The sequence below is a fragment of the Anas platyrhynchos genome, chromosome 30 (genome assembly GCF_047663525.1).
Source record: "Anas platyrhynchos isolate ZD024472 breed Pekin duck chromosome 30, IASCAAS_PekinDuck_T2T, whole genome shotgun sequence".
In the NCBI taxonomy this organism is placed as follows: Eukaryota; Metazoa; Chordata; class Aves; order Anseriformes; family Anatidae; genus Anas; species Anas platyrhynchos.
In genome coordinates, this window is record NC_092616.1 from 3,091,719 (window position 1) to 3,162,169 (window position 70,451).

Consider the following 70,451-nt stretch of genomic DNA (forward strand, 5'->3'; position numbering starts at 1 on the left):
TCTCTCCTGCTATTTCCCACCACCAGAGAATCCGCACCAGGATCTTTGACACCACATGCCTCCTGCTGGCCTTCCAGTTTCTCAGGTAGACGTAACCAAGTTGTGTGCCCATTGCTGTCCCACCATGTGCTCAGGCAGAAGGGATGTGAAAACCCACAGCCAAGGCCTCTTCCTGCATGGGGCCTGTCAGGCTCTCAGACAGAGGGCATCTCACAATCAGTCTGCCAAGCAGGTACCTTCTGCTGCCTTATCAAGGATGCTGGCGGGTGTGAGCTGAAAAACACAGATGTCAGCCAGGAGGCAAGGGCTGACACAGCAGCTGCTTCAGGAAGCAGTCACCTCATAGGCCCTTTCCCCAGCCCTGTTACTGCTGCTGGCCTGTCAGCTCCAGAGATTGACCTGACCAGAGGCTTCCTACTCGTTGTTAAGTTTCTGAGGCACCAGAAACCTCAACTTATTCACCCGGCACCGTCATTGTGTGCCAGGGCCTGGAGAGATAAAAAAAAAAAAAAGTAAATTATCAAGTAAATTTTCTACCCTTAGTTTATAAAGTAAATTTTCTACTACTGCTTCAAATATGGGATCATTCTTTGCAGGATCTACTGTGGTCATAGGAATGCAAGATGTATCTCTGCCTCTACCTCTCTCTCTTTTCCTCTTCCTCTGCCTGCTATGTCTTCAGAGAGCTCTCTGAAAGACAGGTCATTCACAGAATCACAGAATCACAGAACTATAGGGGCTGGAAGGGACCTCAAGAGATCATCGTGTTCAACCCCCCTGCCAAAGCAGGTTCCCCAGAGCAGGTTGCCCAGGTAGGTGTCCAGACAGGCCTTGAGTATCTCCAGAGAAGGAGACTCCACAACCTCCCTGGGCAGCCTACTCCAGCACCACAGATATCTACCAATCCCCACCAGAAACAAGCGGTGACACAGTGTCGTATCTGTCACAATAAACAAATAAATGTTCCAAGAGACTTCTGATTTTTATCTTCTTCAACTCTTCTGATCAAGGTAGACTAAATAGATAAGATTGATCAAGGGCTCCTCTGAGCTTGACACCATCCAGAAAAGATATGAAAGTGTGCTCCATCCGGTAATTCAGAGAGTCAATAATGACATTCAGCAGTGCTGCCCCAAGTGCTGATTGCTGAGGGATGATGCTAAGAACTGGCTGACAGCACTATGTGTCATGGATGATATCTAGGCCTGATTGTCCAGCAAACAGGCACACCCACGGCCTCACCAATTTGTTAAATACACATAGCACCATTCTGGCTATAAGAATTCTTTGAGACAAAGCCAAAGGCCTTGCTAAAGACAGGTAGGCACCTTCTCTTCTCTTTGCTTCCCTTTCCTTCCCCTCCCCTATAGGTTCATCAATCCTATTTTTTTTCCTTCAAGTGCCTGGAGGTGGCTGTGGAAAAGCTTGCGAGCACAGTGACCAGGCACCCCGGGGAGGATTTTGGGTGTTTGCAGCCTCTCTGCCTTGGGAGAGCCTGAATCTGCTGACCCTGCACGTCATGACCAGGATTTAGACCAGGCTGTTGTCTGTGCAAGCAGGGACTGCAAAAGCAATTCAGAGAGCAGCAGGGGAGACAGGGAGGAGGAAGATTTGGGGGAATGGACTAGATGATCTTTCAAGGTCCCTTCCAATCCCTAACGTTCTGTGATTCTGTGATTCTGTGATCACCTTCACAGGGACTGAGGTGAGGCTCACCAGCCTTCATTCTCCCAACCCTCCACAGCATGAGGAATGGACACTGGCTGAGGGCATTTGTGCAGCCTCAGGTTCACCTCAACACATGCACACTGTGCATGCTGAAGCCTCAACTGTATCAGGCACATCTGGACTTCTGACTGAGCCATTCTGTGTCCCACTGCGGAGGAACAAACTACCTCTCTGAGCTGGGCTGAGAGCCCTGGTCCTGGAGCTCCTCAGGCAGCTCCTGCTGCTGCCGAGCCCTGGCAGCCTGCCCCAAGCTGCAGAAGTACCCAGGGGTTTCTCTTTCCAGGGATCCCCTGCACACACACGGGGCCCCACTCTCCTCCCAGGACTTCCCACATCAACAGAGAGCCTTTCCCAGGAAGGAGCACGCCTGTGCTGGCCTGGCCAGCCATTCCTTCACCCTCTCCCCATGCTCCCTACAGCCCCAGTAGGTAGTACTGCTTTGCAGAGCAAGGGGCCTGTGGTGTCCAGGACACAGGGGCACTCTGCAGGGCTGTGCTGGGCAGGCTGGGAGGCAGAGACAGCTCATAGGGCTCTTCCACTGACTGCCTCCCACACCAGCTCTTCTGTGGCTGTCGAGGGTGCTCAGAGGTAGCCTGCCTTCTTTCCGGTGCCATGAGAAGTGTTTGGGTGCTGCACTATATCCACGCTATAGCATTTCAGTAGGGGTAAAACCACTCACCAGACTTCTTTCCCTGTCCCCTCTGTGTCCCCTGGATTGCAGGACTCTCCTTTGCCTGCTCACACCCCAATTTAGCATTTTTTGCAGGGACTCCACTTGGCACAGGCTCATGCTCTGTGGGCTCCATTCTCTGATGATCCCCTGGGACATGCTTTCCCTGCAGCTCCCCTAGGCTCTCCTGGCAGCTCCTGATTCCTTCCAAAAAATGCTCACCTGCCACCAGTCCCAGCACATGCTGCAGTGCCCAAGGCAGGTTAATTGGAGACTCCTCACCATCTGCCTGAGTGCTGGACACCAACAAGCAACACCTGAGTGAGTCCCCATGCCCTCAAACACCCAGCTGGGGCTCTGATCACTTCACCCTGAGCCCATGGAGAAACAGGCAAAGCCAGGTCCCCCTTTAGAATCCATTTCTGGACTGCAATGTTCTTGACAGAAACTGTGAAGGAAGACTTGAACCCTAGGCGCTACCCTGAGCTGAATCACATTATGGGATGGAAATGCTGTTCTGGAGGCCAGCTGTGTCACAGAAATGCCCGTTGCCAGTCCCTGCCTGTGGTCACAGGATTGCCACACAGCAGTACTGTGACCAAGCTGCAGGAACAATCAGGCTTATGCCAACAGAAAAGGCTCAGAAGGAGAGTGTGGAGATGGAGCAAGAGCTGCCCCAGACAGACCAAACACCGGTGCTTCCTGGCAGTGCTGTTCTGATGGGACTCTATTGCTTTCCACTTCTACCCATGGGCATTACCATGGAACCCCCAGCAAAATTCTCAGAAAAAGCATCTCAGACACACTCTTCAGTGCAGGTTCCTTTATTTTGTTTAAACACAGGAGTGGGATAAACAATGACAATTTATATGGATTACGTTGATGGCCCTCTCCCCAATAACGAACAAAAAAACCCACTCAAGAACAAAAGACAAGTTTGGCATGGCATGAGTTATATTACCAGTGCTATTCAGGAGAAGACAGGCAGGACATTACTTCTGATGTACACCCACTCATGAGTTTCTGCAGTGCATCCTTGAGCTCCTTGTTCCTCATGCTGTAGATGAGGGGGTTTATGGCTGGAGGAACCACCGAGTACAAAACTGTCACCACCAGATCCAGGGATGGGGAGGAGATGTAGGGGGGCTTCAGGTAGGTAAAAATGGCAGTGCTGAAAAACAGGGAGACCACGAACAGGTGAGGGAGGCACGTGGAAAAGGCTTTCTGCTGTCCATGCACATAAGAGAAAAGAATGAAAATAAAACATGTGGATGCTAAAGAGAAACCAATCATAAGTACCCAAACATTCCTGAGGTAGGAATATGAGCAACAGATCCTGAGGATTTGCACATAGGACAACAAAATGAATGCAAAACACCCCCCAAACAAAACAAAAACACTAAATGTGAGAAGCCCCATTTCCCTGAGGTAGGAGTCAGAGCAAGAGAGCTTGAGGATCTGCGGGACTTCACAGAAGAACTGGTCCACAGCATTTCCTCCACAGAGGGGCAGGGAAAATGTATTTGCAGTGTGCAGCAGAGCACAGAGAACCCCACTGCCCCAGGCAGCTGCTGCCATCTGGGCACAAGCTCTGCTCCCCAGGAGGCTCCCGTAGTGCAGGGGCTTGCAGATGGCAACGTAGCGGTCATAGGACATGACAGTGAGAAGAAAAAACTCTGCTGACATTAAAAAGAAAAAGAAAAAGACCTGTGCAGCACATCCTGCATAGGAAATGGCCCTGGTATCATGGGGGTGTGGAGGCAGTGGTTGCAGGCTACAGCTGTGAGGATGAGGCCGTTGCCCAGGAGGGCAGCCAGGTTAATTTCCTACAAAGTATAATAACAATCTATATTCTTTTATTTTAAGACTATTCCCCCTTTTCCTATCATCATATAGCCAAATAAGGAGTCCCTCTTCACCCTTTTAAGTACTGAAAAGTATTTTTAAAAAAGTACTTTTAAAAAGACCTCTTTAAGGTCCCTTTAAGGGTCTTTTTTTTTTATAAAAAAAAAGGAAAAAAAAAAAAGAAAAAAAAAAAAGAAAAGCTGCAATGAGGTCACCCCAGAGACTTCTCTTCTCCAGGCTGACCATCCCCACCTCTCAAACTCTCTTCATACAAGAGGTGCTCCAACCTTCTGATTAAATTTGTATCCCTCCTGTAGTGAGTTAACTTGGCAAGGTTTTGGTAGCAGGGTGCCATAGGGGTGGCTTCTGTGAGAAGAACCCAGAAGCAGCCCCATGTTAGACTAGGGGCCCGCCGCAAGCCAGATTCAAGCCAATAAGCAATGGTGTTTGCATTTCTGTGAAAACATATTTAAGAAAGGGTAAAAAATAAGCTGCTACACAACAGCAGCTGGGAGAGAAAAGAGTGAGAAACTTTTTGGTTTTAGTTCCTCACTGCTCCAGTCAGTTAGTTAAATCTCAGTAAGTGATCTTAATCTCCCTACACTGAATCTGTTTTGCCCAAGACTGCAAATGGTAAGTCTTCTAACTGTATCTTCAAAAAAAAAAAAAAAAAAAAAAAAGGAGCCCTTTCCACTCTGTTTTCTCCGGCTGCTCCTTTGAGGAGGGGGTGAAAGTGTGATAAGTGTGATGTGCTGGAGCTCAGCTGCCCATTGGTGTGAAACCACCACACTGCTCAGCCGTGTTACTGGCATCTGGCATCGGCTTTGAAAGAAGAAGCAGGATTTCAGGCAGTCTGTTGGGGAGATCCTGTTTTATTAAGCAGATGCTAAGAGAGAGTACTAAAAAAGCAGTTTCATTCCTCAGTGTACAGTAGATATACATATTAAAAATAAATAAATCTAATAAACTAATGAATGGGAATGACAACAAAGATAAATGTAACAATAATGATCATGAAACAAGTACCCAGGAAGTCATTTGTGGAGAAAAAGTGGTAATTTATCACTTTTCAGAAACATCCCTGAAATCATTTTCCTAATGGCACACTTGAGCTCCTGGTTCCTCATGCTGTAGATGAGGGGGTTCACTGCTGGAGGCATCACTGAGTACAGAAATGACACCATCAGGTCCCGAGCTGGGAAGGAGATTGAGGAGGGCTTCATGTAGGCAAAAAGTCCAGTGATGACAAACAGGGAGACCACAAACAGGTGAGGGAGGCACGTGGAGAAGGCTTTGTGCTGGCCCTGCTCAGAGGGCATCCTCAGCACGGCCCTGAAGATATGCACATAAGAAAAAAGAATGAAAACAAAACACATGGACGCTAAACAGGCACCAATCATAAGTACCCAAGCATTCCTGAGGTAGGAGTGTGAGCAGGAGAGCTTGAGGATCTGGGGGACTTTACAGAAGAACTGGTCCACTGCATTTCCTCTGCAGAGGGGCAGGGAAAATGTATTGGCAGTGTGCAGCAGAGCACAGAGAACCCCACTGCCCCAGGCAGCTGCTGCCATCTGGGCACAAGCTCTGCTGCCCAGGAGGGTCCCGTAGTGCAGGGGCTTGCAGATGGCAACATAGCGGTCATAGGACATGACAGTGAGAAGAGAATACTCTACTGAAAACAAGAAGAGGAACAAAAAGACCTGTGCAGCACATCCTTGATAGGAGATAGCCCTGGTGTCCCAGAGGGAATTGGCCATGGCTTTGGGGACAGTGGTGGAGATGCAGCCCAGGTCGAGGAGGGCGAGGTTGAGGAGGAAGAAGTACATGGGGGTGTGGAGGTGGTGGTCGCAGGCTACAGCGGTGAGGATGAGGCTGTTGCCCAGGAGGGCAGCCAGGTAGATGCCCAGGAAGAGCACGAAGTACAGAATCTGCAGCTCCTGTGTGTCTGCAAATGCCAGGAGGAGGAACTCAGTGATGGAGCTGCTGTTGGACATCTGATCCTCCTGGACAAAGGGGAACAATCCCAGGAAAATAAAAGACAATGATAATTAGGAAAGACATCTTTGATAAAAACCTGCTCCACTTCTTTCTGAAATCCCCCACAGTAATTTTCCTCTTTCTGAGACATTTTTTCTGCTCCCTTGCTTGAGCTCCAGTTGGTGATCGTGGTAAAGGGTGCCACTGGGAGCAGGGGGCTCTGCTGTGGGCTCTGAAGGAGTCAGGCTTTCCCTTCATGTCTAGGTAAATAAGAAATACGAGTGATCTCTGCTTAATCTATCTCTGATGTATGTGGACTTCACAGCATTACCACTGTGAATGCTCTTGACTGCCAAAATTTGTGGTTTACTTTCTTGCAGCTAGCTGTGTCATACTCAGGAGCATTTCTTAAGGGAAGAAAACCCCGGCACTTTTCAGGTATTCCAACTGAGATCTTCTGAGTCCCTTGAGACATAGGCACTCTCCTTCATGCAGTGAGGTTGGCCAGTCTGTCCATCTACCCTCGTCTCAGCCAGAGTCCTTGAGGGCTCAGTCCACTGGCCCAATTACTGTGGCCTCAGGAACTGCCTGTAAGACGATTCAGATTTTTCCTGCCCCGTAAACTGCATTGCCCTGAGCCCCACAGGTTTTAAGGGGAACTTTGGGCACCTTCCTCCTATGGACACATCTGTGTGGTAGAAGTCAGTGCTAGAGCTGCAGCTGAAAGCCAGACCTGCAGCAAGCCATAAAACAAGAACAGCAACAGCAGATGAAGGAACAAAGAGAAACAGCCCAGGGCTTCTGCCAGGGGAGGCAAGGCCAGGGAGGGACTGAAAGGATCTCAGGAGAGCCAGCTCTGCTGGAGGTTCCACTCATGAGGTTATGAGACATCCTGATTCCTGTGGGCTTGAGGTCGGAAAAGGAGGTACCAGACTATGTTCGCACTGTCCTGCCATTTCCAGCCCAGGGATGTGCTGCCTGCAGCTGTCCCTGCCTGCAGCTGGGTCTCTGTCCCAATGCCTCCTGCCTGCAGCTCACAGCCCCCATCCCACCCGCTGGGTGCTCAGCTCTGCCCTGCAGACACCTCCTGGCAGCAGGGCTCTGCCCAGGGGCAGCTCGCTGAGGGCATGTCCTAGAGACTACTTCCCACAGAACCTGCTGACACTGCACGGGTGGTGGTGGAGCTTTCTATGGGCTGAAGGGCAGGAAAGCAACTTGCTAGGGTTGCTTGTAACCTTCCATGGGATGGATTAAGTGTGTCAGACTCATCTTGGAAATAACAGTATTTATTTCTATTTCCACTGAGCCAGATAAGACAAAACTGAAAGGTCAGGAGTCTCAGGAAAGCTGAGACTGATGCTGAAATCCCTTTCCTTAAACCAGCTCTTGCTAAGTCCCCTTTTATACACCCAGTTGTGCTGTGTACCTGTGAGCAGGCTGCGCCAGGCAGCAGCCTCCCAGCAGTAGCAGGACCCTGCCCTGCTGGGGGGCTCCTTCCACCCGCAGCTTCTCCCCGCAGCGCCCTGGGCAGCTCCCCGGGCAGGCTGAGTGCTGAGCCTGGCAGGCGGCAGAGGCCCTGCCCCGGCACACAGCCCCTGGGGCACAGCAGGGACCTTGCTCTGCACCACAGCCCTGGACACCCCTGCCTGCACCCCCGGCTTCTCCTGCCTCCAGGAACTGCGGCTGCATTGCCCTCCAGCCAGAGACTTACCGGGTGCAGGGCTGCGAAGTCTTCTCCCCCGGTGAGCTCTGGGCATGCTGCCACTTCTGCCTGCCTTTAAGCACTGTGTCTCTGCAGGCAGTGCCCCCAGCCCTGCTGCGCTGTGCACAGGAGCTGCTCCTGGGCAGAGCTGTCTCTCTGCAACGCTGCCCGCTTGCCAGGAGCTCCCCTTGGGCCCAGGAGCCCGGCCCAGCTCAGCAGCAGAGGCCCAGCCCAAGGCCTCCCTTGCTCTGCCCCCCACCGGGCTCCCAGCACATGGCCCTGGGGCTGCAGGGGAACCTGCTGGGAAACAGTCTGAAGGGATCCCTGGACTTCCCTCCCTCACCTGGCACACACACCTCTTGACATTTGGCTCATTTCTCTTAGCAAAAAAATTATTATCTGTAGCAGTCTTCTCTTCTCATGCCAGTTGATGGTGGGACACCCTCACATGGTCATAGATGTAACTCCTCTAACCCCCTGCTTAAGGAAGGGATTCAGCACAGCCAGTTAACCCAACATCTCATGCTGTGTTTTTGTCCTGGGGCTGGAATGGGACTCAGATTCCTCCCATGCCTGGCACAAATCCATAGGACCTGGGATTCGTCTGCCCTCACTTTGATGTGCACCATGTGGGCAGCTGCAGGTGAGCTCCTTATCTCAGCTCCAGGATCATAAATGGAGATGGAGGAAATCAGGGGGCTGCAAACACCTGGTGACATGTCAGGGGGTAGAGGTACGTGCAGGCATCTGCAAGCTCTCATGGAGGTACCCTGAGGGACAGGGCAGCACCTGGGGGCATCCCATTGGAGGCTGGTGATGAATGCCTTTGGCCAGCTGAAATGACAGCAAATGCACCCATTTAGGACAACTAAACCTGTCCCTCCTCAGTGGGCTCAGGGCAGCCTGTAGAGGCATCCACCTGACCCAATGGAGAACTGTGCCACAGGGAGAGCTGAGTCTCTCTCTCCCTCTTCTCCATCTGGTTTTCCCTCCATCTCCAGGGACTGTAACGGCACTTGTCTCATGGACATCCCTACATTGCCTAATGAAATTCGGGGCAGCTGCTCTATTTAATAGCCAATTGCAGGCCTGCAGTGCTACCTGAGATACCAACGCTGCCCAGCACCACTGGAGCACGCAGCTGACATGGGCAGCACAGGACTCACAGGACAGCTCTGGCCATTCACAGCTGGTATTTAACGGGCACCCCTGAGGGCATCTCTGGTAGACCTGGTGCTTATGAGCAAGTGACCGCTTCCCAGGGCTGCAGTGAGCCAAGGTCTGTCCCACCTCTATGTGTTAGTGGCAGGCAGTGCACGGATATGAGGCACGTCACACCGAGGTTTCCACTTGTGTCCTTTGGTTTGCAAACACTGCTGCTGCGTCTTACCCCCATCCCTTACTCAGTCAAGACACAGCCCAGTGATTTTTTTCTGTGTCCCTTGATCACAGGATGCCCATAGCCAAGGACATTTTCAGCAGCCCCTTCTCCTGCCTGGAGATTGGCCCCAGCTCCAAAACTGGCCCTCAGGGATGCCCCAACACCACAAAGGACCTCTGCCTGGAGGAAGGCCCGGGAATGTGCTGCAATTCCCTCCACATAACGCATCCTACTTCTCCAGGTGAGAGACATGCGGTGCAGAGGAGTTCAGGCACACTGAGGAGCTGCTGCATCCCAGGTGCCTTCGCTCCCATCGTTTGAAAAAAGCCCAGCCCCAGGACAAGCCTCAAACCCCACCTTCCTGGAAGGGCTTCCAAGAGCAGAGGCGTGTTGGGGCAGGAACACAGCAGTGACTTCTCCAGCGCTCCACTTCCTTTATTCCGTGGCCTTTGCCAGCATTTGGAGATGTTCCTGGTGGATGGGTCAGGAACCGCTAGGAATGAACTGGGCAGAAGGGAGGTGACTGTTCCTCATGACAAGAAGGGAAATCTCTCGTCTCTCTCCCGATCTGTGCTGTCTCCATGCTGCTGACCTCACAGGCCTTCTAATGACATGGCCTGATGTCACAGGGGGTGCACTGCATCACCAGGATATCGTCACTGGAGCAGCGGCAGTGCCGGCACTTCCCTGCAAGGCCTGGTCCCTGCTGGGCACTGCTTGGGTGCTCCCCAGCGCTGTCCTTGTGTGGCCAGGAGTGGGGTCAGCAGGCAGCAAGCTTGCACTGGGCGACCCTCGCTGACGGGCGGAGGGAGGAGCAGGGGCACCTTGCAGAGGAGCTGTGGTTGAGGAGCCAGGGCGGGCATCCCTTGTCCTGAGCTGAGGGCCAGCAGCAAGCGAGATGGAGGGCTGCTGGAGCATGACCATCACCTCTGACATGACTTCCATGTTCCCAGTGCTCCTGCATCTCTCCCCCAAAGGTAAGGGTGTCAGGAGCCCCTTCCCAAGATGTGTCACAAGGGCTCTCAGCTGTCCAAAGCTTTGCGGGGGGCTGGAAATGGCTGGTGGCTGCTGCAAGAACCTTCCATGAGTGTCCCTCTGGGCTCAAAGGAGTATGTGGTAGCCAGGATTTCTGGGTCCTGATGCTAGGGGTGCCCTAAGCCCAAGGGCTTCTCTGGGCATGGCTCAGCTTCCTTGTGAGGGGAACAGTCCAGGGCCAGGTTTCCCTGGGAGCTGGTGCCTCTTCAGGATCTGGCTCTGGGAGGAAGGACGTCCGGTGTCCCAGAGACTGGTGTGGCCTGCAGCTCCACAGGCCTCTCAGGAATGTGCCAGAAATGCCTGTGTTGGAAATCAAGCCTTCCCCTTGTACTGACCTCCTTCAGGGGAACCAGTCCCTCCTGTGCCACCAGGCTGGCAGAGCATGTTCTGGGTGCTGAGATGCCATCCCTGGATGGCCCCAGCTCTGGTGCTGGACCCTTTCAATCTCCCTACTGTGGTGGTTTTAAACAGGTGAACTCCATGGCCACCGCTCCCATTACAAGGAAAAGGGGGGAAAAATATGATGAAAATAGCTCAAGGCTTGAGGTAGAACAGGAGGTCACAGACCAAATATAGAATATCCTGAGTTGGAAGGGACCCTTAAGGATCATCAAGTCCAACTCTTGACACCTCACAGGTCTACCCAAAACTTCAGACCATGTGACTAAGTGCACAGTCCAATCTCTTCTTAAATTCAGACAGGCTCGGTGCAGTGACCACTTCCCTGGGGAGCCTGTTCCAGTGTGCAACCACTCTCTCTGTGAAGAACTTCCTCCTGATGTCAAGCCTAAACTTCCCCTGCCTCAGCTTAACCCCGTTCCCACGGGTCCTGTCGCTGATTGTTAATGGAGAAAAGGTCTCCTGCCTCTCGACACCCCCTTACGAGGAAGTTGTAGACTGCGATGAGGTCTCCCCTCAGCCTCCTCTTCTCCAGGCTGAACAGGCCCAGTGCCCTCAGCCGTTCCTCGTACGTCTTCCCCTCCAGGCCTTTCACCATCTTCGTAGCCCTGCTCTGGACACTCTCCAACAGTTTCATGTCCTTTTTATACTGTGGTGCCCAGAACTGCACACAGTACTCGAGGTGAGGCCGCACATATCCTCATGGGTACCTATTATCATCACAGGCAAGACAGACTTAGCATAGGCAGATTAATATAGTGTATTGACTATCAGTGGCGGACTACAACCTTGAGGAACTAGAAGCAAACTAAAAACACCATTCCCCTCATCAAGCCTCTTGTAACTCCTTCTCCTGGGTGGAACAGGAGAATTGGGAATTGCTGTCAGTCCGTGACATTGTTTTCACTGCTCCTTGATGGTCAATCTCTGCCCTCTCTGCGTCCCTCCTGTGGGATGCCCTCCTTCCCAAATGAATCCTGCGTGGGGCCATAAAGGGCTCAGATAATGACTGATATGACTGGATCATATTAAAATAAAGTTGTTAGAAGCAATATATCAGCTTCATAGTTGCTGACCACAATGTTCATTTTTTGTTGGTGTAGTAGTCCTGTTTGGTCTTAGAACTGTGTTGGGTAACACAATACATATTGTGTGTGTTCCCTGTTGTGCTGTTTATCCTTTGTGGGGGCTGGTTTATGGTTATTAGTTTACTCTATGGCCTAACACTGCCTTATGTTGTGATAAAATTACTGGTCATGAGACAAATCTGGTAGTTGTACTCAGCATTGCTGTCACCTCCATGCTTGAGGAACTTTCTCTCAGAAACTATTTATAATTAACAGTCTTTACTTTTCTCCCCGGGGAGCCAATCTATGGAAGGGATGAGAGGGGACACTTCTTCTCCCCACAGCTAGTTACAATAGCTCTTCGAAACTTGGAATCCTTGGAATGTTCAAACCAGCCTGTACCTATTGTTATGTGTCCTGAATGTGTTTCGGGTTTTGTTTAAGGTTAGAGTAAACTATTTCAGAATGCCACACAATGATCTGCCCTGAGGCAGGATAATTATGAGGGGCAGGGTGTGTGGGAGGATTTGGGCAGGCACCTAGAACTGTGGGCACCTCCAATGCTTTATAACTTCACCGCTGAAGAAGTGCAGAATCCTAAAAAAAATAAATAAAAAAAAAAATAAAAAGAGCTAAAGTGCTTGAATAGGGAGTGTCATCACCCTGGCAATTCCAAAGTGACAGAAATCACTGCAATGTGCTGGGGCTTGGCCTATGCTTACTGAGTTGAAATCTACCCTACTCCAATCCCTGTGACTGGGCCAGAGAAGCAACCTGTGTCTCTATCAGTCATACATATACATGAGAAGAAACAGGAGAGACAAAATCAGCTTGTTTAGCTAGGAAAGAAGCTCCTACTCATACAGGGAAGGAGGAAGAAGAAGAGGAGGCAGGCTACTCCCAAGTAGAGCCATCACAGGAAAAAGTAGATGAAAACAAAGATAACATAAAAGGAGCAGTAAGCTCCAGATCACTATTCCTTGGGGAGCTGTGGGATGTGTGATTAGATTTCAGCCATCATCTAGGCCAGCACATTGTCACCTGGCTGCTCCGATACTGGGATAACAGGGCTGGTAGCCTGGAATTAGAGGGCAGGGAAGCCAAGCAGCTGGGATCCTTCCCCAGGGAAGGGGGCATTGACAAAGCAATTGCAAAGGGGGCACAAATCCTCCCTCTCTTGAGGTAACTCCTGTCAGGTATAAAGGAAAGGTATCCCTTCAAGGAAGATGTTGTATGTCACCCAGGCAAATGGACGACCAGGGAGAGAGGCAGCCCATATCTGATGCAATTGGCCATGCTGGAGGTGATTTATGGTGATTTATGCACATTCAACAGTTTTCTACCTTGCCCGGTGCCTCACAGGATCCTTCAATTGTGGGGTTGCTGAGGGTCGACGTGCCAGTAGCTACCCAAATGGTGCACCAGTGGCATTATGGCACCATCCAAGATTCCCTGATTCCCATATATATGCAGATTCATCAACTGGAGAGCCAAGGACTGATCAGCAAAATTTGTTCACCTTTAATAATCCCATAGGGTCAGTGCAAACATGTAATGGAGATCTGAGACTAACGGTGGAGTATTGTGTCTAGAATGAAGTCACACCAAATTCAACAGATCCTCTATAGTCTTCTCTCCTTATAGTCTTAGCTCTAAGAGCATTTAAATGATCTCTTACAGCACCTGAATGCTGTTGTCTGATCCCTTCCTGGGATCATAAGGACCCAGTACCTTCAGGCCAGAACACTCTCCCTGTACCCTTGGATGCAGTCCCCTAGGTCCCATGGACTGTTAAGGGTGTAGTTTGCAAAGTAACCACGGATTTTATCCCCACCCACCACCTCTTGTAGCCCTGCAGAGTCCTGCCTCAAGGCACAAAGGGCAGGGAGACCTGGCTGGTGAGAGCTGAGGCCCTATGGAGATGTCCGAGACACAACAGCCATTTCAGCCAAGGGCCGTGTAGAAGAGAAAGGAAAAAATAGAACATTTAAAAGAGAACAAAGTAGGTTTAGCTCTGCCTGTGACACATGACTCCTTTTGCTCTGCTGAAAGCCTCTGCAGGCTGCCCTGCACATAAGGAGTAGGGACAGGTTCAGTTGTCCTACACGTTGGTATCTGCTGCCTTTAGTTACCCAAAGGAATGCCTCCACCTGACTCACATAGGATCAAACACAAATTTCAGCAGGTATTTCCATCTGAACAGCTCCTGCCTGTCCTCCATCTCCACTAAGGAGCTATTGTAGCTTAGTAATTCACATTAAGGTGCCTATGTTGGGGACACCTGAACTGGTGGTAAGAGGAATCCCAGCTCCTATGGGTCTGTGCCAGACAGGGGAGGGAGCTGAGACGCCTTCCAACCCCAAGAATTACAGCCAGCATGAGATACCTCAACTGACTCTGCTGAATTCTTTCCTCAAGTGCGGATGAAGGTCAGACCCTGACTATGACTCGATGTCCAAACTGACACTGGGACAAGATGTGATTGTTACACTTAATTGGTTTTCTGTTAGGAAAAATGAGCCTGGTGTGAAGAAGTGTGTGTGCCCAGGTGAGGGAGGGAAGCCCAAGGGATCCCTTCAGGCTGTTTCCCAGCAGGTTCCCCTGCAGCCCCAGGGCCATGTGCAGGGAGCCTGGTGGGGAGCAGAGCAAGGGAGGCCTTGGGCTGGGCCTCTGCTGCTGAGCTGGGCCCAAGGGGAGCTCGTGGCAAGCGAGCAGCACTGCAGAGAGACAGCTCTGCCCAGGAGCAGCTCCTGTGCACAGCGCAGCAGGGCTGGGGGCACTGCCTGCAGCTGGCACTGGGAGGACAGAGAAGGGAGAGTTGTTAAAGACTGCATGGATTGTTAGAAAGCTGAGAGTACACTGGAAAAGCAATGCTTGCAACCCTTAACATGGTAAGTCTGAGTGCATTGCAATGCACTGGAGTATCCTGGATGTGCCCTAGACCGGGATTATTCCAGAGCAGATGAGGCTGTAGACAGAGAGTGTTTATTTCTTCGAGAGAAGGACATGCTCCAACACAGGGGTTCCCTGCCATAGGGTCATTGTCCAGGCCCCGAGGGCTCCCTTCTCATGGGCCAGCTGCAAGCTGTGAAGCCGGGGGTGCAGGCAGGGGTGTCCAGGGCTGTGGTGCAGAGCAGGGTCCCTGCTGTGCCCCAGGGGCTGTGTGCCGGGGCAGGGCCTCTGCCGCCTGCCAGGCTCAGCACTCAGCCTGCCCGGGGAGCTGCCCAGGGCGCTGCGGGGAGAAGCTGCGGGTGGAAGGAGCCCTTCCAGTAGGGCAGGGTCCTGCTTCTGGTGGGAGGCTGCTACCTGGGGCAGCCTGCTCACAAAAACACAGCACAACCAGGGTGTATCCAAGGGGTCTTTGCAACAGCCGGGATAAGGTAGAGGATTTAAGCTTCAGTCACAGCTTTTGTGAGCCTCCTGAACTTTCAATCTTCTCTACTTGCCTCAGATGTAATAGAAATATATGCTGTTAGTTCCAAGAAGTGCCTGAGACTCCATGATGGCTGAGAGGTTACAAGGATCTTTTCTTTCCCCTCAGCCCCTAGAAAGCTCCACCACCTCACATGCACTGTCAGCAGGGTCTGTGTGCCCTGGGCTCTAGGACGTGTCCCCAGCGAGCTGCCCCTGGGCAGAGCCCTGCTGCCAGGAGGTGTCTGCAGGGCAGAGCTGAGCACCCAGCGGGTGGGATGGGGGCTGTGAGCTGCAGGCAGGAGGCATGGGGACAGAGACCCAGCTGCAGGCAGGGACAGCTGCAGGCAGCAGAGCCATGGGCAGAGAATGGTAGGACAGTGTTAGCAGAGTACTCTGCTACCTGTCTGTCTGTCCCCTAGCTCACAGGATTGAGGACATGACTCATAACTTCAGCAGCAGAACCTCCAGCAGAGCAGAGTCTCCTGAGTTCTTGTCAGTCCCTCCCTGGCCTTGCCTCCCCTGGCAGAAGCCTTGTGCTGTTTCTCTCTGTTCCTACACCTAGTGTTGTTTTATGGCTCCCTGCAGATCTGGCATTCAGCTGCAGCTCAAGCTCTGACCCTCTTGGTCCCACCACGCAGATCCGCCCTTAGAGGAGAAGTGCCCAAACCCCCTTCTAAACTCTGGGGCTTGGGGCAATGCAGTCTGGAGGGAAGGAAAAAGCTGAATCATTTTCCCAGACATTCTGGAGGCCACAATCATTGAGCAGCTCAATGTGGGTAACTCGACTGAGCCCTAGAGGAATCTGGCTGAGACCAGGGTAGATGGACAGACTGGTTATCCTCACTGCACTTCACAAAATCCTCATAGAACATTCACAAAATCTCACCTGGAATGTAGGAAAAATGCCAGGGTTTTCTACCCTCAAAAAACTCAGAAGAGTGTCACAGATGCAGTTGAAACAAATTAAAACATAAATGCTGTTTGGCAGTCAAGAGTGTTGAGAATGGTAATGCTGGGAATTCTACATACATCAGAGGTAGACTTAATCAGAGGTCACTCCTGATTTCTTTATGTTTAGACTTGTAAGCAGGCGTGACTCCTCCACAGTCCACAGCAGTGTCCCCTGCTCCCAGTGACACCTTCCTCCAGCAACATCCAAAGCTCAAGCAACAGAGCAGCAGGAAAGTCTCAGAAATGGGAAAGTCACTGTGTGGGTTTTTCAGTGAGAAGTGGAGTAGGTTTTTCTCAGAGATGTCTCTCTTAATTATCGTGGTCTTTTCTTCCTTGGGTAGTCCCCGTTGTCCAGGAGGATCAGATGTCCAACAGCAGCTTCATCACTGAGTTCCTCCTCCTGCCATTTGCAGACATGCGGGAGCTGCAGCTCCTGCACTTCGCGCTTTTCCTGGGCATCTACCTGGCTGCCCTTCTGGGCAACGGCCTCATCCTCACCGCCGTAGCCTGCGACCACCGCCTGCACACCCCCATGTACTTCTTCCTCCTCAACCTCGCCCTCCTCGACATGGGCTGCATCTCTACCACTGTCCCCAAAGCCATGGCCAATTCTCTTCATGATACCAGGACCATTTCCTATGAAGGATGTGCTGCACAGGTCTTTCTTTTTCCTTTTCTCATGTCGGCAGATTTGTTTCTTCTCACTGTCATGGCCTATGACCGCTACGTTGCCATCTGCAAGCCCCTGCACTATGGGACCTTTCTGGGCAGCAGAGTTTGTGCCCAGATGGCAGCAGCTGCGTGGGGCAGTGGATTTCTCTATGCTCTACTGCACACTGCCAATACATTTTCCCTGCCCCTCTGCCAAGGCAATGCTGTGGACCAGTTCTTCTGTGAAATCACACAGATCCTAAAAATCTCCTGCTCAGACTCCTACCTGAGGGAAGTTGGACTTCTCGCATTCAGTGGCATTCTGGTTTTGGGGTGTTTTGTATTCATTGTGCTGTCCTATGTGCAGATCTTCAGGGCTGTGCTGAGGATGCCCTCTGAGCAGGGACGCCACAAAGCCTTTTCCACGTGCCTCCCTCACCTGGTTGTGGTCTCCCTGCTAGTTAGCACTGGTGTATCTGCCTACCTGAAGCCTCCCACTATCTCCTCTTCATCCCTGGACATGATAATGGCTGTTCTATATGCAGTGATGCCCCCAGCAGTGAACCCCCTCATCTACAGCATGAGAAACCAGGAGCTCAAGAATGCCATTAGGAAAGTGATGTCATGGATGTTTATCAGGATTTGCTCAGGAAATTAATTGGACCCTTCAGCAGCTATAGACTGCTTCTTTTGCTTCTTCTATACATGAATTGTGGTTTATGTCATGACAGGCTAAGCCTGCCTGGTTTTACTTCTAGAAGACTTTTTTTTTTTTTTTCCATTTTCCCCCTGTGATACTGTTTTCCACAAAGAAATGCCATTCTTCATCCCCTTGCACTTAAGTCCCAACATACCTTATGTGATCCTGAGGCTCTGCATAAACAAGGAGCCAGCCTCTCTGTGTATTTAAACAAAATAAATGAACCTACAGCAAATTCTTTTTCTGGATCCCACACTCAGCAGAGCAGAGACATAATGGGACCAGCGAACCCCCTTCTGGCTGCCCTGGCCCACGGGCTGCAGGAGCTGCCTGCAGGCCCACAGGGATGGCACGGAGGGACTGCAGGCCTCTGAGGATCTGCTGCAGAGAAGAGCAGGGGACACCACAGCAGGGTACGCTGATCTCTGTATGCTTCTGCCATGGATGTTTCCATCTGTGGAGCTGAGCCCTCTATGCCCCAGGAGCTAGTGTTCCCTTCAGAGGGGCCGGGGCTGTGGTGGCAGTGCCCAGAGCCCTGCAGCAGCCTGCAGTGGGCATTGCCCTGGAGCCACTGCCACTGGGCTGGGCAAAGGGCAGGGAGGCGGGCAGAGGTCAGGAAGGTGGGGAGCCGGGCTCAAGGCCTGTGTCAGGGCAATGGCCAGCCCTGCCAGCCTCTGTCTTGGCCCAGAGCCCTGCAGACCTGGAGCAGGGCTGTCTGCAGAGCCCTCATGGGACATGGCTAGGTCAGGGCAGGGGCCATGGGACGGAGGAGGCTGCAAAGACAGGAGGGCCATGGTGGAAAGGGACCCTGATGGTTCCATTGGGATTGTAATGGGGAGAGATCCACCCAGCCTTGAATGTGCACTGCCATATGTGGTGCCTTGGCAGCACGGCTGTGGGACCATGTGTGGGGCAGTGGGGCTGGGACGATGCAGGGATAGGGCACTGAGAGGGGCCATGAAGGATCTGTCAGGGCATGACAGCAAGGACAGGCTCCAAAAACAGAAATTTATGGTGGAGATGGAGATATGGTTTTAGCTAGGGCAGAGCTCACCTGGAAGTGGTGTTATCGAGAAAAGTCAAGAGCAAAGAGAAGAGCTTCTGCTGGAGCTAAGGCTCAGATTTCTCACCCAGCTCGCCCAGGGCTCGCCCTGAGCAAGGCGGCCACGAACCCTTCCTGCCCTCCAGCCTGCCCCACGCCGCCAGGTGGCTGTAGCAGAGGGGACCCCCAGCCAGCCCCTCGATGGGGCTCTGCCAGCCCCTCGCCCTCCCCTCTGCAGTGACGTCATTGCTGCCCAGGGGGCTCTCTGATGCGCGGGATGATGTCACAGTGCCTGCCGGCCAGCCCTTCTGAGGGCCAATCAGGCTGCTGCAGTGGCAGTGACCTCACTCCAGCCCCCTCCCCACGGCCTGCCTCTCCCCTTCCCTCTCCCCTGTCTGGACCCCGGGGACAAAAGTCGGTGTTATGCAGCAGCTTTGCAGTGGTGGCCTCCGTGGTGGTTTTGCCAGGGAGGACATCTGCCCATGTGCCAAAAGGACCTACTACCACCAAGATGTATTTGGTGTTTCAAACTGTCACTGGCCTTGCAAAGTCTTTCTGCAGTTGTGCCCAGGGACCTTCACTCCATTGGTCCTGGGCTGGGGCTTTCACTTCAGCTGAACCTGTGTTGGTTGTGGCACAAGCAAGATGCCTCTTACAGCTGCGCTCTGCATCCTCCTTCATGGGAGGGCACCACTCCGTGTCCTTCTCTGTGCTCACAGTGTTTGTCTTAGCTCACGGATGAACCGGATTTAATCTGCTTGAGTCTTCTGAGGCCCAATCCAAGGCCTATTGCCTGCTGCACTGTCGTGGTTTAACCCGGCCGGCAGCTAAACACCACGAAGCCGTTCGCTCACCCTCCCCCCTCCCTCTCTGGGACAGGGGAGAGAAATGGAAAGTGAAGCCCGTGAGTTGAGATAAAGACAGTTTAATAAGACAGGAAAATAATAATAACAATAATAATAATAATAATAATAATACAATGATGACAATAGTACTACTACTACTAATATGTACAAACAAGTGATGCACAATGCAATTGCTCACCACTCGCTGACCGATGCCCAGCCTCACCCCGAGCAGTCCGGCCCCCTCCCCCTGGCTAGCCACCCCTATATATTGTTTAGCATGACGTCAGATGGTATGGAATACCCCTTTGGCTAGTTTGGGTCACCTGTCCTGGGTCTGTCCCCTCCCAGCTCTTGCTGCACCCCCAGCCTGCTCATTGGCAGGACAGAGCAAGAAACTGAGACGTCCTTGGCTTGGTGTAAGCACTGCTCTGCAACAATTAAAGCATCGGGGTGTTATCAGAACTCTTCTCATCCTAAGCCAAAACACAGCATTCCACCAGCTACTAGGAAGAAAAATAATTCTGTTCTAACTGAAACCAGGACATGCACCTACCGCGCAATAACTATTACTTCCCCATACTACGCTGATTGACCTGATGAGTCTGTTCATATTAATTGCTTTTAATTTCCCTAGTTGGAAGGGGACATATTCCCAGACTGGGACAAGCTGCTGAGCTCTGCCACAGCCACTCACAGTCACCTGCTATTGAGTCTTTCAGCCTCAGGTTGTCACACGTGACTCAAGACGAGTTTCTCAGGGTCTCAATGGCCATTTCAAGTGTAGTTAACTCCAGCAATCCACTGGCAAGTGTGCCAGGATGCATGGTGCATTCCCGCAGGAATCCCTCACAGAACCTATGGTTTTATCTAGGCCACAGTCTCAAGTTCCCAGACTGCAGTGGCTGCCTTTCAATGATTGTGACTTATGTTAGACTCATAGAAACATAGAACCATAGTGCCATGTAGGTTGGGAAAGACCTGCCACATCATTTGGGTCAGGCCAAAGACGACAAGCTAACAAACTCTGATCTTTATACAGCTCTTCCTGATAAATTCGGCAGTGGCCTTGTGTTCCTTTTGTTTCCTCTTTAACTGTAACTTCAGCAGGAATAGTTCATCTTGGTACCATGGCACAAGCATACAGAGGTCAGTGTCCCCTGCTGTGTCCCGTTCTCCTCTGCATCAGACCCTCAGAGGCCTTCAGCCCCTCTGTAGCATTCCTGGGGGTCTTCAGGCATCTCCTGCCACCCCAGGGCCAGGGCAGCCTGCCCTGACCTGCTGCAGAGAGAAAAAGGTTTACTAGTCCTGTTTATTAATCCACTGAAAATAGATCTCAGAGAAAGAAATTGCTCCAGCTTCATTTATTTTGATAAAATACACAGAGAGCCTTTTTTCACTGAAACCATAGGTCACACAGACAAGGGAATACTCAGGTAGAAGGAAGTGAAGGGCTTTTCTGTGTAGACAACATTACAACAAAGACACAAAGGAAAAACAACCAAATAAATCAACAAACACCAAAGAGAAAGGCAAGAGTGCCTGTCGTGACATACGCTGGGAGTCATTTGCAGAAAAAGGTAGACAGTCTGTGGCCACAGATAAAAACCCAATCAACATTTTCCATATTGAATCCCTGAGATCCTGGTTCCTCATGCTGTAGATGAAGGGGTTCAATACTGGAGGCAGCACTGAGTACAGAACTGCCACAATGAGGTTCAGGTTTGGGGAGGAGATGGAAGGGGGCTTCAGGTAGGCAAATATGACAGTGCTGAAAAAGAGTGAGACAACAGAGAGGTGAGGGATGCATGTGGAAAAGGATTTGTGCCGGCCCTGCTCAGAGGGGATCCTCAGCACAGCCCTGAAGATCTGCACATAGGACAGAACAATGAAAACAAAACATCCAAAACCCAAAAAGGAAGTGAACGTGAGAAGCCCAGCTTCCCTGAGGTAGGAGTCTGTGCAAGAGAGCTTGAGGACCTGGGGGATTTCACAGAAGAACTGGTCCACAGCATTGCCTTGGCAGAGGGGCAGGGAAAATGTATTGGCAGTGTGCAGCACAGCATAGAGAAAGCCACTGCCCCAGGCAGCTGCTGCCATCTGGGCACAAGCGCTGCTACCCAGGAGGGTCCTGTAGTGCAGGGGCTTGCAGATGGCAATGTAGCGGTCGTAGGACATGACAGTGAGAAGAAAATACTCTGCTGATATCAAGAAGATAAATGAAAAGACCTGTGCAACACATCCTGCATAGGAAATGGCCCTCGTATCCCAGAGGGAATTGGCCATGGCTTTGGGGACAGTGGTGGAGATGCAGCCCAGGTCGAGGAGGGCGAGGTTGAGGAGGAAGAAGTACATGGGGGTGTGGAGGCGGTGGTCGCAGGCTGTGGCTGTGAGGATGAGGCCGTTGCCCAGGAGGGCAGCCAGGTAGATGCCCAGGAAGAGCACGAAGTGCAGGAGCTGCAGCTCCCGTGTGTCTGCGAACGGCAGGAGGAGGAACTCAGTGATGGAGCTGCTGTTGGACATCTGAGACATCCTAGACACAGGGATGATCCAAGGAAGGAAAGACAGTGATAATGAGGAGAGGGATCTCTGAGAAAAACTTAATCCATGTCTCACTGAAACCCCCTACAGTGACTTTCCCATTTCTGGGACTTTTCTCCTGCCCTGTTGTTTGAGCTTTGGATGGTGCTACAGTCAAGTGCTACTGGGAGTAGGGACACTGCTATGGACTTTGGAGGAGTCACGCCTGTCCTACAGGTCTAAACATAAAGAAATCAGGAGAGACCTCTGATTAAATCTACCTCTGATATATGTGGACTTCCCAGCATTACCATTCTCAACACTCTTGACTGCCAAACAGCATTTGTGGTTTAATTTGTTCCAACTGCATCTGTGACACTCAGAGGAGTCTTTTGAGGGTAGAAAACCCTGGCATTTTTCCTACATTCCAGGTGAGATTTTGTGAATGTCCTGTGAGGATTTTGTGAAGTGCAGTGAGGATAACCAGTCTGTCCATCTACCCTGGTCTCAGCCAGACTCCTTTAGGGCTCAGTCGAGTTGCCCACAGTGAACTGCTCAATGATTGTGGCCTCCAGAATGTCTGGGAAGATGATTCAGCTTTTTCCTTCCCTCCAGACTGCATTGCCCCAAGCCCCAGAGTTTAGAAGGGGGTTTGGGCACCTTTCCTCTAAGGGCGGATCTGCGTGGTGGGACCAAGAGGGTCAGAGCTTGAGCTGCAGCTGAAAGCCAGATCTGCAGGGAGCCATAAAGCAACAACAGCAACACTAGGTGTAGGAACAGAGAGAAATAGCACAGGGCTTCTGCCAGGGGAGGCAAGGCCAGGGAGGGACTGACAAGAACTCAGGAGACTCTGCTCTGCTGGAGGTTCTGCTGCTGATGTTATGAGTCGCGTTCTCAATCCTGTGACCTAGAGGGCAGAGAGGTGCCAGACTACTCTGTTAGCACTGTCCTACCATTCCCTGCCCATGGCTGTGCTGCCTGCAGCTGTCCCTGCCTGCAGCTGGGTCTCTGTCCCCACGCCTCCAGCCTGCAGCTCACAGCCCCCATCCCACCCGCTGGGTGCTCAGCTCTGCCCTGCAGACACCTCCTGGCAGCAGGGCTCTGCCCAGGGGCAGCTCGCTGGGGACATGTCCTAGAGCCCAGGTCACACAGACCCTGCTGACACTGCATGAGTGGTGGTGGAGCATTCTAGGGGTTGAGAGGCAGGAAAGGGACTTGCTGTGGTCCTTGTAATGCTGCTTGTGAAGTCTTAGATGTAAAAGCCCCTATCCTGAAACAGCAGACTTTATTTCTCTTCTCACTGAGGCAAAGAAGAGAAAAACGTAAGCAGAGAGTCTGGAAAGCTAAGAGTGAACAGGAATTCTCACCTTTATCCCTGCTCTTTCAAAGTCCCCGTGGATACATCCTGCCTGCACTGTGGAGCTGTGAGCAGGCTGCCCCAGGTAGCAGCCTCCCACCAGCAGCAGGACCCTGCCCTGCCAGGGGGGGCTCCTTCCACCCGCAGCTTCTCCCCGCAGCGCCCTGGGCAGCTCCCCGGGCAGGCTGAGTGCTGAGCCTGGCAGGCGGCAGAGGCCCTGCCCCGGCACACAGCCCCTGGGCCACAGCAGGGACCCTGCTCTGCACCACAGCGCTGGACACCCCTGCCTGCACCCCCAGCTTCTCCTGCCTCCAGGAACTGCGGCTGCATTGCCCTCCAGCCAGAGACTTACCGGTTGCAGGGCTGGGAAGTCTTCTCCTGCATGGAGCTCTGGGCATGCTGCCACTTCTGCCTGCCTTTAAGCACTGTGTCTCTGCAGGCAGTGCCCCCAGCCCTGCTGCGCTGTGCAGAGGAGCTTATCCTGGGCAGAGCTGTCTCTCTGCAGCACTGCCCGCTTGCCAGGAGCTCCCCTTGGGCCCAGGAGCCCGGCCCAGCTCAGCAGCAGAGGCCCAGCCCAAGGCCTCCCTTGCTCTGCCCCCCACCAGGATCCCTGCACATGGCCCTGGGGCTGCAGGGGAACCTGCTGGGAAACAGCCTGAAGGGATCCCTGGGCTTCCCTCCCTCCCCTGGGCACACACACTTCTTGACAGCAGGATCATTTCTCCAAAAAGTCAGGCAGAAGAGTCCGTTAAGACATCTCATGCTGGATTTTAATCCTGTGGCTAGGAGGGCACTCAGCTCACACCCATGCCTGCCCAAGGCACATAGGAACTGGGATTCGCCTGCCCTCACTTCAGGTGTGCACCACATGGGCAGCTGCAGGTGTGCTCCTTTTTTCATCTCCAGGATCATTAATGGAGATGGAGGAAATCAGGGGGCTGCAAACACCTGGTGACATGTCAGGGGGCAGAGGTACGTGCAGGCATCTGCAAACTCTCATGGAGGTACTATGAGGGACAGGGCAGCACATGGGGATATCCCCTTGGAGGCTGGTAGTGGATGCCTTTGGCCAGCTGAAATGACAGCAAATGCACCCATTTAGGACAACTAAACCTGTCCCTCCTCAGTAGGCTCAGGGCAGCCTGTAGAGGCATCCACCTGACCCAATGGAGAACTGTGCCACAGGGAGAGCTGAGTCTCTCTCTCCCTCTTCTCCATCTGGTTTTCCCTCCATCTCCAGGGACTGTAACAGCATTTGGCTCATGGACATCCCTATATTACCTAATGAAATTCGGGGCAGCTGCTCCATTTAAAGCCAATTCCAGGCCTGCAGTTCCACCTGAGATGCCAATGCTGCCCAACACCACTACAGCATGCAGCTGACACGGGCAGCACAGGACCCACAGGACAGCTCTGGCCATTCACAACTGGTACTTAAAGGACACTCCTGAGGGCATCTCTGGTAGACGTGGTGCTTATGAGCAAGTGACTGCTTCTCAGAGAGCCAAGGTCTGTCCCACCTCTATTCGGTAGAGGCAGGCAACGCATGGATATGAGGCACATCACACAAGAGTTTCCACTTGTGTTGTTCAGCTCGCAAACATTTCTGCTGCTTATCACCTCCATCCTTCATTCACCTCTTTGATTGTACCATCCAGACACAACCCAATGATTTTTTGTCTGTGTCCCTGAATCACAGGTTGCCCATACCAAGGACATTTTCAGCAGCCCCTTCCCCTGCCTGGAGATCGGCCTCATCTCCAGCACTGGCCCTCAGGGCTGCACCAACACCACAAAGGCCCTCTGCTGTCAGGGCGGCACAGCCCAGGCCTGTTTCCTTCTGGCCTCAGGAACACCAGGCCTTGCCCTTCTTGGGATCCCTCATTTCATCCTCCTATGGCCATCAGCCATCCACAGCAGCAGGTCTCTGCCCTGCTGGAAAGCCTTTGCATGTCTTGGGTCTTGGGCAGAAGGTCTGGGACTAGTTTGAGTTTGGCCCTTGTGCCACAGCTGAGGTGCTGCAGCCCAGATGTGCCCCAATGCCCTCAGCCTGGGGCACAGACGGGAGGAGCTGAATCTTGACTGCAAGGAAGCTGTGTCAGCATTAAGGAGTGCACTGCAGCTGTCCCAAGCTGTTCTCCCTACTCTCCCCTTCATCTGCAGTGCTGCACTACCCCTCTCCCTTACCATGAGGTGCTGAAGGTAAGTTTGCCATTCCCTCATGTGCCACCTCTGCCTGTGGCAAGGCAGCGGGGATGTCCTGGGAGAGGGTGCTGAGGCCTTCTCAGAGCACAGAGCCTTGTGGGACATGAGGGGAGGAAGGCCCAGGAATGTGCTGCAATTCCCTCCATATAACACATCCTACTTCACCAAGTGAGCGACATGCTGTGAAGACGAGTTCAGGCACAATGAGGAGCTGCTGCATCCCAGGTGCCTTTGCTCCCATCGTTTGAAAAAAGCCCAGCCCCAGGACAAGCCTCGAACCACACCTTCCTGGAAGGGCTTCCAAGAGCAGAGGCCTGTTGATGCAGGAACACAGCAGGGACTTCTCCATTGTTCCATTTCCTATATTCCATGGCCTTTGTCACCATTTGGAGATGTTCCTGGTAAATTTGTCAGGATCCTGTGGAAAAGAACTGGGAAGAAATGAAATGACTGTTTCTCAGGACAAGAAGGGAAATCTCTCGTCTCTCCTGAGCTGTGCTGTCTCCATGCTGCTGACCTCACAGGCCTTCTAATGACACGTGCTGATGTCACAGGGGTGCACTGCATCACCACGATATCGTCACTGGAGCAGCGGCAGTGCTCCCCTTCCCTGCAAGGCCTGGTCCCTGCTGGGCACTGCTTGGGTGCTCCCCACCACTGTCCTTCTGTGGCCAGGAGTGGGGTCAGCAGGCAGCAAGCTTGCACTGGGCGACCCTCGCTGACGGGCGGAGGAGCAGGAGCACCTTGCAGAGGAGCTGTGGTTGAGGACCCAGGGCTGGCATCCCTTGTCCTGAGCTGAGGGCCAGCAGCAAGCGAGATGGAGGGTTGCTGGAGCACGACCATCACCTCTGACATGACTTCCATGTTCCCAGTGCTCCTGCATCTCTCCCCCAAAGGTAAGGGTGTCAGCAGCCCCTTCCCAAGATGTGTCACAGGGGCTGGCAGCTGTCCAAAGCTTTGCGGGGGGCTGGAAATGGCTGGTGGCTGCTGCAAGAGCCTTGCCTGAGTGTCCCTCTGGGCTCAGGGGAGTATGCGGTAGCCAGGATTCCTGGGTCCTGATGCTAGGGGTGCCCTAAGCCCCAGGGCTCCTCTGGGCATGGCTCAGCCTCCTTGTGATGGGGACAGTCCAGGGCCAGGTTTCCCTGGGAGCTGGTGTCTCTTTGGGATCTGTCTCTGGGAGGAAAGACGACTGGTGTCCCAGATACTGGTGTGTCCTCCAGTTCCCACAGGCCTCTCAGGAATGTGCCACAAATGCCTGTGTTGGAAATCAAGCCTTCCCCTTGTACTGACCTCCTTCAGGGGAACCAGCCCCTCCTGTGCCACCAGGCTGCCAGAGCGTGTTCTGGGTGCTGAGATGCCATCCCTGGATGGCCACAGCCCTGGTGCTGGACCCTTCCAATCTCCATACTGTGGTGGGTTTACACAGGTACACAGGTGAACTCCATGGCCACCGCTCTTTTACTTCCCCGCCTACAAGGAAAAGGGGGAAAAAATACGATGAAAAGAGCTCAAGGCTTGAGGTAGAACAGGAGGTCACCCACCAAATATCCTCATGGGTACCAATTATCATCACAGGCAAGACAGACTTAGCATAGGTAGATTAATATAATTTATTGACTCTCAGTGGCGGACTACAACCTTGAGGAACTACAAGCAAACTAAAAACACCATTCCCCTCATCAAGCCTCCTGTAACTCCTCGTCCTGGGTGGAACAGGAGAATTGGGAATTGCTGTCAGTCTGTGACATTGTTTCCACTGCTCCTTGATGGTCAATCTCTGCCCTCTCTGCGTCCCTCCTGTGGGATGCCCTCCTTCCCAAATGAATCCTGCGTGGGACCATAAAGGGCTCAGATAATGACAGATATGACTGGATCATGTTAAAATAAAGTTGTTAGAAGCAATAGATCAGCTTCATAGTTGCTGACCACAATGTTCATTTTTTGTTGGTTTAGTAGTCCTGTTTGGTCTCAGAACTGTGTTGGGTAGCACAATACATATTGTGTGTGTTCCCTGTTGTGCTGTTTATCCTTTGTGCGTGCTCGTTTATGGTTATTAGTTTACTCTATGGCCTAACACTACCTTATGTTGTGATAAAATTACTGGTCATGAGACAAATCTGGTAGTTGTACTCAGCATTGCTGTCACCTCCATGCTCGAGGAACTTTCTCTCAGAAACTATTTATAATTAACAGTCTTTACTTTTCTCCCCGGGGAGCCAATCTATGGAAGGGATGAGAGGGGACACTTCTTCTCCCCACAGCTAGTTACAATAGCTCTTCGAAACTTGGAATCCTTGGAATGTTCAAACCAGCCTGTACCTATTGTTATGTGTCCTGAATGTGTTTCAGGTTTTGTTTAAGGTTAGAGTAAACTATTTCAGAATGCCACACAATGATCTGCCCTGAGGCAGGATAATTATGAGGGGCAGGGTGTGTGGGAGGATTTGGGCAGGCACCTAGAACTGTGGGCACCTCCAATGCTTTATAACTTCACCCCTGAAGAAGTGCAGAATCATAAAAATAAAAAAATAAAATAAATAAATAAATAAATAAAAAGGCAGAATGCTTGAAAAAGGAGTGTCATCACCCTGGCGATTCCAAAGAGGGAGAAATCACTGCAGTGTGCTGGGGCTTGGCCTATGCTTACGAGTTGCAATCTACACAACTCCAATCCCTGCGACTGGGCCAGAGAAGCAACCTGTGCCTCTATCACTCATACATACATATGAGAAGAAACAGGAGAGACAAAATCAGCTTGTTTAGCTAGGAAAGAAGCTCCTACTCATACAGGGGAGGAGGAAGAAAAAGACGAGGCATGCTCCTCCCAAGTAGAGCCATCACAGGAAAAGGTGGATGAAGACAGAGATAACATAAAAGGAGCAGTAAGCTCCTGATCACCATTCCTTGGGGAGCTGTGAGATGTGTGATTACAGAATCACAGAATCACAGAATTTCTAGGTTGGAAGAGACCTCAAGATCATCGAGTCCAACCTCTGACCTAATGCTAACAGTCCCCACTAAACTACATCCCTAAGCTCTACATCTAAACGTCTTTTAAAGACGTCCAGGGATGGTGACACCACCACTTCCCTGGGCAGCCCGTTCCAGTGTCTAACAACCCTTTCAGTAAAGAAATTCTTCCTAACATCCAACCTAAAACTCCCCTGGCACAACTTAAGCCCATTCCCCCTCGTCCTGTCACCAGACATGTGGGAGAATAGACCAACCCCCACCTCGCTACAGCCTCCTTTAAGGTATCTGTGGAGAGCGATAAGGTCGCCCCTGAGCCTCCTCTTCTCCAGGCTGAACAAGCCCAGCTCCCTCAGCCGCTCCTCGTAGGACTTGTTCTCCAGGCCCCTCACCAGCTTCGTCGCCCTTCTCTGGACCCTCTCAAGCACCTCGATGTCCTTCTTGTAGCGAGGGGCCCAAAACTGAACACAGTAGTCGAGGTGCGGCTTCACCAGAGCCGAGTACAGGGGGATGATCACCTCCCTAGCCCTGCTGGTCACAGTGTTTCTTATGCAAGCCAGGATGCTGTTGGCCTTCTTGGCCACCTGAGCACACTGCTGGCTCATATTCAGCCGACTGTCCACCATCACTCCCAGGTCCTTCTCCGCCAGGCAGCTCTCCAACCACTCATCTCCCAGCCTGTAGCTGTGCTTGGGGTTATTGCGCCCCAGGTGCAGGACCCAGCACTTAGCCTTGTAAAAAAAAAAAAAAAAAAAAAAAAACAGTAACTATATATTTAAAGATACATGAAGGACAAAAATGTTTATGGACTGTGAGCCACACTAAAACACTGCAACAGCGATGAATATTGTCATTTACACTAACAATTTTCCTTACAGACCATAAGCCACCTCGTGGTTACTAGAGGATTCTACTGTAGCTTTATGGGGATAAAACAGTGCAAGTGACTTTTTTTTCATATACTGGGAACTTGCTTTGTACCTCAAATTCAGGTTTCTGGCATACTTTAAATATGGTATCATACCAGCTATAGTTTATTATGGGAATCCCAGAAACATCAGCAAAGTTAATACAGAAGTTAAGTTGCATTCGCCTGGAAGTGAAAACTTGATCCACATCTTCCTAGCAATATTTGTATCAGCTATTTAGCAGAATTTTAGCCCACTTTATTTATGAGCTTGAATAAAAAAATAGTGTTCTATAAGTTAGGTATGAAATCATTTATGAAGCATAAGTTAAGAGATAAACATGGCCACACTCCCACAGCTGGGGGCTGGAGGAGGATGCAAACGCAGGAGGGCCATGGCAGGAGGGGACCCCAAGTGTGCCATTGAAATCGTAATAGCAGGAGCTTGACCCAACCCTGAATGTGCATTGCCATGTGCGTTGCTTTGGCAGCACGGCTGTGGGACCATGTGTGGGGCAGTGGGGCTGGGCTGCTGCAGGGATCGGGCACTGAGAGGGGCCATGAAGGATCTGCCAGGGGGTGACAGCAAGGACAGGCTCCAAAAAAGAAACTTAGATATCTTACCTTTGTGGTGGACATATGCTTTTAGGAAAGGCAAAGCTCACCTAGAATTGGTGTCTGCAAGAATACCCAGCCATGTGTACACAAAGACGCAATCTTTTAAACACACATGGATGTGCACACACAGGTGTGTACAGCTGAGCACACCCAGACCAACTGCAACTGGAAGAAGGCAGGACAGAGAGATGCGATCAGGTACAGGGTATCTGGAGTCTCTAGAGCAAGGACCAGACCTCTGGTCTCCACTGCTCCCCTCTATCTCTCTGTGCCATTTGCCCATCGCTCAAATCTCTGCCCACCAAGGGCACGTGAGATGTTGCTGTCCCTCACAGCCCTGCCTGTAATCTGCTCCTTTCTCGTGCTGTGCTTTGTCACATCCAGCACTTTCTTGTGCCTTTTCCCACAGGCTCCCACCCCATGTCCAGCTGGCATCACTGCAGGGCAGCCCTCCCCAGGGCCCAGGCATCTGCCTGCAGCTTCCACAGCTGCTGCTCTTGATGGCCTCCTGAGGCCTGCCTGCTCCTGGCCCATCACAGTGTTGTGAGGAGGTGACCTCAGCAGCAGCAGCCCAGCCATGGTGGCTCGACAGAGTTGTCCCCTGTCAGAGCTGCCCCCCGTGTCCCATGGGGTTTGTGATGCACTCAATGACATTGCCGTGTCTGCCTGCCTGCCATCCGGCAGTCAGGTCACTGCAGTAGGAATGGCATCACAACCCACCTCCCAGCCGTGTCACTGCGACCTTCCTCCACGTCTCCCCTCTCCCCAGCTCCCAGCACTGCTGGGTTGGTTTCCTGATAGTTCAGGTGATGTAAACTCCTAGAATCCCAGACACTTGCCCGTCTCTCTCCCAGTTATCTATGTGTATACGTGTAACTCTGTATATACATTTACCTTTACTTGCACATACAGCTGTAGTTACAGCTGTAGCTACACAAATATTTCTCACTATACAGACAGAAAGATGTGAATATTCCCACCAAGAAAGGCAGGTAATGCAGATATGTATATATATCTTCCCCTGTACTTGCATTGCCAGAATTTCTCTTATGCACTGCACTTCATCTCAGTCTTTGAGGTATTTCAACCTGGCCTTACGAAACAGACCATGCTGGAAATCATCTTTCCAGCAGAGTGTGTGGACATGTGCATTTTCCGCTCTTCTGCAGAGTTCCCCTCCACTTGCTCTTGCTCTTCGGTCATTCAGATACTTCTCATATACCCAGTTGCTTCTAGGGGTTTCAGGGAGGTTAAGCTTGCCTGCGTTTCAGTAGTCCCTTTCATCATCCCTGTAGCCAACTCTGTATTTCTCTTTTACCATTTCCTATCTCTCTGTGTCAAAAATTTCTTGTACAGTCATCAATGGTGGATGGTGCACCTCACTGGAGGCAAGTTAGAGTTGACTCACAGCTGTGGACTGTGGTTTTTGTTTGGTTGCTTCTTTTATTTTTGTTGGTGTTAGTTTCTTTTTAATATACTTTTTTTGTAAATATTAAAAAAAAAAGACACATCCACACAAAAATAACAACAAAAAACTGTGTGTAGCCAGATGTCTGAGGAAAGGAGGCGGGAGTTGGTGCAAAAATCATAGAATCATAGTATATCCCAAGTTGGACAGGACTCATAAGGATCATAGAGTCAAGCTCCTGGCACCACACAGGTCTGCCCAAAATTTTAGACCATGTGACTAAGTGCACAGTCCAATTGCTTCTTAAACTCTGATAAGCTTGGTGCCGTGACTCTGTATCTGGGGAGCCTGTTCCAGTGTGTAACTACCTCTCAGTGAAGAGTTATCTTCCTGATATCCAGCCTGAACCTCACCTGTCGCAGCTTGACACCATTCCCTCTGGTCCTATCACTGGTCACTAAAGAGAATAGAGGGGTGCCTGCCGCTCCACTCTCCCTCGTGAGGGAGACTAGACCATGATGAGGTCTCCCCTCAGCCTCTCCTTTTCCAGGTTGAACAGGCCAAGTGACCTCAGCTGTGCCTCCCCTCTAGGCCCTTCACCATTTTTGTAGTCCTTCACTGGACTCTCTCCAATAGTTTCATATCCTTTCAGTACTGTGGTGCCCAGATGTCCTGGTTTCAGTTAGCACAGAATTAATTTTCTTCCTAGTAGCTGGTGGAATGCTGTGTTTTGGCTTAGGATGAGAAGAGTGCTGATAACACCCCGATGCTTTAATTGTTGCAGAGCAGTGCTTATACTAAGCCAAGGACATCTCAGCCATTTGCTCTGTCCTGCCAACGGACAGGCTGGGGGTGCAGTAAGAGCTGGGAGGGGACAGACCCAGGACAGGTGACCCAAACTAGCCAAAGGGGTATTCCATACCATCTGACGTCATGCTAAACAATATATAGGGGTGGCTAGCCGGGGGGAGGGGGCGGGACTGCTCGGGGTTAGGCTGGGCATCGGTCAGCAAGTGGTGAGCAATTGCATTGTGCATCACTTGTTTGTACATATTATTATTATTTCCCTATTATCATCATATTATTATTATTGTTATTATTGTTATTATTGTTATTATTATTTTGTTATTATTATTTTCCTGTCTTATTAAACTGTCTTTATCTCAACTCACGGGCTTCACTTTCCATTTCTCTCCCCCGTCCCAGAGAGGGAGGGGGGAGGGTGAGCGAACGGCTGCGTGGTGTTTAGCTGCCGGCTGGGTTAAACCACGACACCAGAACTGCACACAGTACTCAAGGTGAGGCCCCAACAGTGCAAGGTAGAGCAGGATATTCACTTCCATCAACTGACTAGCAATGCCGTGCTTGATGCACCCCAGGATACGGTTGGCCCTCCTGGCTGCCAGGGCACACTACTGACTCATATTCAGCTTGCTATCAACCTGCCAGCTCATGTTCAGGAAAGCTTTGAGCACACACCCAGATCCCTTTCCTGTGCACAGCTTTCCAGCCAGTCTTCCCCAAGCCTGTAGAATTGCATGGGGTTGTTGTGGCCAAAGAGGAGGAAGTAGCACTTACCCATGGTGAACCTCATCCCACAGCCCTCTGCCCATCAATCCAGCCTGTCCAGGTCCCTCTACTGGGCCTTCCTACCCACTGGCAGATTGACACTTCCCTCCACCTTGGTGTCATCTGCAAACGTACTGGGGGTGCACTCAATTGCCTCATCCAAATCATCAATAAAAATGTTAAACAGGATGGGCCTCAACACCAACCCCTGGGGAACACCACTCGTGACTGGTCACCAGCTGGATTTCAGTCTGGCCACCACTACTGTCTGGGCCCGGCCACCCAGCCAGTTTTTAAGCCAGCAAAGTGTGTGCCTGTCCAAGCCATGGGCTGCCAGCTTCTCCAGGAGAATACTGTGGGAGATCATGGCAAAGGCCTTGCTGAAGTCTAGGTAGACTATGTCATCAGGCTTTCCTTCATTCTCCAGGCAGGTCACTGGTCATAGAAGGAGATGAGGTTGGTCAGGCAGAACTTGCCTTTCTTGAACCCATACTGACTGGGCCTGATCCTCTGGTAGTCCTGCATATGCTGCATAATTGCATTCAAGATGACCTGTCCCATCACCTTTCCTGGCACCGAGGTCAGGCTGACAGACCTGCAGTTCCCTAGTCCTTCTTTATGACCTTTCTTAAAGATGGGCATCACATTAGCAAGTCTCTACTCACCCAGGACATCTTTGGAGGATCATGACCACTGACAGATGCTGGAAAGCGTCTGATAGGTGGTGGAAAGTGACACAAGCTTCTGGAAAGCTTGGTAACAACCTTAAAAAAACATCCAAGCCTTCAGACAGTGCACTGTGGAGATCCCATTTTATTTTGAAGGTAAGAGTCAGCTCTGACCTTCTGTTGGACACATATTTGTATAGCCTCAAGAGCAAACAGAGAAGTGTCAATCCTCAGCAGAAGTAGGGTGAAAAAGAGATATTACTCTAAGAGCACAATAAATCAAATGATACCAAAGAGAACAATAACAATATTGACAATGAAAGAAGGACCAGGCCTGAGGGGAGGTACCAAGTTAAGTCAATTCTGGAAAAAGAGGGGAAATTTGTCTCTATTTAGAAACATTCGTGAAATCACTTTCCTAAGAGCCCACTTGAGCTCCCTGTTTCTCATGCTGTAGATGAGGGGGTTCAATGTTGGAGGCATCACTGAGTACAGAGCTGTCACCACCAGGTTCAGGGATGGAGAGGAGATGGAGGGGGGCTTCAGGTAAGCAAAAAGGGCAGTGCTGATAAACAGGGAAACCACAAACAGGTGAGGGAGGCATGTGGAAAAGGCTTTGTGTCGCCCCTGGTCTGAAGGCATCCGCAGCACAGCCCTGAAGATCTGCACATAAGAAAAAAGAATGAAAACAAAGCACACGGACGTTAACTAGACACCAATCACAAGCACCCAAAAACTCCTCAGGTAGGAGCGTGAGCAGGACATCTTCAGGATCTGGGGGATCTCACAGAAAAACTGGTCCACAGCATTGCCTCTGCACAATGGCAGTGAAAATGTATTGGCAGTGAGCAGCAGAGCATAGAGAACCCCACTGCCCCAGGCAGCTGCTGCCATCTGGGCACAAGCTCTGCTGCCCAGGAGGGTCCCGTAGTGCAGGGGCTTGCAGATGGCAACATAGCGATCGTAGGACATGATGGTGAGAATAAAATACTCTGCTGATATCAGAAAGGGAAAAAGAAAGACCTGTGCAGCACATCCTGCATAGGAAATGGCCCTAGTATCATGAAGGGAATTGGCCATGGCTTTGGGGACGGTGGTGGAGATGCAGCCCAGGTCGAGGAGGGCGAGGTTGAGGAGGAAGAAATACATTGGAGTGTGAAGGCGGTGGTCGCAAGCTACGGCGGTAAGGATGAGGCTGTTGCCCAGGAGGGCAGCCAGGTAGATGCCCAGGAAGAGCGCGAAATGCAGGAGCTGCAGCTCCCGTGTGTCTGCGAAGGCCAGAAGGAGGAACTCGGTGATGGAGCTGCTGTTGGACATCTGATCCTCCTGGACAAAGGGGAATACCCAAGGAAGAAAAGATAGTGATCATTAGGAGAGAAAACCTATTTCTCTTCGCATCCAAACACCCCTACAGTGACTTTCCCCTTTCTGAGGCGTTTCTTTTGCTCCCTTGCCTGAGGTCTGGTTGGTGTTGGAGGAATGTGCCCCTGGGAGCAGCGGTCTCTGCTGTGTGTGCTGGAGGATTCAGACCTGTCCTACAGCTCTACATGAAAAGAAACCAGGAGTGATCGCTGATTAAATCTACCTCTGATGTATTGGACTTCACAGCATTACCACTCTCAACACTCTTTACTGATGTACTTGTGATTTATTTGTTCTATCTGCATCACACTCAGGAGCATTTTTAGAGGGTAGAAAACCCTGGCAGTTGTAAGAAATACCAGGTGAGCTTTTGTGAGTCCCGGAAGGTAAAGTTAATGTCCTTAGTGCAATGAGGATAGCCAGTCTGTCCATCTACCCTGGTCTCAGCCAAACTCCAGGGCTCAGTCGAGTTACCTACATTGGGCTGCCCAATGATTGTGGCCTCAGAAAGTCCCTGGAAGGTGATACAGTTTTGTCCATGCCCCACAGACTGCAATGCCGAGAGCCCCATAGGTTAGAAGGGGAACTCTGGGCACCTTCCTGCTATGGACACATCTGCATGGTGGGACCCAGAGGGTCAGTGCTTGAGCTGCAGCTGAAAGCCCCATCTCCCCAATTGCAGGGAGCCATAAAGCAAGAACAGCAGCTGCAGGTCTAAGAAGAGAGCGGAATAGCACAGGGCTTCTGCCAGGGGAGGCAAGGCAGAAGGCACCAACAGGAACTCAGAAGGGCCTGCTGTGAGTGAGGTCCTGGTACTGAGGTTATGAGTCACGTCCTGAATCCTATGAGCTAGAGGGCAGACAGAGAGGTACCAGACTACTCTGCTAACACTGTCCTGCCATTCCCTGCCCATGGCTCTGTTGTCTGCAGCTGTCCCAACCTGCAGCTGGGTCTCTGTCCCCACGCCTCCTGCCTGCAGCTCACAGCCCCCATCCCACCCGCTGGGTGCTCAGCTCTGCCCTGCAGACACCTCCTGGCAGCAGGGCTCTGCCCAGGGGCAGCTCACTGGGGGCACGTCCTAGAGCCAGGTCACACAGACCCTACTGACACTGTGCAAGGGGTGGTGGAGATTTCTGGATAAGATTTACTGGGGTCCTTGTAACCTCCTTAGGATGCCTTAGGACTGTCAGGCTTTTCTAGAAAATAACATCATATATTTCTGGTTCCACTGAGCCTAAAACAGAAACTGAAAGGAGAGGCTAAGGACAGATGAGAGTGAAATTCTCTTAGTATTCTGTGGAGCTGTGAGCAGGCTGCACCAGGCAGCAGCCTCCCACCAGCAGCAGGACCCTGCCCTACTGGAAGGGCTCCTTCCACCCGCAGCTTCTCCCTGCAGTGCCCTGGGCAGCTCCCTGGGCAGGCTGAGTGCTGAGCCTGGCAGGCGGCAGAGGCCCTCTCCCGGCACACAGCCCCTGGGCCACAGCAGGGACCCTGCTCTGCACCACAGCCCTGGACACCCCTGCCTGCACCCCCGGCTTCACAGCCCGCAGATGGCCTGCAAAATGGGAGCCGTTGGGACTTGGACATTGACCCTGCAGGGAACCCCTCCTCTGGTGATAGTGTTTCTCCACACTAAAGGAAAAACAAGTGTATCTGGCCTGATCTGTGGGAAGTTCTGGCTATTGGAAAACCCTCCATGATACTCCTGTGAATTGCACTGCAGAAAGAGATTTACCGTGTTATGTGCTAAGAAGATCTCTCCTCTTCTGAGCTCTCAGCATACACATATTCCACTCAGCCCATAATTTCTTTCTCCTTTCTCTCCTCTCCCACTGCCACCTGCAGTCAGAGCCCCCAGCCCTGCTGCGCTGTGCAGAGGAGCTGCTTCTGGGCAGAGCTGTCTCTCTGCAGCGCTGCCCGCTTGCCAGGAGCTCCCCTTGGGCCCAGGAGCCCGGCCCAGCTCAGCAGCAGAGGCCCAGCCCAAGGCCTCCCTTGCTCTGCCCCCCACCAGGTTCCCTGCACATGGCCCTGGGGCTGCAGGGGAACCTGCTGGCAAACAGCCTGAAGGGATCCCTGGGGTTCCTTCCCTCACTTGGCACACACAATTCTTGGCAGCAAAATCACCTCTCATAAAAGAAAAATAAAGTTAATAAAATCTGTATAAGATTCACCTTCCTTTGTCCTGTCCATGGAACTGGCAGTACGCTGGGGGAGCCCGTGTGAGGTCAGAGGAGAGACAGTCAGGGGCACAGTGTGATCATGCTGAATGGGTGCAGATTCTTCAGAAGAGACAATTGGGCATGATCAACGAGAGTTTGCTCCATGTGAAGAATCTGTCTGGATGCATGGATCTCTTCTATGTATTGGGCAGCAGACTGGGGGAGCCCTTATGGTTTAGGGACAAAAGCCAGTCAGGGTGACAGCATGGCAGGAGGTAAATGTCTGCAGCCAGGCTGAAGAAGTGGGCAAAGTCTTGTGGAAAGCATTGGAGTAAGTTGAGTTCAATGACTCCATGTCACTGTGGGGGACTTTATTCACTCTGCCAACCACAGGAAAGGGACACTGCTTGGTTCAAACATTCCCCATGTTTTCTGTGGGTTCTTGCAGAGAGCTTCTGTGCACAGGTGTCAGATGGGCCAACCTAGGTGATGTTCACCAGGATCTGGCACTTGCAAACAGGAAAACCTGTGTCTTGACACTCCTCTTGCACAAGGCATGATGTAGTCCAGCTGCTTTTCAGCACATGGAAAGAGATGAGGTTTAGGGGACAGACCTATACCCAGCATTGCACAGGCTCAGCCTTATGTTTCCCTGCAGCCCACTTGACATGGTCCAGCTGACACGGGACCAGGTACATCTGTGTGCAGTACAGTCAGGGGCTGTAGTCCTGCCTTCAGCGTGCCACAGGTCTCCTGAAATGAGAGAGTTTAGATCCTAAATCAGGATGGCTTCCTCCTCCATTGTGGACACCAAGACACAAGTGGTCTCCTGCAGGCAGATCTGGCAGCCCAGCTGCAAGGGGCAGGCTGCCCCCCCACCTCAGCCTCTTCTGTGGTCTCCACCTCCTCTGAAGGCCCAAAGCTGTGCACCGTGGGGAGGCTGTGGCAGCCTACAGGAGAGCCTGGCATCCATCCTAGACCATTCTCCCCACTCCCCTTTTTGTCTGCCCTACTCCTCTCTCTCATCATGACATGTTGAGGGTACATCTGCCCCTCACTCATGTATCACCTCTGCCTCCTGCATGGCAGACTGGGGGATGGTGCTGAGGCCCTGGCATGTACTCCAATTCACTCTGTAAAACCCATCCTTCTTTCAGAAGTGAGTTACATGCAGTGAAGAGTTCAGTGACTCCGAGGGGCCGTTCCATCCCAGGTGCCTTTGCTCCCATCTTTTGAAAAATCCAGGCCCCAGGACAAGCCTCAAACCCAACAATCGTGGGAGGGCTCCCAACAGCAGAAGCATGTTGGTAAAAGGGGGCAGTAGTGGTATCTCCAGGGCTCCACTGCCTTTGCTCCATGGCCTTTGCCACCATTTGGAGATGTCCCTGTACTCTTCCACATCCCAAAAAGAACTGGGCAGAAGGGAAATGGCTGTTTCTCAGGACAAAAAGGGAAATCTCTCATCTCTCTCGAGCTGTGCCATGTCCTTGCTTCTGACTTCACAGGCCTTCAAATGTCACACGCTGATGTCACAGAGGGGGCACTGCATCACCAGGATATTGTCACTGGAGCAGCGGCAGTGCCGGCACTTCCCTGCAAGGCCTGGTCCCTGCTGGGCACTGCTTGGGTGCTCCCCACCACTGTCCTTCTGTGGCCAGGAGTGGGGTCAGCAGGCAGCAAGCTTGCACTGGGCGACCCTCGCTGACAGACGGAGGAGCTGGGGCACCTTGCAGAGGAGCTGTGGTTGAGAACCCAGGGCGGGCATCCCTTGTCCTGAGCTGAAGGCCAGCAGCAAGCGAGATGGAGGGCTGCTGGAGGGTGACCATCACCACTGTCCTGACTTCCCTGTTCCCAGTGCTCCTGCAGCTCTCCCCCAAAGGTAAGGGTGTCAGGATCCCCTTCGCAAGATGTGTCACAGGGGCTGTCAGCTGTCCAAAGCTGCAAGTCATGGGCCTTGGGGGGAGGCTGGAGAAGGCTGGTGGCTGCTGTGAGAGCCCTGCCTGAGTGTTCCTCTGAGTTCACGGGACAATGTAGCAGCCAGGACTCCTGGGTCCTGATGCTAGGGATGCCCTTATCCCTGGGGCTTCTCTAGGCATGCCTTCTTTGCTCTGGGGGACAATGCAGGGCCAGGTTTCCCTGGGAAATGGTACCTCTTTGGGATCTGACTCTGGGAGGAAAAACATTATGGAATCATGGAATTTCCTGGGTTGAAAAGGACCTTAAAGATCATTTACTTTCAATCCCCCTGCTCTGGGCCAACCACTAGAGCAGGATGCCCAGAGCTGCATTCAGGTGGTCTTGAATGCCTCCAGGGATGGGGCATCCACAACCTCTCTGGGCAACATGTTCCAGTGCCTCAACACCCTCTGAGGGAAAAAAGCTCTCCTAATTTCTAGTCTAAACCTTCCCTGTCTTACTCTAAAACCATCCCCCCTTTTCCTATCACTACCAACACATATGAACAGGCATTTCCCCGTCCTGTTTATACACTCCCTTCACGTACTGGAAGGCCACAATGAGGTCTCGGCAGAGCCTTCTCTTCTCCAAGCTAAACAAGACCAGTTCCTTCAACCTTTCTGCAAAGGGGAGATGCTTTAGCCCTCTGATCATCTGAGTGGCCCTCCTCTGGATCCGTTCCAAGAGCTCCACATCCTTCTTGTGCTGGGGGCTTCAGGCCTGTACACAGTATTCCAGGTGGGGTCTCACAAGAACAGAATAGAGGGGGACAGTCACAGCCATATCCCTCCTGGCCACTCCTTTTTAATGCAGCCCAGGACAGAGTTGGCCTTCCAGGCAACAAGCTCATGCTGCTGGCTCATGTGCAGCTTCTCGCCCAGCAGGACCCCAAAGTCCTGCTCCACAAGGCTACTCTAAATTTCTTCTTTGCCCAGTCTATATAAATACGTGGGATTGCCCAAGTCCAAGTGCAACGTCTTGCACTTGGCCTTGTTGAACCTCATTAGGTTCTCATGGACCCAGTACTCCAGCCTGTCCAGGTCCCTCTGGATGGCATCCCTTCCCTCTATTGTATCGACTGCACCACTCAGCCTGGTGTCATCTCCAAACTTGCTGAGGATTCACTGGATTCCATCACCTATGTCATTGATAAAGATGTTGAAGAGTACCCGTCCAAAGACCGACCCCTGAGGGACACCACTTGTGACCAGCCTCCACCCAGACATACAACTACTGACTACAACACTTTGGCTGCGACCAGCCAACCAATTCTTGATCCACCTAACAGGCCATCCTTCAAATCCATACTTCTCCAATTTAGAGAGACAAATGTGGTGAGGGACCATATCAAAGGCTTTGCCCAAGTCCAGGTAGATGATATTCGTAGCCCTTCCTTTGTCCACTGGTGCCATCACTCCATCATAGAAGGCCACCAGATTGGTTAGGCAAGATCTGCCTTTGGTGAAGCCATACTGGCTGTCTCAAATCACCTCTTTATCTCATGCATGCCTTCAGATGTGTTCCAGGAGGGACTGCTCCGTGATCATCTCAGGCACAGAGGTGAGGCTCACCAGCCTGTAGTTCCCCAACTCTTCTGTTCTCCCTTTCTTAAAAATGAGAGTCATGTTTCCCTTTTTCCAGTCACTGGGGGCTTCGCCCAACAGCCATGATTTTTCGAATATGATGGAGAGCGGCTCAGCAACCGCATCAGCCATCTCTCTCAGCATCCTGGGATGTATACCCTCTGGTCCCATGGACTTGTATACATCCAGTTTCATTAGGCAGTCCTGGACTTGTTCCACTGTCACAGTGGGACAAAATCTGCTCCTCTCACCCTCTCCTCGAGTTTCAGGGTCCTGACAGACACAGGAAACTTGACCACGAGTGAAGACTGAGGCAAAGCACTTATTGAGTACCTCAGCTTTTTCCATGTCTGAGGAAGCCAGTTCTCCCACCTTGTTTATCAGAGGGGGAACACTCTCCTTGGGCTGTCTTCTCCTGCCTATGTATCCGTAGAACCCCTTCTTGTTCTTCTTCACATCCCTTGCCAAGTTCAGCTCCGTCTGTGGCTTGGCTTTCCTGGTCCCATCTCTACACATCTAGTTGACACCCCGTATTCCTCCCAAGCAATACAACCCTCCTTCCACTTCTTGTACATTTTCCTATTTTTCCCTCAGTTTAAGCAGCAGGTCCTTGCTCAGCCATGCCAGTTGCCCATCTCCTCTGCTCGAAGTGTACTTCACTCTGCTCACAGTGTTTGTCTTAGCTCATGGATGAACTGCATTAGATGTCCTTGAGTCTTCTGAGGCTCAATCCAAGGCTTATTGCCTTCTGCACCTACAGCACAATAACTATTACTTCCCCTTACTATGCTGACTGACCTGATGGGTCTGTTCATATTAATGCCTTATAATTTCCATAGTTGGACAGGGGCATATTCCCAGACTGGGGCAAGCTTCTGGGCTGTGCCACAGCCATTCAGAGTTACCTGTTCTTGAGTCTTTCCATCTGAGTTTATCACACGTGGCCCAACACAAGTTTTCGGGTGTTGTCTGTGTTGTCTTTCCTCCAGACATTTGGGAAGTTGAAGTCCCCCACCAGAGTATTTTCCATAACCAACACACTATAGGCCAGTGTGTGATTGGCTCTAAGATATTCCAGGCTTTGATTCAATAACCTGCAATGTTCTAGGACCAAAGTCATTGAGCACAAGCTAAAATATCAAAGCTCTTTTGTATTTGTATAGAGAATTCCCATACTCCAAAGTCACCTCTAGAAGAGTCCGTAATAATGTAGGCAATCACGATTGACATAAGCAAAGGCAGAATTACTGAAGCCAGTTGCAAGGAGTCCCAGAGGTGCCTTTCCATGATGACCAGCTGTGGTGAAGACCTTGGGTTGCTTTGCGTTGACTGAATGCCAGAGGATGTTGGAAAGCAAGAGAACCAAGACTTTGCACATCTCTGGGCCCCAATGGCAGATGCCACTCACAGAAGGAGTCCAGGCAACAGCGATATGCTTTGCTGAGAGGCAAAACCCCTCTCACAACAGAAGGGTCAGGGAACAAATCCTTCATCCCATTTGGCTGATCTCACAGGAATACCCAGACACAAGGCTGCCAGGCTGTCACCATGACTGTGGCAGTGTGCCGCTCTGTCAAGCACCAAGTTGCATTTCTGGAGAATCCATCCCTATTGCTTCTTCTGCAACTAAATGGCCACTTTTCTGACCCTGTCAGGCTTCTCATGCATTTGACATCACAAAGAAAAGGTGGTGTCTCCTTCCTAGGGAGGAATAACTCCGAGCACCAATACAGGCTGAGGAGAGGGGGAGGATCACCTCTCTTCAGCCTGCTGGCAACACTTTTCCAAATGCAGTCCAGGGTCCCGTTGGCCTTCTTGGCCACAAGGGCACATTGCTGGCTCATGCTCAGCATACTGTCCACCAGGACTCCCAGGTCTCTCTCTGCAGAGTTGCTCTCCTGCTGGTTAGTCCCCAGCCTCAACTTCAAAAATTGTGCCAGGGGAGTTTTTGGTTGGATGTTAGGAAGAACTTCTTTACCAAAAGGGTTGTTAGGCATTGAAATGGGCTGCCCAGGGAAGTGGTTGAGTCACCATCCCTCGAGGTCTTTAAAAGACGTCTAGATGTAGAGCTTAGTGATATGGTTTAGTGGAGGACTTGTTAGTGTTAGGTCAGAGGTTGGACTCGATGATCTTGAGGTCTCTTCCAACCTAGAAATTCTGTGATTCTGTGATTCTGTGTTGGCACATTGCACATCTCAGGTCTAAGCAGAGCAGAGAGCAGTGAAGGTTAGAGAGGTTGGATACGTCCTGCTTTTATCTCTTTGCTGTCAAGCAATGGCCACACCTGTGCTAGGACTTCCCTCTCATCCTTCCTGTTTATGAGCCAGCCAAACCTTTATGGCACAAGTGGCAGACTCCAAACAATACCCAAAAGCCCAGAGCACAGACTTATCAGTGAATCATAGAATCATTTAGGTTGGAAATGACCTCTAAGATTATCCAGTCTAACCTTTAACCTAGCACTGCTCAGTCCCCCATTAAAACTTGTCATGAAGCCCTACATCTTCATGTTTTTTTTATAGACCTCCAAGGATGATGAGTCAACTATTTCCTTTGGCAGCCTGTTCCAATACTTCACAACTCTTTCAGAGAAGAAATTGTTCCTAATATCCAACCTAAACCTCATCTGGCACAACTTAAAGACATTTCCTCTTATAACTTGGTGCTTGGAGAAGAGACTGATCCCCACTTCACTGTAGCCCCTTTACAGTGATTGCAGAGTGTGGTAAGGTCTCCCCTGAACCTCCTTTCCGAGGACAAGAGCAGAGCTGAGGAAGGCAAATGTGACCCCTGCCTTCAAAGAAGACCCAGGAAAATAGAGGCTAGACAACCTTTCCTTGGTTCCTGGGAAGGTGATGGAGCAGCTAATCCTGGAAAACATTTCCAAGTACATGGAAGATCAGGAGTCAGCATGGATTCACCAAGGCTTTGTAGTGACTTAACAACTTGATAGCCTTCTCCAATGAAAAGACCGTGTTGGTAAATGAGGGGAGAGCAGGCAATATTGTCTGTCTTGTCTTCAGAAAGGCTTTTCACTTGTCTCCCATAAGATTCTGACAGAGATGCTGATGAAGCCTGGGCAGAATGAGGAGCCAGTGAGGCGGAATGGAACATGCCCAGACAGCTGGGCTCACAGCCTTGTGGTTCACAGTCTATTTGGAGGTCTGTCACTGTATGGATCAATACTGTCTCCAAACCTGTCCTTTCAGACCTCAATTATTCTATAATTTTGTGATCCTTTTTGGGAAATCAGAATTCCTGGGCATCTCCCTGAAGTGCCAGTGCACTGATGTGTACAGGATGTAGAAGAGAAGAAGGAACCAGAGGTCTGTGTGTGGTTACAGAAATCTCATTTTGGATAGCAGTGGCAGCCAGCAACAGGAGTGCAGCCAGGGTTGGACAAGTTTGTAAGGCACGGAGGGGAGCAGACATTACTGTGTGAGAGCAGCAGCAACGCAAGGAGCTCTGCCCTGGTGTTGGTGATGAGAGCTCAGGGGTGTGGATTTAGCAGGCAGACCAATACACATGACCTTGTAGTTGGTGTCACCTAGAGACGTCCTCTAATAAAAAAAGCAGCAGAAGGCATGGCCTTCCTCAGACAACTGGAAAATGCCTCATGTTTACAGGCAAAGGTCCTCATGAGGGAAACTGAAAGACACCAATTCTGCTAGAATACCCATACAACAGAGCACAAGCCATTTAATGGTGTCCTGGTTTCAGTTAGGAAAGAGTTAGTTTTCCTCCTAGTAGCTGGTAGGGTGCTATGTTTTGGCTGAGGATGAGAAGAGTGCTGATAACACGATGTTTTAATTGTTGAAGAGCAGTGCTTACACCAAGCCAAGGACTTTTCAGCTTCTCACTCTGTCCTGCCAGCGGGCAGGCTGTGGGTGCAGCTGGGAGGGGACAGACCCAGGACAGCTGACCCAAACTGGCCAAAGGGGTATTCCAGTATTCCATACCATCTGACATCATGCTAAACAATATGTAGGGGTGTCTAGCCGGGGTGGGGAGGTCAGGACTGCTCGGGGTTAGGCTGGACATTGGTCAGCGGGTGGTGAGCAATTGCATTGTGCATCACTTGTTTGGTACACATTATTAGTAGTAGTAGTATAATCATCATTATTGTTTTTATTATTATTGTTATTATTACTATTGTAATTATTATTTTTCTGTCTTAATAAACTGTCTTTATCTCAACTCACAGGCTTCACTTTCCCGTTTCTCTCTCCCATCCCAGAGCGGGAGGGGGGAGGGTGAGCGAACGGCTGTGTGGTGTTTAGCTGCTGGCCACGTTAAACCACAACAAATGTGTTTCTGGAGGGCATCAATGCTGAATTTATGAGCATGTAGAGATAATGTTAGGACAGCCAAAGCCCTCCAGGAATTGAATCTGGCTAAGGACATGAAGAACAACAAGAAAGACATCTACAAGGAGGTCAGCAGTGAAAGGAAGGCTGGAGAAAATGCAGGCACACTGCTAAATGAAGGTAGGGCCCTGGAAGCAGAGGACATCGAGACGGATGAGGCACACAGTGCCCCCTTTGCCACACTTTTTCCAACCCTTCCTTCTAGAATGTCAAGTCCTTGAGATCAGAACAAAAAAAGACTGCAGCAAGGAAGCCTGACTTTGAGTTGTGGAGGATCTCGTTAGGGAACCCTTGGGCAAATTCCAAAGAATGTGACTGGGTGGAGTCAGTGAGAATTTATGAAGTGGAAACCATGTTTAACCCACCTGCAGACTTCCACTAAAAGATGTCCTCAGATCATGGAATTTTGTGGTTTAAGGGCACAGTAGAAGTTGTGGAAGCAGTAGAAGTTGTCTAAACTTGTGTAAGGCTTCTGACACTCTCCCCTAACACCCTCCTAGAGAAGATGATGAGGTATGGACTAGACAAATGGAAAATGAGGTGGACTGGACCTTTGCTCAATGTCTGGTTTCAGAGGGTTGTGACCAGATAGAAACAAATCAGCTGGAGGTCACTCATGACTGCAGCCTACAAGGATGCAATACTTGGCCAACTCTGTTTAGTGCCTTCATTAACCATCTGTACAATGGGACAGTGTGCACCCTCAGGAAATTTGCAAATGATATGGATCTGAGAGCAGTGGCTGGCACACAAGATGGTTGTGCTGTTCTTTAGAGGAACCGTAGCAGGCTGGAGAACCTGGCAGAGAGGAACCACGTGAAATTCAGTGAAATGTTCCAGCAGGAAGTGAAATGTTCCAGCAGGAAGGACACCCAGCACCAAGACATTGCTTGGGGCCAACCAGCTAGAAATCAGCTTGGTAGTGAAGGATCTGGGTTTTCTGGTGGTCAACAACATAAACAGGAGCCAGTCGTGTGTCATTACATCAAAGAAGGCCTCCAGCACCCTGGGCTTCATTATTATGAGCCTTGCCAGCACATTGAGGAAATTGGTCCTACCTCTTTACTCAGCCCTGCTGAGGCCACACCCAGGGTGCAGTGTGCAGATCTGGTCTGCCCTGTGCAAGAAAGACCTGGATGTAGTGCAATGTTTCCAGTAAATGCCAAAAAGATGCTTGAGAGATTGAAGCATCGTCAGATGAGGAGAGGCTGGGAGAGCTGGGAGTGTTCAGCCTGGAGAATGTCTGGGGGGTTCTTGTCCATGTTATGTGAAGACCTGATGAAAGGATATCAGATAAGGCAGCCCGAGTTTTTTTTGTGGTGCTCAGTGACAGGACATGAGGCAATGGGTACCAAATGAAACATCAGTAATTTCACCTGAACAGGAAAGCCTGAAAGTGGGCTGTGGTGCCCATGGGGTGATCCCGCATGGCAGTGCTGGTCTGGGTGGGAAGCAAAGCCAGCCAGGTGGGGGTCCCTCCTGTTAATCCCTCTCCCCAAGGCCTATGGATATGGCAGGAGACTGAAGAGATGATGGTGCATTGCCAGTGACTCTAGATGTGACCGCTGGTGGTACTTCACTAACAATGACATGAGTCACTGCCAGTTTCCCTTCCCTGTGCCTGCTGTGCTCCAACCCTCTCCTCTAGGGCTGCATAGTCCTTGCTTACCTGGGAATACTTCAGGTTAGAACTCACTTTATCCACACAGATGCATGGATTCAGTGCTTTCTTTTTTGCCACTACCTTGTCTGATCTCTCACTTTGCTGGAATCTGGTCACCACAGGCTCACACTGTCCGTGGAGGTTTTCCTGGGCTCTCCTGGCAGATACAGGTTCTTCTCCTCATCTGCATGTCATGTGTATGACAGTCCTCGGTATGTAATACTGTGACCATTAAACATGACCATGAACTATTTGCTTATGAATGCAAAGAGAAACAGTCCCTTCTGGGGAGCAATTCCTTGCTCTCACTTTCGAATAAGAGGCAAACCTTCAGGCACTGAACTGGGGAAATCTGTTTTTTTACAGAAATGCAATGGGAGAGTACACACTGATAGGCTTCAAGTGAGAAAATACAGGTTAATTCCTTGGTAGCAATGGAAGGAATACAGATACTGGTGTAGGAGCAGAAGAAGCATAAAGAAAAAAATACTACTAATAATTGATAATTATTAATTAATAATCAATTAATAGAAATATACTAATAATGAGGGGAGAAAAAAAAAAAAAACAAAACACAACAACAAAAACTCAAGGACCAAATGGCAAATACTGGGGAGAGAAGGAAGAACGTTACGACTATTGAAAACAATCCAGAATAACACTTTCCTGATAGCATAATTGGGAACATGTACAGATATGAACAATATATGAAATCACTTTTATAACAGCTCCCTTGAGCTCCTTGTTCCTCATGCTGTAGATGAGGGGGTTCAGTGCAGGGGGCATCACTGAGTACAGAACTGCCACTACCACATTCAAGAATGGGGAGGAGATGGAGGGGGGCTTCAGGTAGGAAAACATGGCTGTGCTGAGAAAAAGAGAGACCACGGCCAAGTGAGGGAGGCACGTGGAAAAGGATTTGTGCCGTCCCTGCACAGAGGGGATCCTCAGCACGACCCTGAAGATCTGCACATAGGACAGTACAATAAAAACAAAACACCCAAACCCAAAAAAGGCACTAACAATGACAAGCACAATTTCCCTGATGTAGGATTCTGTGCAGGAGAGCTTGAGAATCGAGGGGATTTCACAGAAGAACTGGTCCACAGCATTGCCTTGGCAGAGTGGCAATGAAAATGTATTGGAAGTTTGCAGGACAGCATTGAGAAAGCCACTGCCCCAGGCAGCTGCTGCCATCTGGGCATAAGCTCTGCTGCCCAGGAGGCTTCCGTAGTGCAGGGGCTTGCAGATGGCAATGTAGCGGTCATAGGCCATGACAGTGAGAAGAAAATACTCTGCTGACATAAGAAAGGGGAAAAGGAAGACTTGGGCAGCGCATCCTGCATAGGAAATTGCCCTGGTATCATGAAGGGAATTGGCCATGGCTTTGGGGACAGTGGTGGAGATGCAGCCCAGGTCGAGGAGGGCGAGGTTGAGGAGGAAGAAGTACATGGGGGTGTGGAGGCGGTGGTCACAGGCTACAGCGGTGAGGATGAGGCTGTTGCCCAGGAGGGCAGCCAGGTAGATGCCCAGGAAGAGCGCGAAGTGCAGGAGCTGCAGCTCCCGTGTGTCTGCGAATGCCAACAGGAGGAACTCGGTGATGGAGCTGCTGTTGGACATCTCATGCCTCTGAGCCTGGGGAGCTTTCAAGATGGAAAAAACAATGACATGTTAATACTGGCTCCCCAGTCTGAAATCTACTTCATTTCTCCTTGACCCTCTCCCTACCACACTCCCTCACTTTTTCTTCAGCTTCTTGAGTAATATTTTATGAGGTTAAATATGATACTTAAGGATCAGGGACCTCCGCCTATAGGCTCAGGAGGAAGCAGCCTTGTCCTTCTGCAGTGGGTACATCAGAACCTGGCAGGGGCTCCAAGTTATATTTTTAGAATTTGTCAGATGAAATCAATGCAGAAGGGCATACGGGGTGGTGTCCTAACAGGCCTAAAGAATGTGGAGGGCTGAAAGGACTTCTAGGACTTTTTGTTTTTTCCTACACAACCTCATCATGCCCAAGGAATGTCCTCTGAAATCAGAAGTCCTGAGGATTTCTGCTGCACTCACAGTGAATGTTTACGAGAGCTGAGAGCCAAAGGGATTCACTCTGGCTGAAAGCAGGGTGAGGGGAGATGGCTGGGCTTGTGCCCAACGGCCCTGATCTTCCAGCTTTTGTTAATGGAGGGCAATCACATTTATGGTACCCTGAAAAGAGGGCAGACACTGCTGAGAGCAGAGGCGGTCATTGCCAATCCCTCAATGTGCAGCCTTTCTCAAGGTACCTAAGCAAGGTCTCAGCACCACACCTTTTGCCAAGGACACCTATCATTCATTTCACCAGTCCAGCAGCACATCCTTGCATGCAGTATCTCTTTGCTTCTTCCTGGTGCATTCACGTAACAGAGATACTACAGAAAAGATTTCTATCCTGCAGGGCAGCACACACCTTGGAAGGACATCCCAGGGAGACAGACAAGTGTCCTAATGATGGTGTCTCATTAAGGGAAAGTCAGCTCATTCCCCAGCCTCACAGAATGCATTGCCCACAGCCCCAGGCTGCTGCTCTCAGTCCCCCTGCACCACAGAGGGAAATGGGCACGTGGCTGGAGAGATGCACCTCTGCTCTGCTGGAACTGTGGCTGCAGAGGACGTGCTTCATGCCCTGGACACACAACAGTGACTGCAGGGGCTTTCCAGTGTGGGACAGGAGGCAAGAGGGCTTGCTCAGAGGAAGGGGGCTGCAATGTAGGGAATAATACAGACTTTTCTGAGAAGTTCTCCCTCTGACAACATATCCGTTTTACCTTCTGCCTGAAGATTTTATAACTGGGGGATGTTTCCATGTCCCATGGTCTTTTCCCCATCTGTGTTCAGAGCCCTCATGCCAACCTCTTTGCCCTTCAGAAACCAGCAGTTCCCAGAGCACTGCCTAGGTGCATATCCATCTTTGCAGATAGAAAACAGCCTGTCAGAAAGCCCTGAGAGGTACAGTAAAGTTGCCAGTGAAGCTGGCCATAAACAAAGGAGAGGCTGTAGGCAATTTATAAGCCTTCTTACAAACCCACTGATCATCAAAGGAACAGTTCAGGAACCTTAGAGATGTGTTGGAACTTCACAGTTCCTTTTCCATTTCTTTCTGCAACCTCACCCAATCCTGCAAGTGCTGGAAAGAGAAAAGGAAGCAGAAAATCCCTGCCTTGACCATCCTCGTGAATAAATAAATAAATAAATAAATAAATAAATAAATGTGAAATGCCCTGTGGGTGTGCTGTGTATCTGTGAGCAGTCCGCCCCAGGCAGCAGCCTCCCACCAGCAGCAGGACCCTGCCCTGCCAGGGGGGGCTCCTTCCACCCACAGCTTCTCCCCGCAGCGCCCTGGGCAGCTCCCCGGGCAGGCTGAGTGCTGAGCCTGGCAGGCGGCAGAGGTCCTGCCCCGGCACACAGCCCCTGGGCCACAGCAGGGACCCTGCTCTGCACCACAGCCCTGGACACCCCTGCCTGCACCCCCGGCTTCACAACCTGCAGCTGGCCTGTGACAAGGGAGCTCTCAGGGCCTCCACGCTGACGCTGCAGCTCGGAAGCCCTGCTCTGGAGCATGTCCTTCTCTGTATTAAAGAAACACGCAGTGTCTCCAGCCTGTCCTGCTCTGGGACAATCCATGTCTAGGACACCTCCAGGATATTCCAGTGCATTGCAATGCACTTAAACTTACCATGTAAAGGTTGCTAGAATTGCTCCTCCAGTGTATTCTCAGCTTTCTAACACTCCACACAGTCTTAAACAACTCTCCCTTCTCTCCCCTCCCAGTGCCAGCTGCAGGCAGTGCCCCCAGCCCTGCTGCGCTGTGCAGAGGAGCTGCTCCTGGGCAGAGCTGTCTCTCTGCAGCGCTGCCCGCTTGCCAGGAGCTCCCCTTGGGCCCAGGAGCCCGGCCCAGCTCAGCAGCAGAGGCCCAGCCCAAGGCCTCCCTTGCTCTGCCCCCCACCAGGCTCCCTGCACATGGTCCTGGGGCTCCAGGGCTCACGGCTCCCGGATGGCAGCAGGGTCTCTCCTGGGGAAAACACTTGGAAGCAGACAAAGCAAACACTGACTGGCCCTCTCTAAACACTGTGCTGACTGATTCCTGTAGCAGGAAGTGCCCTACTTGGGTGTGCAGGGCTATGGGATGTGCCAAAGTTCCTCTCTTTTGTTCAACTTATTCATCAGTGAAGTGGATGATGTAACAGAGTGCACCCTCAGCAACTTTGTTGATGACACAAAGCTGGGAGGAGTGGCTGATACCCCAGAGGCCTGTGCTGCCATTCAGAGGGACCTTGAGAGGCTGGAGAGATAAGCTGAGAGGAACCCCAAAAAGTTTAAGAAGGGCAAGTGCTGGGTCCTGTCTCTTTCCTAGGGAGTAATAACCCCCAGCACCAGTACAGGCTGGGAATGACCTGCTGGAGAGCAGCTCTGCAGAGAAGGACCTGGGAGTCTCAGGGGACAGCAGGCTGACCATGAGCCAGCAGTGTGCCCTTGTGGCCAAGAAGGCCAACGGGATCCTGGAGTGCATTCGGAAAAGTGTTGCCAGCAGGCCAAGGGAGGTGATCCTCCCCTTCTACTCAGCCTGTACTGGTGCTTAGGGTTATTCCTCACAGGGAAGGAGACACCACCTTTTCTTTGTGATGTCAAATGCATAAGAATCCTGACAGGGTCAGAAAAGTGGCTAGGAGGGAGAGGAAGGTGATTGTCCCCTTCTACTCTGTTATTGTGAGACCCCACCTGGAATACTGCATGCAGGCCTAGGGCCCCCAGCACAAGAACCATGTGGAGCTCTTGGAACGGGTCCAGAGGAGGGCCACTCGGATGATCAGAGGGCTGGAGCATCTCCCCTTTGCAGAAAGGTTGAGGGAACTGAGCTTGTTTAGCTTGGAGAAGAGAAGGCTCAGGGAGACCTCAACAGGGAGGGAATGCCTGTTTACATGTGTTGATAGCGATAGGACAAGGGGGAATGGTTTTAAACTAAGATGGAGGAGATTTAGGTTAAGTATTAGGAGGAAGTTTTTCACTCAGAGGAAGGTGAGACACGTTGCACAGAGAGGCTGAGGATGCCCCATCCCTGGAGGCATTCAAGGCTAGGCTGGATGCATCTCTGGGAAGCATGCTCTAGTGGTCAGCAAAACCTGACAGCCACAGGACCACCCCTTTGGGAAGGGGCTCCTGACACCCTCACCTTTGGGGGAGAGCTGCAGGAGCACTGGGAACAGAGAAGTCATGTCAGAGGCGATGGTCACCCTCCAGCAGCCCTCCATCTCGCTTGCTGCTGGCCCTCAGCTCAGGACAAGGGATGCCCGCCCTGGCTCCTCAACCACAGCTCCTTTGCAAGGTGCCCCTGCTCCTCCCTCCGCCCGTCAGCGAGGGTCGCCCAGTGCAAGCTTGCTGCCTGCTGACCCCACTCCTGGCCACAGAAGGACAGCGCTGGGGAGCACCCAAGCAGTGCCCAGCAGGGACCAGGCCTTGCAGGGAAGTGCCGGCACTGCCGCTGCTCCAGTGACGATATCCTGGTGATGCAGTGCACCCCCTGTGACATCAGCATGTGTCATTTGAAGTCCTATAAGGTCAGCAGCAAGGAGACAGAACAACCTGGGAGAGAAATGAGGGGTTTGCCTTCTTCTCCTGAGAAAAAAATACCTCCTTTCTACCCTGTTATATTCCAGCATTTCCTGACAAATCTGCCAGGAGCATCTTCAAATGTTGACAAAACCCATGGAATAAAGGAAGTGGAGCACTGAAGAAGTCCCTGCTGTGTCCCTGCATCAACATGCCTCTGTTTCTGGGAGCCCTCCCAGGAAGTTGGGGTTTGAAGCTTGTCCTGGGGCTGGGCTTTTTTCAAAAGATGGGAGTGAAGGCACCTGGGATACAGCAGGCCCTCAGTATACCTGAATTCCTCTTCACTGCATGTCACTCACTTGGAGAAGTAGTAGGTCTTATACGGAGGAATTGCAGCGCATGCCAGGGCCTTCCTTCCCAGATATCACACGGGACTCTGAGATTTCAGAAGGCCTCAGCACCATCCCCCGGTCTCCCATGCAGGAGGCAGAGGTGGTACATGAGGGAATGGCAAACGTATTCGCTGTTTATCATTCGTGCTTGTCTCTTCTGAAGAATCTGCCCCCATCCAGCACAGCACCCCAGGCTGAGGGACCTGTCCCCCCACACCTCAGCAGCTCTTCCATCAATGTCCCAGCCCTGTGACAGCAGGCGGGGATCCAGCTCCTCCTGCCTGTGCCCCAGGCTGAGGGCATTGGGGCACATCTGGGCTGCAGCACCTCAGCTGTGGCACAAGGGCCAAACTCAGACTTGTCCCAGACCTCGTGCCAAGAACCTGGGCATGCACAGACTTTCCATCACAGCTGCCGTGGATGCCAGATGGCCAGAGGAGGATGAAATTAGGGGTCCCATGGAGGGCAATCCCTGGTGTTTCTAAGAAGAGTCTGAGAGTCACAATCTGTCAGAGTGAGGGTTACAAGGACACTTTCCTTGTAACCACCACCACCCTTGCAATGTCAGTAGGGTCTGTGTGCCCTGGGCTCTTGGACATGTCCCCAGCGAGCTGCCCCTGGGCAGAGCCCTGCTGCCAGGAGGTGTCTGCAGGGCAGAGCTGAGCACCCAGCGGGTGGGATGGGGGCTGTGAGCTGCAGGCAGGAGGCGTGGGGACAGAGACCCAGCTGCAGGCAGGGACAGCTGCAGGCAGCACAGCCATGGGCAGGGAATGGCAGGACATTGCTAACAGAATAGTCTGGCACCTCTCTGCCCTCTAGGCCACATGACTCATAACCTCAGTACCAGGACCTCACTCACAGCAGGCTCTTCTGAGTTCCTGTTGGTCCCTCGCCTTGCCTCCCCTGGCAGAAGCCCTGTGCCATTCCTCTCTCTTCTTGGAGCTGCAGCTGCTGTTCTTGCTTTATGGCTCCCTGCAGATCTGGCTTTCATTTGCAGCTCAAGCACTGACCCTCTGGGTCCCACCACACAGATGTGTCCATAGGAGGAAGGTCCCCAGAGTTCCCCTTCTAACCTGTGGGGCTCTCGGCATTGTGGTCCGTGGGGCACAGACAAAGCTGTATCTCCTTCCAGGGACTTTCTGAGGCAACAATCACTGAGCAGCTCAATGTGGGTAACTCGACTGAGCCCTAGAGGAGTCTGGCTGAGACCCGGGTAGATGGACAGACTGGTTATCCTCACTGCACTAAGGACAGTCACTTTGCCTTCCGGGACTCACAAAAGCTCACCTGGTATACCTTACAAGTGCCAGGGTTTTCTACCCTCTAAAAATGCTCCTGAGTGTGATGCAGATAGAACAAATAAATCACAAGTACATCAGTAAAGAGTGTTGAGAGTGGTAATGCTGTGAAGTCCAATACATCAGAGGTAGATTTAATCAGAGATCACTCCTGGTTTCTTTTTGTGTAGAGCTGTAGGACAGGTCTGAATCCTCCAGCACACACAGCAGAGACCGCTGCTCCCAGGGCCACATTCCTCCAGCACCAACCAGATCTCAGGCAAGGGAGCAAAAGAAACGCCTCAGAAAGGGGAAAGTCACTGTAGAGGTGTTTGGACGGGAACAGCATTAGGTTTTATGTCTTAATAATCACTGTCTTTTCTTCCTTGGGTAGTCCCCCTGGTCCAGGAAGATCAGATGTCCAACAGCAGCTCCATCACTGAGTTCCTCCTCCTGGCATTCACAGACACACAGGAGCTGCAGCTCCTGCACTTTGTGCTCTTCCTGGGCATCTACCTGGCTGCCCTCCTGGGCAACGGCCTCATCCTCACCACTGTAGCCTGCGACCACCACCTCCACACCCCCATGTACTTCTTCCTCCTCAACCTCTCCGTGATTGACCTGGGCTCCATTTCTACCACTGTCCCCAAAACCATGGCCAATTCCCTCTGGGATACCAGGGCCATTTCCTATGCAGGGTGTGCTTCTCAGGTCTTCTTTTTTGTTTTCTTGATTGGAGCAGAGTATTTCCTTCTCACCATCATGGCCTATGACTGCTACGTTGCCATCTGCAAGCCCCTGCACTACGGGAGCCTCCTGGGCAGCAGAGCTTGTGCCCAGATGGCAGCAGCTGCCTGGGGCAGTACTTTTCTCTATGCTCTGCTGCACACAGCCAATACATTTTCCCTGTCCCTCTGCCAAGGTAATGCTGTGAAACAGTTCTTCTGTGAAATCCCCCAGATCCTCAAGCTCTCCTGTTCACACTCCTACCTCAGGGAAATTGGGCTTCTCTCAGTTAGTTGTTTTCTGTTCTGGGGGTGTTTTGCTTTCATTCTTTTCTCCTATGTACAGATTTTCATGGCTGTGCTGAGGATGCCCTCTGAGCAGGGCCGGCACAAACTCTTCTCCACATGCCTCCCTCACCTGGCTGTGGTCTTTCTGTTTCTCAGCACTGCCATGCTTGCCTATCTGAAGCCCCCTTCCATCTCCTCCCCATCCCTGAACCTGGTGATGGCTTTCCTGTACTCGGTGATGCCCCCAGCCATGAACCCCCTCATCTACAGCATGAGGAACCAGGAGCTCAAGAATGGCATTAGGAAAGTGATGTCATGGATCTTTTTCAGGATATGCTGAGGAAACTCATTGTGCCTTTCCGCAGCTATGAACTGCTTCTTTCCTTCTTCAGATGAATTACTGTTTATGTAAAGACATGGAAAGCCTTTCTTAACTTCTGGAGGGATTTGTTTGGTTTTGTTTTTCTATTTCCCTGTGTGATAATGTTTTCCACAAAGAAATGCTGTTTTTCATCCTGTTGTACTCAATTACCAACATGTAAGAGAACCATGAAAAGGACCCTAAAGGTCATGTAATTTCAGCCCCTCTCTTCTGGGCAGGGTTGCCAAGCACTAAAGTAGGCTGCATGGAGCCACATCCAGCCTGATGGATATCTTGTGTGACTCTGAGGCTTTGCATAAATAAGGAGCCAGAGTCTTTGTGTATTTAAACAAAATAAATGAAACCAAAACAACTTCTTTGTCTGAGACCCACTCGCAGCTGATCAGGAAGTAATGGGAATAGCAAACACCCTTCTGGCTGCAGCAGCTCGGGGCAGGCTGCCCTGGCTCTGGGGTAGTAGGAGATGCTTGAGGACCTCCAGGGATGGCACGGAGGGGCGGCAAGCCTCTGAGGATCTTCTGCAGAAGAGAGCAGGGGGCACAGCAGGGGACACTGACCTCTGTACGCTTGTGCCATGGATGTCCGCATCTGTGGGGCTGAGCCCTCTGTGCCCCAGGAGCTGCTGTGGTCTTCAGAGGGGCTGTGGCTGTGGTGGCAGTGCCCAGAGCCCTGCAGTAACCTACAGTGGGCACTGCCATGGGGCTAGTGCCGCTGGGCTGGGCAAAAGGCAGGCAGGTGAGCAGAGGGCAGGGAGGTGGGCAGGGGGCAGGGAGGTCAAGAGCTGGCACTCAAAACCTGTGTCAGGGGAATGGCCAGCCATGCCAGTCTTGGTCATGGCCCATAGACCTGCAGACCTGGAGCTGGGCTGTCTGCAGATGCCCCCATGGGACGTGGCTGGGTCAGGGCAGAGCCGTGGGCTGGAGGAGGCTGGAAAGGAAGGAGGGCCATGGCAGGAGGGGACCATTAGGACATTGCAATCCTAATGACATTACAATCCTAATGCCATTAGGATTGTAAAGTGCAGAGCTCACCTGGAAGTGGTGTTACCAAGAAAAGTCAAGAGCAAAGAGAAGAGCTGGCTCAGATTTCTCACCCAGCTCACCCAGGGCTCGTCCTGAGCAAGGCGGCCACGAACCCTTCCTGCCCTCCTGCCTGCCCCACGCCGCCAGGTGGCTGTAGCAGAGGGGACCCCCAGCCAGCCCCTCGATGGGGCTCTGCCAGCCCCTCGCCCTCCCCTCTGCAGTGACGTCATTGCTGCCCAGGGGGCTCTCTGATGCGTGGGATGATGTCACAGTGCCTGCCGGCCAGCCCTTCTGTCCTGGTTTCAGTTAGAACAGAATTAATTTTCTTCCTAGTAGCTGGTGGAATGCTGTGTTTTGGCTTAGGATGAGAAGAGTGCTGATAACACCCCGATGCTTTAATTGTTGCAGAGCAGTGCTTATACTAAGCCAAGGACATCTCAGCCTTTTGCTCTGCCCTGCCAACGGGCGGGCTGGGGGTGCAGTAAGAGCTGGGAGGGGACAGACCCGGGACAGGTGACCCAAACTAGCCAAAGGGGTATTCCATACCATCTGACGTCATGCTAAACAATATATAGGGGTGGCTAGCCGGGGGGACGGGGCCGGACTGCTCGGGGTTAGGCTGGGCATCGGTCAGCGAGTGGTGAGCAATTGCATTGTGCATCACTTGTTTGTACATATTATTATTATTTCCCTATTATCACCATATTATTATTATTGTTATTATTGTTATTATTATTTTGTTATTATTATTTTCCTGTCTTATTAAACTGTCTTTATCTCAACTCACGGGCTTCACTTTCCATTTCTCTCCCCCGTCCCAGAGAGGGAGGGGGGAGGGTGAGCGAACGGCTGCGTGGTGTTTAGCTGCCGGCCGGGTTAAACCACGACAGTCATTTTGGCGCCCAACGTGGGGCCCGAAAGGTTGAGATAACGGCAGATCTGACCAGAGTGTGTTAAACTAAAATTGGTGTAAGGATTAGACCTGCTTAATAGTCACCTGTCATGATGCTGATTGCTTTAATCTCAACTCTGCTGCGCCTGTTTTCCAAATTGAGTATTATAGTACATTATTTTCCGTATTTGCTCTCTGTCATGTTGTTTATCCTCTCCGGGCCCTGGTTTCAGATCATTATGGTACTGTGTGTTGTAGCAATGGCTTATGAGACGATGAAATATGTGGTCATGACTCTAACTTGTTACTTGTATTCAGTAACATCGTCGACTCTGTACTTTGGAAACTGTATCTTGGAAACTATTAGCAATTATACCTATTGTTTTTTTCCATTAGGGAGTCAATCTGTGGAGGGGAAAGGGGAGGATATTTTTCCTTACTTGCTTACTCTCCCTTTCTCCTTCACCACCCCTGTATCCTCCTGGATCACTCTGCCTTCCTCCTTCACCACCCTCTTATCCCCTGAGCTTGTCACAATAGCTCTCCAAGATATTGAATATTATTGGGATACTCGGAATACCATAGTCTTGTTGTTCTGCCTCATGAATGCACTTCAGATTCTGCTTAAAGTTAAACAACTACTTGGGAAGCTCATCCGGAGATCTGCCCGGAGGCAGGATAGTTGTGGGTGGCAGGGAGTATGGGTGGATATGGGCAGGCATCTAGAGCAGTTGGCACCCCCAGTGTGTTGGAAATTCACCCCTGAGCAATGGCAAAATCCTCAAAAACTGGCAGAATGCTTGAAAAAAGGTGTCATGATGCTGGCAGTTCCAAAGTAACACAAATCATTGTAACGTGCTGGGGCCTGGCTCATGCCTATCGAGCTGCCATTGATACTGCTATCAACTTAGTGACAGACCCTGCAGCCACTCCAAGCCCTGTGACAGATCCAATGGCCACTGTGACCCCTACGGTGGATTCTGCAGCCGCTCCAGTTCCAGCTCCTGCAGCCACTCCAGATCCGGTTCCAGCAGCCGCTCCAGCTCCAGTTCCTGCAGCCGCTCCAGTTCCAGCTCCTGCAGCCGCTCCGGTTCCTGCAACCGCTCCAGTTCCAGCTCCTGCAGCCGCTCCAGTCCCAGCTCCTGCAGCCGCTCCAGTCACAGCTCCTGCAGCCGCTCCAGTTCTAGCTCCTGCAGCCGCTCCAGTCCCAGTTCCTGCAGCCGCTCCAGTTACAGCTCCTGCAGCCGCTCCAGTCCCAGTTCCTGCAGCCGCTCCAGTTCCAGATCCTGCAGCCGCTCCAGTTCCAGCTCCGGCCGCTACTCCAGTCCCAGTTCCTGCAACTGCTCCAGTCCCAGCTCCTGAAGCCGCTCCAGCTCCAGCTCCTACTGCTGCTCCAGTCCCAGCTCCTGCAACTGCTCCAGCTCCAGCTCCTGTAGCCGCTACAGCTCCAGTTCCTGCAACTGCTCCAGCTCCTGCAGCCGCTCCAGCTCCTGTGGCCGTGTCAGAGAAACGAGCTGTAGCAGTGCAAGTTGACCCTGCAGAGGGTATTACAACCTCTGTGGCAGACCCTGTAACAAAGTTAGAGAAACGAGCAGTAGCAGTGCAAGCTGCCCCTGCAGAGGGTATTCCAACCCCTGTAGCAGACCCTGTAACAAAGTCAGAGAAACGAGCTGTGGCAGTGCAAGTTGACCCTGCAGAGGGTATTACAACCTCTGTAGCAGACCCTGTAACAAAGTCAGAGAAACGAGCAGTAGCAGTGCAAGCTGCCCCTGTAGAGAAGGTGAAAAAATGGTATAGAGATTCAGGTTGTTTAGAACGCAGAGAGTCTTCTGCCAATCCAGGTAAGGCTTCTGCCAAAACTAGGTATAGAGATGACAAAGATGATGACGACGCTGGGCCATCAAGGATTCAGGAGGAGGAAGATGAGGATGCCGAAAAAGCAACAGTAACTATCCGAAGCCTAAACGAGCGCGAGCTACGAGATGTGCGAAAAGATTTTGGTCGCTGTATAGGTGAGCAGCTTGTCACCTGGCTGCTCCGGTGCTGGGACTCTGGAGCCAATTGTGTGGAATTAGACGGCAGGGAAGCCAAGCGGCTGGGATCCCTTGCTCGAGACGCCGGCATTGACAAAGCAATTGCAGATGGAGCACAACCCACCAGCCTCTGGAGGCGTCTCCTCTCAGCTGTGAGGCAAAGGTATCCCTTCAAGGAAGAACTTTTATGTCTACCAGGCAAGTGGACCACTATGGAGAAGGGAATCCAGTACCTGAGGGAATTAGCCGTACGGGAAGTGATTTATGAGGATCCAGACCTCAGACAAACATCCAAAGACCCAGATGAAGTCAAGTGTACACGACCCATGTGGCGGAAGTTTGTACGGAGTGCACCATCATCATATGCCAGCTCATTGGCAATAATGGCCTGGAAAGAGGATGAGGAACCCACAGTGGATGAAGCAGCCAAACAACTCCGGCAGTATGAAGAAAGTCTCTCCTCTTCCTTACAGGCCTGCGTCTCAGCTGTGGAGAAACTTTCTGAAAAGGTTCACCAACTTGAAGAGAATCTATTGTCCTCCCCACCTGAACCAACCAGTGTCCACCGACCAAAAGAGAACACTTGGGAGAAACTTTCTGAAAAGGTTCACCAACTTGAAGAGAGATTATTCTCCTCCGCACCTGTACAAAGCAGTGTCTCAGCTGTCAGGGGTAGGCGTTCACCCACACAAGGAAGACGATATGGTGGGTACTCACCCCGTGCCACCCTGTGGTTTTACTTACGAGACCATGGAGAGGACATGAGAAAATGGGATGGAAAATCTACCGCGACCCTAGAGGCACGGGTACGTGAGTTGCAAAAGAAAACAATCAGGAAAAAAGGATTCTCCGAAAAGTTTGCTGCTCCAACTTCCAGCAGACAATCCTTCAAACACAGAAACGAAGAAGATTCTGACCAGGATTAGGGGGGCCCTGCCTCCAGCCAGGGGGAGGAAAGGGACAATCGAGTTTATTGGACTGTGTGGATTCGATGGCCTGGCACATCACGCGCACAGAAGTATAAGGCTTTAGTAGACACCGGTGCACAATGTACTATAATGCCATCGAACTATAAAGGACCAGAGCCCATCTATATTTGTGGAGTGACAGGAGGATCTCAGCAGTTGACTGTATTGGAGGCTGAAGTGAGTCTGACTGGGAATGAGTGGGAAAAGCACCGTATTGTGACTGGCCTGGATGCTCCATGTATCCTTGGCATAGACTATCTTAGAAGAGGATATTGCAAGGACCCAAAAGGGTTCCGGTGGGCTTTTGGTATAGCTGCCTTAGAGACAGAGGGCATTAAACAATTATCTACCTTGCCTGGTCTCTCAGAGGACCCCTCTGTTGTGGGGTTGCTGAGGGTCGAAGAACAGCAAGTGCCAATCGCTACCACAACTGTGCACCGGCGGCAATATCGCACTAACCGAGACTCCCTGATTCCCATCCATAAGCTAATTCGTCAATTGGAGAGCCAAGGAGTGATCAGCAAGACCCATTCACCTTTCAATAGCCCCATATGGCCAGTGCGAAAGTCTAATGGCGAGTGGAGACTAACAGTGGACTATCGTGGCCTGAACGAAGTCACGCCACCACTGAGTGCTGCAGTGCCGGACATGCTGGAACTTCAGTATGAACTTGAGTCAAAGGCAGCCAAGTGGTACGCCACAATTGATATCGCTAATGCATTTTTCTCCATCCCTCTAGCAGCAGAGTGCAGGCCACAATTTGCCTTCACTTGGAGGGGAGTCCAATATACTTGGAATAGGCTGCCCCAGGGGTGGAAACACAGCCCTACCATTTGCCATGGGCTGATCCAGTCTGCGCTAGAGCAGGGGGAAGCTCCTGAACACCTGCAGTACATCGATGACATTATTGTGTGGGGTGACACAGCAGAGGAAGTTTTCGAAAAAGGGAAGAAAATAGTCCAAATCCTTCTGAAAGCCGTTTTTGCCATAAAACAGAATAAAGTCAAAGGACCTGCACGAGAGATCCAGTTTTTAGGAATAAAATGGCAAGATGGACGTCGTCAAATCCCAATGGATGTGATCAACAAAATAACAGCTATGTCTCCACCAACTAACAAAAAAGAAACACAGACTTTCCTAGGTGTTGTGGGGTTTTGGAGAATGCACATCCCAAATTACAGTCTGACTGTAAACCCGCTCTACCAAGTAACCCGTAAGAAGAATGAGTTTGAATGGGGCCCTGAACAACGACAAGCCTTTGAACAAATCAAGCAGGAAATAGTCCATGCAGTAGCCCTTGGGCCAGTTCGAACAGGACCAGATGTAAAGAATGTGCTCTACACTGCAGCCGGGGAGAACGGCCCCACCTGGAGCCTCTGGCAGAAAGAACCTGGGGAAACTCGAGGTCGGCCCCTGGGGTTTTGGAGTCGGGGATACAGAGGATCTGAGGCCCGCTATACTCCAACTGAAAAGGAGATATTGGCAGCATATGAAGGAGTTCGATCTGCTTCGGAGGTGGTCGGTACTGAAGCGCAGCTCCTCCTAGCACCCCGATTGCCGGTACTAGGCTGGATGTTCAAGGGAAGGGTCCCCTCTACACATCATGCAACTGATGCTACATGGAGCAAGTGGGTTGCACTGATTACTCAGCGGGCTCGAATAGGAAACCCCAGTCGCCCAGGAATACTGGAAGTGATCATGGACTGGCCAGAAGGCAAATACTTTGGGATATCATCAGAGGAGGAGGTGGGTCGTGCTGAAGAAGCCCCACTGTACAACCAGTTGCCAGAGAATGAAAAGAAATATGCCCTGTTCACTGATGGGTCCTGTCGTATTGTGGGGAAGCATCGGAGATGGAAGGCTGCTGTATGGAGTCCTACGCGACGAGTTGCAGAAGCTGCTGAGGGAGAAGGTGAATCGAGTCAGTTTGCAGAAGTGAAAGCCATTCAGCTGGCTTTAGACATTGCTGAACGAGAAAAATGGCCAGTTCTCTATCTCTACACCGATTCATGGATGGTAGCAAATGCCCTGTGGGGATGGTTACAGCAATGGAAGCAAAACAACTGGCAGCGTAGGGGCAAACCCATCTGGGCTGCTGCATTGTGGCAAGATATTGCTGCTCGGGTAGAGAACCTGGCTGTGAAAGTACGCCACGTAGATGCTCATGTGCCCAAGAATCGGGCTACTGAAGAACATCAAAACAACCAGCAGGTGGATCAGGCTGCTAAGATTGAAGTAGCTCAGGTGGACTTGGATTGGCAGCATAAAGGTGAATTATTTATAGCCCGATGGGCCCATGACACCTCAGGCCATCAAGGTAGAGACGCAACATACAGATGGGCTCGTGATCGAGGGGTGGACTTGACCATGGACGCTATAGCACAGGTTATTCATGACTGTGAAACATGTGCTGCAATCAAGCAAGCCAAACGGTCAAAGCCTCTTTGGTATGGAGGACGATGGCTGAAATATAAATATGGAGAGGCCTGGCAGATTGATTACATCACACTCCCTCAAACTCGCAATGGCAAGCGCCACGTACTTACAATGGTGGAAGCAACCACCGGATGGCTGGAAACATATCCTGTGCCTCATGCCACCGCCCGGAACACCATCCTGGGCCTTGAAAAGCAAGTCCTATGGCGACATGGCACCCCAGAAAGAATAGAATCAGACAATGGGACTCACTTCCGAAACAACCTTATAGACACTTGGGCCAAAGAACATGGTATTGAATGGGTGTATCACATCCCCTATCATGCACCAGCCTCCGGGAAAGTTGAACGATACAATGGCCTGTTAAAGACTACCTTGAAAGCAATGGGCGCTGGGACGTTCAAAAACTGGGATACGCATTTGGCAAAGGCCACCTGGTTAGTCAATACTAGGGGATCTACCAACCGAGCTGGACCTGCCCAATCAAACCTGTTACGTACTGTAGATGGGGATAAGGTTCCTGTAGTGCATGTAAAAAATATGCTGGGTAAAACAGTCTGGGCTACTCCTGCCTCAGGAAAAGGCAAACCTATTCGTGGAATTGTTTTCGCTCAGGGACCTGGATACACTTGGTGGGTGATGCAAAAGAACGGAGAGGTCCGGTGTGTACCTCAAGGAGATTTAATACTGGGTGAGAATAGCCCATGAACTGAATTGTACCATGTTAAATAGTATATTATACTGTATGTTATCACTACCATGATTACTAGAGGTGACTAATTAGAATGTATGGAAAAGAGTGTAACCTGAGCATGACATAAATGGTATGGAATAAGGGGTGGATAGATGTCCTGGTTTCAGTTAGCACAGAATTAATTTTCTTCCTAGTAGCTGGTGGAATGCTGTGTTTTGGTTTAGGATGAGAAGAGTGCTGATAACACCCCGATGCTTTAATTGTTGCAGAGCAGTGCTTATACTAAGCCAAGGACATCTCAGCCTTTTGCTCTGTCCTGCCAACGGGCAGGCTGGGGGTGCAGTAAGAGCTGGGAGGGGACAGACCCAGGACAGGTGACCCAAACTAGCCAAAGGGGTATTCCATACCATCTGACGTCATGCTAAACAATATATAGGGGTGGCTAGCTGGGGGGAGGGGGCCGGACTGCTCGGGGTTAGGCTGGGCATCGGTCAGCAATTGCATTGTGCATCACTTGTTTGTACATACTATTATTACTTTCCTATTATCACCATTGTATTATTATTGTTATTATTTTATTATTATTTTGTTATTATTATTTTCCTGTCTTATTAAACTGTCTTTATCTCAACTCACGGGCTTCACTTTCCATTTCTCTCCCCCGTCCCAGAGAGGGAGGGGGGAGGGTGAGCGAACGGCTGCGTGGTGTTTAGCTGCCGGCCGGGTTAAACCACGACATCTTTCTAGGTCATTACTGCCAGTGATTTGACATATGATGATGGTATGCTCTGTACAAACTTCTGCCAATGGATCATGTGCACTTGACTTCATCTGGATCTCTGGATAGCTGTTTGTTGTCTAGGTTACTATAAATCACCTTCAACACGGCTAATTCCCTCAGGTACCAGATACCCTTCTCCATGGTGATTCACTTCCTGGTTGACATATAAGATCTTTCATGAAGGGATACCTTTCCTTCTAGCATGGCAGGAATAAGTTTCTTGTGCTCTTTTCCAATGTCTTTGCCATTCACCCCTTCCCTAGGTGGGGATCCCAGCTGCTTGGCTTCCCTGCCTCTAATTCCAGGCTATTGGCCTTGTTCTCCCACCACTGGAGCAACCAAGTGACAATGTGCTTGCCTAGATGATGGCTGAAATCTTTTCCCATATCTCATAGCTTACCCTGGGGTAGGGATCACTTGGTTTCTGATGCTTATATGATCTCTTCTTCTTTGTCCTCCTGCTTCCATGATGGCCCAACTTTAGAGAAACCTGCCTTATCTTCTTCTTCCTCCTTTCTTGTCTGGGTAGGAGTTTCTTTACTTTCTAAAGAAAAACTGACTTTCACACCCATTGTTTTCTCTTGCATAAAGTGACTGATGGGCCTGTCACAGGGGCTGGTGTGTACCTGCAGAAAAAGTCACAAGGGCTGGGGAGGTGTTAACTGTGGTGTGTTAAGCACAGGTCAAGCCCCAGCACACTGTAATGATTTGTGACTCTCTGCAATTGCCAGGGTGATGACACATACTTTTCAAGCATTTAACCAGTTTTTTAAGGATTCTGCACTTGCTCTGGGGTGAAGCTCCAAAACATTGGAGGTGCCCCTTGAACTAGGTGCCTGCCCACATCCTTGCACACTCCCTGACACTCCAAACTCTCCTGCCTCTGGACAGATATCTGGATGGCATGTTTCAGTAGTTTTTTAAATGTATACAAAACCTGAATCACATCCAGGAGATGTAAAAATAGGAACATGCTGGTTTGACCATCCCAAGGATATTCAAAGCTTTGAAGAGCTATTTTAATTAGCCTGGAGGAGAAAGGGTGAGAGGTGAAGGAGAAAGGGACAGAGAAGAAGCGAGGAAAAGTGTCCCACACAGTTCATACCAGTTCCATTCCCCCACCCCCTACCCCACCACCCATAGATTTACTCCCTGAGGAGGAAAGGCAGAGTGTAAAAGAGTGTGATTATTAATAGTTTCTAAGAGATGAAAACATGGTTACTGAGGTATGGAGGCGGCAATGAGTTTAGCCTATCCTAAGTCAGTTTTATCTAATACGGCAAAACAGTAACCTTAAACCAGCCCCCAGAACTGATAACTGCATGGCATGGAAGACAGACAGTTAGTAATGTGCTATACAGCACAATTCTGAAAACAAGCACAACAGACCCCAGATCAAAAAAAAATCAACACTGTGTTCAGCAACTGTTGAACTGATCTAATGCTAACAATTTACTTTTGAAACACCGGTCAGATCTGTAATCTCAACCTTCGTGCTCCATGCTAGGCAACAAAAAGACTTGCTGTGGTTTGACCCGGAAGGCAGCTAAGCACTACAAAGCCATTTATCCAATGGGATGGAGGAGAGAACTGGGAGGAAAAAAAAAAAAGTAAAAGTTCATGGGTTGAGATAAAGGCAGTTTAATTGGACACAAAAGGAGTTATTATTATTATCGTTATTATTATTATTGACACCAATAAAGTCATGATATTTTTGTGTGCATAGCAAAGGACAGAAAAGGTGGTGGTGATTAATTGGAAAGTGTCAGACCTGAGCATGACATTGATTGTATGGATTAAACGTTGGATATTGTCCAAGTTTTTGTTGCAAAAGAGTAAATTTTTCTTCCTAGTAGCTGGTATGGTGCTTTGTTTCATATTTACAGAATCACAGAATAGTTTGGGTATGAAAGGACCTTACAGATCATATAATTCCAACTCACCTGTCATGGGCAGGGACACCTTCCACTAGACCAGGTTGCTGAAAGCCCCATCCAAATTGGCCTTAAATGCATCAGGGGATGGGGCATCCACAGCTTCTCTGGGCAGCCTGTTCCTCACCACCCTCTGAGTAAAGAACTTCTTCCTGATGTCTAATTTGCATCTACCCTCTTTCAGTTTAAAACCATTACCCCTAGTCCTATCACTACACTCTCTGATGAAGAGTCCCTCCCCAGCTTTCCTTTAGGTCCCTTTAGGTACTGGAAGGCCACTGTAAGGTCTCCCCGGAGCCTTCTCTTCTCCAGGCTGAACAACCCCCAACCTGTCTTCAGGGGAGAGGTGCTGCAGCCCATTGATCATCCTCATGGCCTTCCTCTGGACTCATTCTAATAGATCCGCGTCCTTGTGCTGGGGGCCCATGAGCTGAATGCAGTACTCAAAGTGTGGCCTCACCAGGGCCGACTACAGAGGGACAATCACTTCCCTGCTGCTGCTAAGCACAGTATTCCTGGTACAAGCCCGGATGCTGTCGGTCTTCTTGGCCTCCTGAGCACACTGCTGGCTCATATTCAGCCGACTATCCACCAATATCCCCAGATCCTTTTCCCCTGGGCAGCTGTCCACACACTCTTCCCCCAGCATCGCATGGGGTTGATGTGCGGAACTCAGAATATAGCCTTGTTGATCTTTTTTACACAGAATCTCTAGGTTGGAAGAGACCTCAAGATCATCGAGTCCAACCTCTGACCTAACACTAACAGTCCCCACTAAACCATATCCCTAAGTTCTACATCTAAACGTCTTTTGAAGACTTCCAGGGATGGTGACTCAACCACCTCCCTGGGCAGCCTGTTCCAATGTCTAACAACCCTTTCAGTAAAGAAATTCTTCCTAACATCTAACCTAAAACTCCCCTGGCGCAACTTTAGCCCATTCCCCCTCGTCCTGTCACCAGGCACATGGGAGAACAGGCCAACCCCCATCTCGCTAGAGCCTCCTTTAATATACTTATACAGAGTGATAAGGTCACCCCTGAGCCTCCTTTTCTCTAGGCTGAACAAGCCCAGCTCCTTCAGCCGCTCCTCATAGGACTTGCTCTCCAGGCCCCTCACCAGCTTCGTCGCCCTTCTCTGGACCCGCTCAAGCACCTCGATGTCCTTCTTGTAGTGAGGGGCCCAGAACTGAACACAGTACTCGAGGTGCGGCCTCACCAGAGCCGAGTACAGGGGGACGATCACCTCCCTAGCCCTGCTGGTCACAGTGTTTCTGATACAAGCCAGGATGCCGTTGGCCTTCTTGGCCACCTGAGCACACTGCTGGCTCAAATCTTCATGCAGTTGGCCTCAGCCCATGGGTACAGCCCATGGAGGGATCTGCAGATCCCTCTGCAGAGCCCTCCTACCCTTGAGTAGATCAACACTCACCCCTAACTTGATGTCATCTGCAAACTTACTGAGGATACACCCGATCCCCTCATCCAGATCATTGATGAAGATATTGAAACAGAAGATACCGAAGAAAGATTGATGAAGATTGGAAAAGGTCTTCATTGATGAATTCATTGAAAAGAACTGGCCTCAGTACTGAGCTCTGGGGGATGCCACTAGTGGCTGGCCTCCAACTGGATTTAGCTCCATGTACCACAACTTTTTGGTCTTGGTCACACAGCCAATTTTTAACCCAATGAAGCATATACCTCTCCAAGCCTTGAGCAGCCAGTTTCTCCAGGACAATGCTGTGGGAAACAGTTTCAAAAACCTTACTGAGGTCTAGGTAGACCACATCCACAGCCTTTCCCTTGTTCACTGAGCACATCACCTTGTTTCAGAAGGAGATCAGATTTGCCAAGCAGGACCTGGCTTTGACAAACCCATGTTGACAGGGCCTGATCACCTGGTGGTCCTGTAAGTGTTATGTGATGGTACTCAAGATAATCTGCTCCATGAGTTTCCCCAGCTCAGAGGTCAGACTGACAGGCCTGTAGTTCCCCGGATCCTCCTTGCGGCCCTTCTTGTAAATGGCCCTCACATTTGCTAGGTTCCAGTCGACTGAGACCTCCCCTGACAGCCAGGACTGCTGATAAATGATGGAAAGCAAATTGGCAAGCACTTCAGCCAGCTCCCTCAGTACCAATGGCTGGAGCTCAAATTGTTACCTAGACTTGAGTACATCGAAAAAGAATAGCAGTTCTCTAACCATTTCCTCATGGATTATGAGGGCTTCATTCTACCAGCTCAGGGGCTGAGTACTAGGGGAACAACTGGTCTTGCTGTAAAACAATGAGGTAAAGAATGCACTAAATACCTCAGCCTTTTCATCATCTCTTTTAATTCTGTTTTCCCACATCCAATAAAGGATGATGATTCTCCTTAATTCTCTCTCTCTTTTTTTTTTTTTTTCTTACGCATTTATAAAAATAAAAATAAACAAAGAAGGAAAGAAAGACAGAAACAAACAAACAAACAAACATCTTTTATTGTTCTTTAACAGTAAAAGACATATTGAGCTCCAGTTGGGCTTTGGCCCTTCTAATTTTTTTCTTTGCACAGCCTAACAACATTTAGGACTCAGCTTCAGAGAAAATGACAGCATACATGAGAAACGCAGAAAAAGTGGAATTGGGCAGCCTTCCATCTCCACCCTTCTGTGAGCCTGTTCTGCAGCTCCATTCAAATAGTTCCTCCTGTATTGTCCAAACTCTCCTGCAACTCCTCATCCTGCTATCTTGTGAGAGCACAGTTAGAATGACATATCTCCCTGCAGACGTTAACAGCTGACAGAACGGGTCATCTGTCCAGGGGAACCTTGACAAACTGCAGAATTTTCCCTAGAGAAACCTCTTGACGTTTACAAGGAGAAGAGCCCAGTCCTGCAACGGAGGAAGAGTAACCCCACGCATCAGGGCAGACTGGGACCCTGCGGAGTGAGCAGTGTCCAGGAGGAGGAGGGCCTGGGCACCACAAGGGATGCCATACGAGCAGTGGTACTTGCTCACCAGGAACCAGGCCAGCTTCCTACAGAGCTGCCTTACGAGGAGCATGGCCACCGAGAAAATCTGAGTTATCAGACTCACCTCCAATATGGTGTGACACCACTTGCACATGGGTGTCCCAGTGTGCAGCTCCTCGTTTTCAAGGGCATGGGATAGTGCCCAGAGAGGTTGTGCCGGAGGGGTTCAGGGCCTAAACCACCTTCCCTGTGTAGAGAGGCTGAGACACCTGGGTTTCTCTAGCCCAGTGGCATGGAGCATCTAAGCAGAACAAAAGTAGCCCGAGACTGCCTGAAGGGTGGTTTTGGAGATGATGTAGCTTTCCTCTGTAGGGGAAAACAGTGTGAGACAGAAATAATGCCACAAAGTTGACTTCAAGATGTTGAGACTGGACAAGAAGAGAAAGAAATCCCCATCTCTGGCTACCGAAGGAAGAGCCCTGAGCAATGTGTGAAAGGAAAGGATCTCCCTTCCCAGGGGCTTGGGATCAAGGCCTGGCCCTAGTGCTTGGTGAAACACATCCAGTTTTCCTACACATCAGTGTCACCGTCACATTGCCTTTGTCTCCTTGTCCTCACTGCCTCCAAAGTTCTGCTCTAACGAGCTCCAAGGGAGGCTGTGTCAGTGCTGGCCCTCAGGGGGACACTGCAGGAAACTTGTATCTGATTTGGACTTCTTGAGAGATTTCTTCCATTTGCTCTCAGTGCCTGAGATCTGTGGGATCATCACCAAAGTCCCCAGAGGGATGATAACACTGCCTTGGGCTGGGCCTCTGCTGCTGAGCTGGGCCAGGCTCCTGGGACAGACAGAGCTCCTGGCAAGAGGGCCCTGGTGCAGAGACAGCTCTGCCCAGAAGAAGCTCATCTGCACAACGCAGCAGGGCTGGGGGCACTGCCTGCAGGCACCCAGGCAGAAAGGGATTCCAGGCAGCCTGGAGGGTGTGAGCAGAGGAGAGCTCGGTGCAGGAGAAACCTTCACAGCTCTGTCCAAGGTAAGTCTCTGGCTGCAGGACAGTGCAGGGGAGGTTCCTGGAAGGGGCTCCTGGATCCAGGACATCTCTGCCTGGTCAGGAGCTGCCAGCATGTCTCTCGTGGCTTGTGCGGTGTGGAGAAGAAGGTGCTGCAGGGCAGCTGCAGGGATGCCCAGGGCTGTGCTGCAGAACGGGGTCCCTGCTGTGTCCCAAAGGCTGTGTGCTGGGGCAGGGCCTCTGCTGCCTGCCAGGGCTTGGGCAGGGGAAGGGCAGGGCAGGGGATGCCTGCAAAGAGAAGGCACTTTCTGCAGTCTCTGCTCTGATTTTTGAGCAGGCTCCATGTTAACAATGTGGTTGGA

At 51.0% G+C, this 70,451-nt stretch overlaps 3 protein-coding genes and 1 pseudogene across 3 annotated transcripts; 2 read left to right on the plus strand and 2 right to left on the minus strand.

Moving 5' to 3' along the window:
- The first annotated feature begins 16,533 nt into the window (after positions 1-16,533).
- Positions 16,534-33,416, plus strand: LOC139999823 (olfactory receptor 14C36-like). The gene is made up of 2 exons (XM_072029449.1): positions 16,534-17,436; positions 33,393-33,416. The coding sequence occupies exons 1-2, from the start codon at positions 16,534-16,536 to the stop codon at positions 33,414-33,416; spliced, it is 927 nt and encodes a 308-aa protein (XP_071885550.1).
- Positions 20,820-21,984, minus strand: LOC113842060 (olfactory receptor 14A16-like). Its single transcript, XM_027448733.3, has 2 exons — positions 20,964-21,984; positions 20,820-20,866 (listed from the first exon to the last, which is right to left on the minus strand). The coding sequence occupies exons 1-2, from the start codon at positions 21,937-21,939 to the stop codon at positions 20,820-20,822; spliced, it is 1,023 nt and encodes a 340-aa protein (XP_027304534.2). The 5' UTR covers positions 21,940-21,984.
- A 381-nt stretch (positions 33,417-33,797) lies between the features above and the next one.
- On the minus strand, positions 33,798-34,946 carry LOC139999913 (olfactory receptor 14C36-like; annotated as a pseudogene).
- Positions 34,947-54,388: 19,442 nt separating this feature from the next.
- On the plus strand, positions 54,389-55,324 carry LOC139999824 (olfactory receptor 14C36-like). The gene has a single exon (XM_072029450.1). It carries the CDS (start codon positions 54,389-54,391, stop codon positions 55,322-55,324), a length of 936 nt encoding a protein of 311 aa, XP_071885551.1.
- Positions 55,325-70,451: the final 15,127 nt, after the last annotated feature.

Coding starts and splice junctions, on each gene's coding strand:
- LOC139999823 (XM_072029449.1), top strand. CDS start 16,534: ATGTCCAACAGCAGCTTCATCACTGAGTTCCTCCTCCTGCCATTTGCA. Junction 17,437..33,392: donor TCAAGAATGCCATTAGGAAA/GTGATGTCATGG, acceptor TTCTCCAGGCAG/GTCACTGGTCATAGAAGGAG.
- LOC113842060 (XM_027448733.3), bottom strand. CDS start 21,939: ATGTCTCAGATGTCCAACAGCAGCTCCATCACTGAGTTCCTCCTCCTG. Junction 20,867..20,963: donor TTCTGCAAATGACTCCCAGC/GTATGTCACGAC, acceptor TTGTCTACACAG/AAAAGCCCTTCACTTCCTTC.
- LOC139999824 (XM_072029450.1), top strand. CDS start 54,389: ATGTCCAACAGCAGCTCCATCACTGAGTTCCTCCTCCTGGCATTCACA.